General features: G+C 36.3%; 4 protein-coding genes across 6 annotated transcripts in view; 2 read left to right on the forward strand and 2 right to left on the reverse strand.

Annotated features, from left to right (window-relative positions):
• Nucleotides 1-11,970: 11,970 nt before the first annotated feature.
• LOC113233407 (protein obstructor-E-like) lies at nt 11,971-23,204 on the reverse strand. The gene is made up of 5 exons (XM_026468537.1): nt 23,056-23,204; nt 18,189-18,386; nt 12,867-13,070; nt 12,414-12,627; nt 11,971-12,095 (listed from the first exon to the last, which is right to left on the reverse strand). The coding sequence occupies exons 1-5, from the start codon at nt 23,096-23,098 to the stop codon at nt 12,038-12,040; spliced, it is 717 nt and encodes a 238-aa protein (XP_026324322.1). The 5' UTR covers nt 23,099-23,204; the 3' UTR covers nt 11,971-12,037.
• An 8,618-nt stretch (nt 23,205-31,822) lies between these two features.
• Nucleotides 31,823-48,477, forward strand: LOC113233283 (the record flags this gene model as incomplete). Its single annotated transcript, XM_026468347.1, has 16 exons — nt 31,823-32,132; nt 32,832-33,002; nt 33,085-33,344; nt 33,777-33,949; nt 35,447-35,534; nt 35,968-36,207; nt 36,743-37,001; nt 38,776-38,945; nt 42,369-42,495; nt 43,728-43,794; nt 45,507-45,636; nt 46,634-46,782; nt 46,912-46,972; nt 47,725-47,765; nt 48,024-48,110; nt 48,179-48,477. Coding segments are annotated over exons 1-16 (2,586 nt in total), but the record flags the coding sequence as incomplete, so codon positions are not given.
• On the forward strand, nt 48,462-56,803 carry LOC113233403. Of its 3 annotated transcripts, XM_026468528.1 has the most exons (13): nt 48,462-48,642; nt 48,707-49,043; nt 49,125-49,823; nt 49,927-50,948; nt 51,599-51,621; nt 51,753-53,307; nt 53,404-53,544; nt 53,623-53,736; nt 53,809-53,922; nt 54,016-54,132; nt 54,209-54,433; nt 54,596-54,707; nt 56,508-56,803. In XM_026468528.1, exons 1-13 carry the CDS (start codon nt 48,487-48,489, stop codon nt 56,654-56,656), a joined length of 4,764 nt encoding a protein of 1,587 aa, XP_026324313.1. In that variant the 5' UTR covers nt 48,462-48,486; the 3' UTR covers nt 56,657-56,803. The 3 variants fall into 3 exon arrangements, with proteins under 3 accessions (XP_026324313.1, XP_026324314.1, XP_026324315.1); XM_026468529.1 differs by lacking the exons at nt 53,623-53,736; nt 53,809-53,922; XM_026468530.1 differs by lacking the exons at nt 48,462-48,642; nt 48,707-49,043 and having other exon boundaries at nt 49,355-49,371; nt 50,644-50,948.
• Nucleotides 56,804-61,898: 5,095 nt separating this feature from the next.
• Nucleotides 61,899-72,089, reverse strand: part of LOC113232961 (voltage-dependent calcium channel type A subunit alpha-1) — a 329,573-nt gene continuing 319,382 nt past the window's right edge. Inside the window, exons 31-39 of the mRNA XM_026467881.1 lie at nt 71,875-72,002; nt 71,582-71,784; nt 71,283-71,494; nt 67,281-67,399; nt 66,786-66,940; nt 65,346-65,426; nt 64,389-64,597; nt 63,834-63,943; nt 61,899-63,632 (exon numbers count right to left, since the gene is read on the reverse strand). Coding sequence (XP_026323666.1) covers nt 63,440-63,632; nt 63,834-63,943; nt 64,389-64,597; nt 65,346-65,426; nt 66,786-66,940; nt 67,281-67,399; nt 71,283-71,494; nt 71,582-71,784; nt 71,875-72,002 — 1,410 coding nt within the window. The 3' untranslated portion in view covers nt 61,899-63,439. The remainder of the gene's footprint in view (nt 63,633-63,833; nt 63,944-64,388; nt 64,598-65,345; nt 65,427-66,785; nt 66,941-67,280; nt 67,400-71,282; nt 71,495-71,581; nt 71,785-71,874; nt 72,003-72,089) is intronic.

Here is a 72,089-nt window from a genome sequence, read left to right on the forward strand (position 1 = left end):
GTTAATTGCTGTGCATTGTTGTCAACAGTGATGTGCAGTAAAATTTATAGAATGTTTTTAAGACACAACTCGACATTTATTGTTCCAAATTCCAAATGTTTAAAAATGAAATCTAATACGATCGTAACTTATAGGATCGCTGGCCAGCACAACTTATACCTCCGGCAAACTCGCGTCAAAGTTCAATGCAAAACAAAGCATTTTCGATTTGACTATATATTTTTATGCTTATCGTTTTATTAAAACTTTTTAATCAGCTACCCCTTGCAATACCTTTTTTTTGACAGGAAAATGCGTTACGTATATCCCGTCGCGGGCGATGACATGGTGGGGTTATGTGGGACTCCCCTCCGTTGGTCCACCCGGCGATACAAGCTCGCCAAAAGGAACCTCCGAGGCCTACCCACTAAAAACCTGTGTATGCACCCTCACCCACCGGTCCCGGCTCGTGGGATCCCGTTAAGACTCGCCACTCACCCCGGTGACCCCTTGCAATACCTACTTGTTATAAATCTAAAAATTTATAGATGTGACTCACATTTGACTATATATTTTTTCGATAACGAATTGAGATTTGACCTCACTATTGTAATCTGTCGAAACGGCCATAATAGCGTGCCGGTACTGTAGAATATATCTAAAAGGAATTCCCTGTTGTTGATAATAGACAAATTCATGTCGATTGTATTGTAGTTTATTTTTAAAAACCTACAATATAATATAACAATATATCGTACTCTATCGCTGATACACTTGCCCCCTCCTATCTTCAGTACACCAGAAAGAGGGGTGGCTCCGCAGCTGAGCTGGCGGAAAGAATAAAAAATAATAAGTACCACCAGGACCTCGGCTCTGACTACCTATTTACAGCCTTCGGAGTCGAAACGCTTGGCCCATGGGGTCCCGATACCCTTCCTATTTTATCCAAAAAATTAATATACTGTCTGGAAAACCCAAGGGCCGGCAGCTACCTTGCCCAACGTATTAGCATAGCTATACAATCTTGAACACCTTGCCGCAGGGACTCAATATTATTAATATAATTTAATCCTAGTTTTAGGTATATTACCAGAGTATTTAAGGTTTTATTGTACCTTAACTGTGTCAGGGCCATGTTTGGTGTGGGTCAGCAAGAGAGTTGTGTATCTTACTTTAGGAAACTGAAGATATTAACCCTACCATTGATGTATATTTATCCTAACTTAACCAAACCTAATCGTGTCTTCGCGATAAACATCCAACATATCCCGAAAGAACAACGGTTTTGTTTTAGTTCGGTTTTCGGTGTATTGAAAATTCGAACAAACGATTTTTCGGATAAAAAAAAACTCGAGTTCGTAATAGGTTACCCTCAATGCTACTATAATATTGATGATTTCTTTACTTCAAATTGAAACTGAAAAAAACTGTAAAATTGAACTGTTGTATGATATATTTTTGACTTCCAATTGTTGTAGTTTGTTTGTGCTATTGTTTTAATTTAACTTTAATGCATTCGACATCAAAAGTGAAAATAAACATTGCGTAAAATATATATTTTTTATAATATCAGTGACGGGACGAACAAGTCGTGCACCTGATCATAACATGATCATAACGTCCATAACAGTTGCAGTGCCACTCAGAGCTTTGAATCGCAAAGATCTGAGGGGCACTGCCACTGGGTTCGTCACCCTGAGACTTACGCTGACAAGTCCCATGTTCCTTGTCAACTTAAGTCTATATGCCTGTAATTTCGCATGCCAAGTTTTGATGAAATGTATATTCTAATATACTATAAGACACTACAAATAATATACTATAATACTAACTACCTTTTTCGGCGAATAAATATTACAAAAAAGAATTCAAGTTATTGTCTAATAAATGCCATTATTTGTCGTACTCTTAGTATAATACAGCCACATGTGGTCGCGCGTTAAAATTGCTTTTATCACAAGGTAGTCATAAAAACAGTTCTTTTATGTGAAATTTTAGAACTCCATTTAAAAATATAAAAGTTATACTTAATGCCGTTTCGAATAACTAAACTTCTCTCCTAAAAAGTTGTAATTTTTGTTAATGTAGCCTAATTAGACAAGGGTGCGGTATAAGCAATACGTTATAATTGTATATTTTATTAGTACTTTTATGTAGTGTATTGTTGAAAATATTCTTTGGTTAAACCCTTTTACATATGCCAATTTTTCAACCTACGGTTGCATGGAAGAAAGTGCTACATAGCAATAAAGCCGCATGTTGCACATTGACTTACTATTTCTATACTTACTTATGTTGCTGATATATGATGTCACTTTAATCTTATGTGCAATAAAGAGTATTTCATTCACCCTATCATTTATTTCATTCATTCAATACGATACGTCTCACATGAGTTTGTTGTAAGTCAAAACACCATTTTTTATTTTTAACCATTGACTTACAATTATATGGTCGTCGGGTTCGCGCTAAAAAGTGTCCGAACTTATAGGGCGTTAAAATCGTATACAGAGCGTCATTCACCCTTTAGTCTTCGTTTATTCGACTGACAGCGAAGCAAGCAAAATTAGACAGTACTGCGACGACATTACAATTTAAATTCAACGTTTTAGCTTTTTCATATTCCTTTACATGTCATTACTTAAATAGGTTGACTTGGGACATTTTTTCGTGGTTTTTGTATTAGACCCGTCGTCCATTTATTTGTAAGTCAATGTTTTTAACTTAAATATATCCTAGGTTCCATATTTAAAATGAAAGAAATCATTTAGTGTTGTGTTTACTTTCAAACATGGAACCTATCATCATCATCATCATGTCAGCCGGAAGACGTCCACGATTTCTAGACCAGCCGATCGTACGCAACGTGCATCCATCGGTTACCCGCCGCCCTTACCAGGTCATCCTCCTTCCGGTTCGCGGTCTCCATTCAAGAACCTTTCTGCCCCAATGGCCGTCAGTTCTACGAGCAATGTGCCTTTTTTTTTTCTTTTTTTTTATATACAGGAAAGTGCGTTACGCATACCCCGCCGCGGGCTATGACATGGCGGGGTTATGTGGGACTCTCCTTCGTTGGTCCATCCGGCGAACGAGCTATGTGCCCTGCCCACTGCCACTTCAACTTGCTAATCCTTCGAGCCATGTCGGTGGCTTTCGTTCTTCTACGGATCTGCTCATTTCTGATTCGATCACGTAGAGAAATGCCGAGCATTGCTCGCTCCATAGATCGTTGAGTGAGTTTGAGCTTTTTATGAGGCCCATAGTAAGTGAGTGAGTGAGTGAGTAAGTGAGTGACCTATGATATACATAAAAAAGGATATAGTCTTTATGCCTTTTTTTAAATATTTAAATTAAAAAGCAAAAATGGTGTTTTGACATACAACAATTTACGTGAGAGGCATTAGTTTTCGCACATCCACACAAAAGACGTCAATAGCGTAAAATAATGGCACTAAAGTATCTAAATAACATGCACAATATTGTTTGGTCTATCGAAAACATCTGATCATTTAATAATTTAATTAGTTCATCGGGACACACACAGTTTTTTAAGTAGGAGAGCTCCTTGTGAAAGAGTTCGTCCAGGTAAGTACTGTCACCTTACGTGTTTCTGCCGCCAAGGAGTAATGTGAGCATTACTGTGTTCCGGTTTTGAATGGTAAGGGTACTGGTGAAATTACAGACACATGGGACTTGTCAACTTGTGTCTTAAGATTATGGGCAGTGCTCCTAAGATTTAAAGCTCTGAGTGGCACAATAACTGGCATGTCGTGTAGCTTACCATAGCCTTATGGTTACGACACGACTTATTGGTCCCGTCACTTGTTATTATAAAAAAATCATTCCTCGAATTTTCGCATGTTTTTGTATACATTCCGTGAATTCACAAATGGTTTTGTTTTAAGGATTCACCTGCGGAAGGTATCTGCCGATATACTCTATCGGACCGTACTTTTATTGAGAAGGGATGGACGTTGCTGCCTTTTGAGAAAGTTGTACGAAAAGTAAGTATTACAAAATTTAAACAATAATAATTTATGCATCTTTGCATAAATGCAAATAAGTGCCAGCCTTAGAGGTGGAATATTTTCTTCAGATTTAAATGGGACCACTAACGAGGTACTCTCCCACAAAAAAAAATATCAAAATCGGTTAACATACGTACAAAAACATCTCTTTTATTTTTGAACTCGGTTAAAAAAGTAAGTCGACTTAGTTTAGTGATTATTTTGATATTATATTTATTTGACAGTATTAAGAGAGTTGTGTTTGAATACCTAATAAATTGAGGGGTAACTAAACATAAAATATCTACCTCTAGAATATGAAACGTGTTTCAACTTAAATATTGTAAGTATATAAATGAATGTGTTATAAATGCCAGTCGTCTATGCACGATTCGTTGCGAATTCGTAACTCCTTGATCAATATTAATATCGACATACAGTAAGACATCCTTTCACTTTGATGATCTGCGTGATGAAACGGGCTTTGAACTTTTAGATAGTACAGTCGACAATGCTGCGCTTTACATTTATAAAATTAATTTAATTCTGTCACTTAGAATGTGAATATCTCAAAATGTAACAGTCTCTGTGAATACGTGACTATATGGTATGATACACGGAATTTTATTTTTATATTTTATTTATTAGATGTACAAAACAGTTTACATTAACTTCTTATCATATTAGTAGCAGTGGAGCTCCTTGTGGAAGAGTTCGTCCAGGGAAGTACTGCCACCTTACCTATTCCTGCCGTCAAGCAATAATGTCAGCATTATTGTTTTGAAAGGTAAGGGTGCTGGTGAAAACAGGCACATGGGACTTGTCAATTTGTCTTCTTACGGGCGCAGTGGCAGTGCCCCTCAGATCTTTGCGATTTAAAGCTCTGAGTGGCGCTGCAACTGTTACAGATAGGCGTGTAGCTTACCATCAAGCGCACGACTTGTTCGTCCCGTCACTTAATATTATAAAATAAAAAAAGTGTGTGCGAATATGTGACTGTAGTGTGTGGTGTATATAATCTACCTTAAGTTAAATCCACCACCATGTAACACGATTTTAGTTACTAGGTTATCAATATCATTTTGTAATTGGTACTAGCATAAAAACATGAAAAAATTTTATTTCCATGATAAACTTCGTTTTTGTAGTCAGGGCAATGAAAAGTTGAAATTTGCGTACCAATAAGGAAACATACTTATTTTTTAGTTTTTCTTTATTTAAAGATATATATTTCAACTAAAATTCTACAAATTAATGAAAAAAAAACTAGGAATGTGAAGATTTGCGAGATTATGGTAATACCACTGTGACAGCCACAAAAACAAAGTTTCAGGGGTACAACTACTATTTTCTACATACTTACTGTTCATTTAAACAGAAACCAATACTGCCAAAAGAAACAGAACCTTTTTGAAAATTTGTTACTTAATGTAATTATTCATTTCCGTACATAACATACAGAAGGCTCAAAAATAAAACTACGCACATTATATCCAATCACCAAGCAAAAAATTAAACATAAACTTAGTACAAAACTGTCGACAAAAATGTAGCGGCAGACATTTAGAAAAATATTTTTTTTGTGATTATTTACACAGAATTTCATATGTGGAAACGTTTAATAGGCATGTTACTGTTAACATTATGATGGCACTTCACATGGCTATTTGTATTTGCGTATTTGATATATTTGGCAAACAACATCTAGTATATAACCAGAAATAGAGACAAAATGTCATTTAATTTGTTTGAAAACTAATCTGCCAAATCATTACGGTGACACCTGCGTTCCGATTGGCTAGACCGAATTCGAAACAATTGACGGGTGTCGTCAATTGTTTCACTTCAAATCGACTAGTTTAATATAATTTTTCAATTATGCCCATTATAGCAAAGCTCAAGCTTTGCTATAATGGGCATAATTGAAAAATTACATATTTAATATTTAATTACCGATGAAAGTGATAAAGTTTGTTTTTTATTTACATGTTTTGCTGTTTTTCCTACACCACCGAATGGAATAGCCCCCCATAGTTAGAGATATTATTATTTTTGGAATATACGAAGACGTACACACAGGTGAGTTGTTGGCTGTACTATTTCAGCTTTCTAATTTGGGATTTCAGCGCAAACAAGAGTTCACATTTAAAAATGATATAAGGCCCATTTGCCTGGTGAGTTGTCAGGGATGGATGGCCCTTATTTCGTCTCTATTTCTGGTTATATACTCGATGGTCAACTATCACCATGTCTAAATAGCATGTGTGACAAGGTATTTGCCTTGTCTGCCTTTTCGACAAATACATTAAACACCAAACTCGCGTTGTCAAGCGCTGGGAGAAGTCATATATTTTTCCAAGTGCATCAAACACCCACTAGAATACAAGTAGCTATGTGAACTGCCGCCATTAAATAAATTAATGTTATGTAGTTTTGTGTGCTGTCTGTACATTTTGGCGAAATTTATCGATATCCAATAATTTTATATACGTTATCAATCATCGAATATGCCTAGGTCATCTACATAGTATATCAATGCCATAATAATCTGTTCGCATCTATTTTTGGACTATATTTTACTAACAGTTTGTTGACAACGTAAACAATGTTAGTGGCACCCATGTTGTACCAATACAGTTATACAGTATAATATTTATATATAATATTGAGTTCATTGGTTTTCGCTATTGTGGACATAGAAAATATAAGTAATATTTCTTATATTTTTTAGAATCTAAATCACAGTCTTGGGTCCTTTACAGGTCCTATTCAGCTGTAACCAAGGGATAGGCACTGTAAAAACCCGAAACGTTGGTTTATGTCAGAGTTTCTTAAACTTCTTCTAGTCATGGACCCCTCTCAAAATGTCAAAGAGCCCGCGGATCCTTTCCGAAAAGATAAAATAATGAAAAAAGTAGGTTTAGCTTTTACTAGCTTATATTGTTTGTAATTAAATTTTACTTAATTACATGTGGATAGTTAGTGTGACGGTTGCTATTCCATTATGTTAGGTAGGTTCTCGCGGCGTTCATTACACGGACCCCGTAGGAGTCCATGGACCACAGGTTAAGAAACTCTGGTTTATATGAAAAAACAAATATTAACGATTTAGATTCAAAAAAATAATTATACATATTCCTATAAGTAATTATGTAACTTTGATGCGCGAGCAGCTATAAAGTTCATCTAACTTTGTGTGTTTTGATATCTACTGATTGTGTTTACCTAGAGGAAAGTATGAACACATCTGTAGAAAAACCACAGACTCATTGTTGATTATTGAAACGATGCAGATTTTACGCACTAAATAATTCAAAAGGTTTTTTTTGTACATCGCGCAAGAACTAACGGCGAGAACTGATTTACGTCTTTCATTTTGATTTCCTCATATAATTTAATTAAAAACGTGACGTCCTCCAGTTCACCCACCTCTTGAGGTCAAAATTAGCTGTTTAGTTGCCGTACCTGTTTCGAGGTCGATGAACCGCGTGTCAAAAAATTTGTAATCAACTTAGAATGTTTCGAATATACGACAATTAATGCAATGCAGGAATTAAGCTACCTTCACCACCTTCACATAATCAATTAATTATTTTTTATTATTTTATATTGGATGACGTAGCGTAGGCAGACCATCCACATAGTAGACTAACGACCTGATGAAAGTTGCCGGAGTACGCTGCATGCGAACTGAGCAAGATTGGCCATTGTGGCCATTATAGGGATGTTTCTATGTTCACCAGTGAATTCTAAATTCTAAAGTCTGCTGAAATGATGATGATGACTTTTATATTTAAATAAAGATGTAGGTATTAATTTATTAGACGATTTATAGAAAATTTTAGAGGAAAACTATTTATTGGTTCTTTGCGCAGAATACTCTTAGGTTGTTAAGCGACATGCCTGTTCATAAGTTTCTTTTTTATAAAAAATAAGCGCGCATTTGACCTCCATCTGACCTGATGGAAAGTGATGATGAGGTCGACGCTGTATCAATTACAGTGCCGTTCTGAACTTTAAATCGCAAAGATCTTAGTTACTCTGAGTATCACTCTGAGACATAATTTGACAAGTCCCATTTGCCTTCAAAACTAGAACGCAGTAATGCTCACATTACTGCTTGGCGGCAGAAATAAATACTTCCTTGCTCTACTGCTACTCGTTAACTTTATTTCAAAAAATTAAAGTACAATATTTATTTCAAATAGTTTGTCAAGTTTTTGTAACTATCACTGAGGGTGACTGACACCTATAATACCGATTGTTCTAGTATAGGAAGTCAGTGACCACTTAGTTTCGAATTATTGTCATTCTTATCTTATTGCACCTTGTTTAGTTTTTAGAACAACAGTATGAGACTCTCTAAATCCGCGATTTCTGGAACTCTTGATCGAGGCTAGCACCAACATACACATTGACTCTAAAAAAAAAGCAGACTAGAGAGTTAAGATCTTAGATTTCACGGCAGTTACCCCCTTGCGATGTTGAATATGTTTAATTAAAAATACAAAATGTCAATAAACTGCATCTTTCCATCATGCGAATTCTTTATATCTAACTGCCTCTAACTGAGTCTATGGTCGAACGGTTACCGTGCTGGACTGCCATGCAGAGGTCTCGGGTTCGGTTCTCGAGTCGGGAGAAATATTTGTATGGCCTATATCTTTTTCTCTCGTGGGTTTGGGTGTAATTTGTGGTTGTCTATGTGTGTCTACGACACCTGCGATAAAGGGTTTCCCTATTGGTGGGCTTTGAGTGTGTGCGTGTGTGCGAGTGTGCGTTTAAATACTTTAGAAAAATTAATATATACTAGGATTTATCTGGTACCATTGGTAACTGCTAGTTGTGCAATGCACAACGGGAGGGGAGCGAATCGACAGCTCCGGTACCTATTTGGACATTAGGGAGAGTGATGTACGTGCACCCGGGGGCGCTCACACAAGTCTTTTGAAAACCTCATCTGGTTCTATGTCCTGGTGTCCGGTATAACCAAAAGGGGTTTAATTAAATTGCTTAGATCCTACTCTACCATATTGATTCAATCCTGGTTGGGGATTCCACATCTTCTTCGTGGCATACAGGTTTGATATCAATGTCTTCCTTCGCTGTTAAAGCCGTACATAAACTGTTTTCGATACGAAAAAGTTCCGTGGCACAAGGCACCCGGAGAGATCTAGGAGCTTTTAATTAAGTTGTTGTTCATCAATAATAGTAATGATGCGACAAACAATCACACCAATTACTGATCTCAAACTAGGGAATTCCCTGTAGCACACCAATAAATTCGGAAAATTTAGTTTTTATTGGGAATAGAACACGTTGCCCCGTCATCTAGCGCCCACAATCCTAACCACTGGACTACCGAGGTCGTCAAGAAAACTATATGTCACTTGGGTGCTAGTAATAGACGTAGCTACTAAATTAAATTAAGTAATAAAAGTAAACATATATAGTCTAGCAAAAGGTCAAATGAATACCTTTATAATTGCAAAGGTCACCGGCATATATTTCCATATATCCTATTCGTACCGGTGGGAGTCAATAGGTACGTCTTGCAAAGAGAATGTATTTTTGAAAGTGTGTTGTCTTTGACATAGTTGCATTTTAATAGGTGCAAAATAATAATACTATTAACCATTGTCTTGTATATAAATAATAATACAGTGTTATCGTAGATAAAGAAGTAGATTTTGATCAGAACTAACTTTTTAAATTAGTGTCACTGTTACTTCTTACACAGATTCAAATTCAGTTACTTTTGTTCATACGATTGCAATTTAACTTTCGTGAATAGACGTCCCCTTAAACATAAAAGTTTCTTGAACTATTAGCACCATTTTAAAATATAAGAGTAGTTGTTTTAACAAAGTGTGTCTATATCCGGAAAGCGGTTTTTTCGTAGATCCATTTGTTAAATATGTGACTTTCTTTGGTTTCAACAACGGCACCTATAGGCGAGAAAGCGGTCCAAAACAGTTTTTATTTGTAATATAACTAGTTGGTAATAGAAAGGATATGCTAACCATGTCGATTATTATAACAAATAACTTTAGCAAAAATTCATTTGAACATATTGCTTTGCTCCTGCATACTGCGCGCGACTAATCAAATTTGGAGACGCAATACATTTTCAAGTATTTGTAAGTTTTTAAAGTACGTGTTATAAGTAAGTGTATTGTCTTAATTTAGTAGGATCATACATGGACGAGGTGCACAACCGCTATACTCGCCGCAGTAACTGTCATCAAGTCTATTTGAATAGCAATAAATCTATATGCAGTGCCGGCTTTGTCTTTGGTGCAGTGCATCCGGGCGCAGAATCTAAGGCTGAGATTTATAAAATGAACTAAGATTTCGACTAAGCCAAGACGACGAGCTCAGCATGATTTTCGTATTTACAATACGAACTTTGCCTGAATTCAACCATGAAATATTTTACAATACTACGCGACTGGACGGGCAAGTGGTAGGCGACAAGCCAGTCCATAACAGTTGCAGTGCCACTCAGAGCTTTAAATCACAAAGACCTTAGGGGCCCAGTTACTGCGCCCGTCACCCTGAGACATAAGTTGACTAGCCCCATGTGCCTGTAATTTCACCATTAAACTTTAACAATTTACTTCGTAATTTCTTGCTCGAAACTTAGGCAAAATTCATTTAATAAAAACAAAACGCTAGCTTAGCTCGCCGTCTTCGCTTAGTCGAACTCTGAATTGGTTTTATAAATCTCAGCCTTAGAGGGCTCGAGCTCCTCTCGCTACGCCTCCAAAGAGCCTGCGCCGTTTGCGGCGAGCAAGCAAAGTAAACGGGCAATGGCTTCCCAAGATCATTTATAAATAATTGCACCGATCACTGGGGAAAATATAACTGTAAGTATTCTATTCTGATCGCGTGTCTACTAGAGGGCGCCAGGATATTGATTGCACCCGGGCGCTACATGGACTAGCGCCGGCGCTGTATATCCCCCTTGTAAAACTGATTTCTGTATAGGAAATGAACTATTTTTCCGGATTTAAATCGCGTATATTTGTTTTTTCAAACAAACCGACGTTTCGGGCCCTTTACAGTCTGCAGTCTCCGAGCATGTCATGGATAAACCTACACATTCAATGAAGTTTGATAAACCCCAGGTTCTTGCAAAAGAAGTCCGTTATCTACCCAAGATGCTGCGAGAGGCCAATGAAATTAAAAAACATCCTAATTTCAACAGGGAAGATGGTTTCTCTGTACCACCAGTTTGGGATCCAGTATTTCCTCTAATGAAAAATCCCAAACAGACATAAGACTGCAGTACTAATTAATATGTTTTAGTTTATTCTAATTTCTATTAATAATTAATAATAAATTAAACTTAATAAAAATTCATTCAATAAAATAATTTGTAAAACTTAATGTAGCGTAAATTGGAATGTTTTCTTTGTAAAATTAAAAATAAGGTATTTAATTAATAACTATTGTAACTATAGTGAAAAAATAGGGTGGTTTGCATTAATATTAGACATAACTGGTTGAAGACTGTACCACCTCAGTCAACCGTGACCATGGGACCTGTAAAGGGCCCGAAACGTCGGATGTTTGAAAAAACAAATATACGCGATTTAAATCTGGAAAAATAGTTTCATTTCCTATGTTTAACAATCGCGAAAACCTAAGAACTCGATCTGATTTCTGTAGTATTTTAAATAGTGTTTAATAAAACGGTGTTTAATTAAAGATGTCCTACGTAATTAAAAATAATATTACTTTGCATAAACCTTCACAAAAACAATATTTTAATATATTTCTTTCTAGAAGAGCAGTTTCGCTATTGCTTTCAATTCCCACTTTTGCCGACTGTCATAGTTATTAAATACAAATTTGTAGAAAGGGTCAAAGCGCCATTTCGAAAATAAATCAGGGTCAAAAAAGTTTATTTTTTTTGAAATGGCTAAGTGCCCTTTCTGCTAAACACCGACGAATGAAAAATGAGAAATAAAATACGGGTGTGTAATATTTAACTTATTATTTATTCACTAATCAAGTCTTAGGCGTAACTATATAGTATCACTAGCTTAAGCCCTCGCCTTAGGCGCCGGCGCAGCGTCCTCCGCGTCCTTGTACCAGTCCTCGCTGAAAATATTAAGAAATAAAATTAAATTCTAGACATCCATCCACCTTTTCAATCAATGTTTGTCTTGCGCTGAAGAAATTTTACAGTAACAAAAGGTTTTTTTTTTAATTTAAAAACAAGAACTACACCAATTTATTAGGCAGAAAAGTTATAACTAGCTTAGCAGTAGCGGTTGTAATTTTAATGCGCTATGAACTTTCCGCCGACTAAATTTATTTAAGTATGAAAATTGAGTGTCCATTCTTTAAATGTAATTTTTACACTATAATTTGTATATTTAAATATTTACAATGAATGTGAGGGAATCTTTGACTAACCATCCGCGCACGTTCTCAGGTGCGTCACATTTCTGTGTCTCCTCGTTGTAGACTTCACCAACTTGACAGCCTAGATCTCTGGGTTCGACGCCGTTTAGGCACACGTAGAAGCGTTGGCAGTCAGTGGGATGAGGGAACTTTGGATGGGCGATAGGTTGACCTTGGGGATCCACTGGTGCTATCTTAGGGCATTCGAAACCATCCTTGAGTTTCTCTGTAAAAGAGGACAATTTTAGGATATGCGCGTGTGTTCTATATTTTTTAACAATTGTTTTTTACTTTCTTTTTATGTGTAAAGTCTAATACAACCGTACACAGCTATGATCTAGTCAATAGTTTGAACAATGTTATCATTAATTCCCTAATTATTCAGACACATGTACTAGGAGGCCATACGACTGCGAAAGTTCTTCATAGATTCGTGATTTAAAAATACCAATTGCGTTCACTTACTCTCCTGAACATCGCAGCCTTGTCTACCAGCAGCATCAGGCCACACGCAAGTGCCGGAGTACTCGTCGAAGTGCAGACCAGCCGTACACTTTACCTCGGTGACGTCGCCCTCGATACAATTGTAGAATACGTTGCAAACTGCCGGGTCAGGATGGGCAAAGAAGCCGTTGCGGCGCGGGCAGTGGTTGTTTGGCTTGGGGGGCTCTGCAAGAGAGAATATAGTTCAAGAATCGTGGTACATATTCGCTACGACATTGTAAATCTTGCTTAAATTAAAGAATTAAAAATAAAATAAAAACTAGGATGAAATATATACGTAGTATATAATCTTTAACTCCAAGGGCGCCTTCAAATTAGACGTTCATATTTATTTATTTTATTTTATTTTTATCCAAACACTTAGAAAATATTTCATCACATGTTTTCTTCACACCCGAAAACCTACATCGGTTTCTGTGGGTGCAGGATAATCCTCTTATAAACCTATAAATACACAAGACAGAAAAGTAACTTATATCACTTATAGAAGTACTGCAGTGGCGCGACTAGGCGCTACAACTGTGCTTCTAAATACTGTGTGAAAATTAGAAATGGCGCGGCTGCTGTTAATTAAAAGTCAACAAAAATGAAGACTTATAAAAAGCAAAGCAGCTGTTTATTGAGTTTTGAGACTTTTTAAGAAATTAAAGGTTTCAATGTGGGTAAACCAACTTCGGGTAAACGTCCTTCACGACCTTGTTAATTATTAAACCTTTTTTCCTCATTTTTAGAAACTAACTTGAAAATTCAATAAACCGATTGTGAAACGATATCAAGGTAACGATATAAAGATTTTGAAATTATTTATAAAAGGCAACGAATTTAATACATTATTATGACTTTCTACCAAGCGGACCTTGAGGGTTACCCACCCGCAAGAATGCAAGTATCTGAAGTTGTTCGTGAATATGGGAGGTCGTGCATTCTAGGAAGTGTCAATTTAATTGTACTTAAACAGGAAATCGATTGGCGCCGGTCAACGAGAATGACTATTTTCAGCCTTTCTTCTGGCTGTCTCGCCTTGGATGGACAAGTCTCTTATTCACGGACTTTTATGTCTTTTCAATGTAAATGTACACGGTTTAAAAGTTTGAAACAGGAATATACAAGTCACGAGCAAAATATGGAACATTCCAGCATATATAAATTCCAATACGTGTTACCGCTGTTCTTTTGAATTGCTTGGTTGACAGAAATATACTAGTAGCATAAATAAAATCTTTAGAAATTTTTTTCTATTTATATTTTTTAGTTTAAAATACTCCTACAAAACTGTCTCAATTGTACAAAAGGTTACAATCTGCAATTTAAAAATCCTTCTGTATTAGGCTTTTGCATTAACATTTAAATGCAAAAGCCCACAAAGTGTAAAAACCAAACGCGTTTAAATAGTGCGTTCTACCAGTTATGTCTTACGCAGTTCAAACGTAGACATTTACTACAGGCCTCATCTACAAATTTAAATTCGTTCAGCGTGGGATGGAGCGAGCTATGCTTGGAATTTCTCTGATGAACCGAATGTCTAATGAAGTCCTACGTCAGAGAACTAAAGTGACCGACATAGCTCGCAAAATCAGTAATCTTAAATGGCAGTGGGCCGGACATGTCTGCAGGAGTAAACTGACGAAGAAGACTTGTTTAGGCTGGCGACCACGTCAAGGAAAACGAAGTGAAGGACGCCCTGTGGCAAGATGGACGGGTGACCTGAATAAGGTGGCCGAAAAAGATGGGAAAAAAAAAAGTAAAAGACGGCCGGTAACAGCTGGACGTGGGCGACACAAGTTAGCGTGCTCAAGGAGAGCTTACGTCCAGTAGTGGATGCATGTAGTGATAAACAATACAACGGAAACGTAGTGAAGGACGCCCTGCGGCAAGATGGATGGGTAACCTGAATAAGATGGCCAAAAACGATGAAAAAAAAAGAATAAGATGGCGGGCAGCAGCTGTGTGCAGGCGACATAAGTTAGCGTGCTTAAGGGGAGCTTACGTCCAGTAGTGGATGCATGTAATCATTAACATTACAACGAAAACGTCGTAAAGGACGCCCTGCGGCAAGATGGACGGGTGACCGGAATAAGATGGCCAAAAAAGATGAAAAAAAAAAAGAATAAGATGGCGGGCAGCAGCTGGATGCAGGCGACACAAGTTAGCGTGCTCAAGGGGAGCTTACGTCCAGTAGTGGATGCATGTAATGATTAACATTACAATATAAAACCTTTAACCTCATTGTACTATAAAGATTTGCAATATTAATTATCTATGTACTCACATGTTAATGATGTGACAAGACTTTAAATGACACAATAGTATCTTAATTGACACTTACCAGGCACACAAGCATGACGAAGTACCAGGCGACCTAGAAAGGCAGTGACTATGCTGACCTACGTAGTCAAAGGTAGGCAGGATACCTTCACTTCAGGAACTGAACCAATGACCTCCAGAAACTCATAACTCTATGCTCTAGTTGTCAACGTAGCGTAAATTTAAACGTGTCAATTAAATTACTTGAATTTGCAAATATTGTTTTTGACCTTCTTTTTAATTGTTTTGTAACGAGAAGTAATCGTGATAATATATATGTTTTTATTATTTTACACTAATTATTATTATTGGGAGAAAGATACACGAAAACTGTCGCCAATTTTCAAACACCTCGATGTTAATGCCAGGCCTTAGTTGAGGCTATCAGTGCAAAAGTGGTGTAACTCACATAAAATTTTTTTCTATAATATTACTTTAAATGATTATGTTTGGATGCTATTTTCACGTAAAAAAATGGTAATTATATACTGGTTATTTATGATTACTTTAAACGGGGCTATTTTTGAAATACTAACAACCTTGCAGGAACATATTACTAACATCATAAACAATAACTTTCGTTTCACGACTTTTTACGAAACATAATACATATATTTACCAAAAATAAACTTTCAAGTTTTTGTTGTACTTTCTGATGCTTTTTAGATCTGTATCTGGTAGTAAGTTCAAACGTGCAACGGACTTTCGACGAACCCCACCCGCGCTCTTGCATTTTGCACAGGGTTATCATCATTTAGCGTGATCTATTTAAATATTTTAATTTTCGTATGAAAGTAAAATGTGATGAATTATGAAAAGTCGTGGAACAAGTTGTTATTCATGATGTTCATAATATAGTTCTGCGAGGTTATTAGTTTTTTACAAATAACCCTGTATAAAACGAATTTGGCAAATTTCAAATCATTATGTTCTATATGCATTTCATCGGGTTACACCACTTTTGCGCGTATAGCCTCAATTAATACCTTATCACTTGATACGTAAGATTGAAAGCGAAAGTAGATCGAATCACTGCCGCGTACATAGCGTGATTTCAGTTATCTGCGACTGGATTATTTTATCGTTCATGGTTTGCGTTGCGCACGCAAAGCTTATATAATAAACAAATGAGGACTACCGACACCTTGTTAAGGCATTGTAGTTACTGTTTGTAATGGACTCTGAATTTACAAAAAATAGAGGTTCATAACGTTGTAGTTATTTTCCGAAGATCTGACATTCGTCACTAACTATCATCATTGTCATCAACATTATTAACCTATTTATGTCTCACACACGGGTCTCCTCTCAGGCAAGGGTTTAGGCCATAGTGCGCCACGCTGCCGCTGGCGTTGGGCCAGGAACAGGTTAAGGACTTCACACGTTTTGCAAGGGTTATGAACTATCTTCAATGAGCAGGTTTCATCACGATGTTTTCCTTTCAAACTGAATTTCGCACAATATCTCAGAAGTAGCTTGCTCAGATTCGAATCCACGGCCTCTGCTTGGAAGGCGGTAGGCCTAACCATTAAGCTACCGCGGCCACTGATAATACGTTGAGATATTTATTTTTGTTGAATGTCATGTATTTACTACCATGATAATTTTTTTTTTTTGTAAAAAAACTTCACAAGTTTGTTATTAATTTTTAATAGAAAGATAGAACAAATACAAAGAAAAATTCCTTCGACTTCTAGCGACTATTGCCTCAACGTGGCTACCGCTCTACCGATTGAAAACAAAACCGTTTAAAACCGACAAAAAAATTCGAACAAGCAAGTAGCTCAGATGGCAGGACGGTTGCTACGGAATTCAGTCAGATCGACAGAATTGTGCTTTGTGTAGGTTCGATATTTGTGTCTATAATAATACTAATTTAATACTAATTTAAGACAAATGTCGCAATATCTTCCTGTATAAAATCCATAAGAAATGCATTTTCGTCTTTTAAACGCCCCGTAAACCATCAAATAATTAATAAAATTTTACGTGTTTGCCAAACTTTTTGATGTGTGTGATGCGTTTGTCAAATAAATGGAAATCTAGATTAACGTCGTGTTTGACTAACATGTTTGAAGGTATGCAAAAAATGTTGTCAAACAAAACTTCAGTTGTTGCCTATCCGTTCACTTTGCAAGATTCAATAGAGTCATCTGGTTCTGTACGCAATATCACTTAACAAATTATAGTGGGTTTTTCTGAGTGTTCGATCTTTGTATTAATAATTATAACAAACTAGTGGAGTAATTTCACAAAAAATAATTGAATGTCAATTCAATAAAAATTTAAAAAACTGCTAATAGCGACATCTCTCGCTAGGACTGGTAGTTGTAGAGGCACTAACTTGGGTGATAAATCTTTCATAGATTCCTCATAGATGGCGCTACAACTAAAAAGTCGTTGAAAAAACCAAATACAAAGACACGACGCAAGCACATAGAAAAATTCGTGAGGCCCGCTGGTTCGTTCCGTGGCTTAGTTGGTATAGCGTCTGGCACGGTAAGCTTGAAGACGTCGGTTCGAATCCGGCCGGATCGAAGGAGTGTGCGATCTTTGTATTAATAATTATAGTGGGTATATTTTTCTCTTAATTCCAAGCATTCTCTAGACCAATGTTATAATATGTTAAAATATTTCTTTTTTCATAACACATAGGTAAGAGATAAGACTTAATAATACGTGCTAAAGTTAATGCTAGAAATGCTTTATGTATGTATATTCTTGCTCATTGCAGAAATGACGAAAGATAATATGGCTCATTGTATGAAGTAGGTATAGTTCGGCACACACGACTGTATAAGGTTCACCTAATGTGAACTACGGGCAAGTTTGTTAAACTTGTTCGATGGTTTATTTGATCGTTTACGACATTGTTTGAAGAAAATGTGAAGTTTGAAGGATAAATTTGACACGTTATTTGATCGTTTACGTGGCGCTTTAAAGAGAATTTTGATAGATTGATTTGATTGAATAACTTACGAAGCTCAGTCCTGTCGCCGCAGTCGACGTTGAAAGGTTGGTCGCATTTGTTGATCTTCCTGATGGTAGGGTCGAACACTAAACCGTCCGGACACAGCTTCACAGTCGCAACGCCGTCCACACATTGGTAAAATTTGTCGCACTGTTTGTCGTCTTCATATTGGCCGTCTTTGGCCGGACATTTGAAATTTTGCGCACCTGAAGGAATGAAAAATGTGTTATTAGATACACATCGAGATAGTCTATTTAATTTGTGGAATGATCACTGTGGCATTGTTATTCCATCTGAGATAGGTTTTTCATAAGAACTAACCCAAGTCACACGTAGGAGGAAAGTTACAATTTCATGAAAGATACAATAATATGATATTGGGAATCCATTAACTTTTCCGATCTGGAATAGATTTTAAGTGAGACATTCTAGACAGTATTGGTATAATTTTCGCAACACTGCTGCGAAACTTGTTCAGAAACAAAAATAATCAACCGGTTAGATTCGGTGAAAGCCGGCTTAGTATACAAAGTTTGGCATTCTGGTACTGTCGGCATAGTTAATGAGGTCGGGTTGTATAAGAACATATTCTTATATAACTATCGGCACAATATTGTATTGGCATACTCAGTATATTCTTGCGTATCTTTGGCAATAGTTAATCGAGCACCGCCTCCTTAAACTCGTCAAAAGACCCGTGGCATTTAAAACTTTTGAACTTTTTAATAATCTAATTTGCAATTTAAATTCAAAGTGTCAAGGTTGAATTGTAATGTTAGATTAGTAGTCTACATATTTAACTACCTCCGTGGCCGAACTGTTACCAAGCCGGACTGACACGCAGAGGTTCCGAACTCGATTCCCGGGCCGGGAGAAATACTGTATGGCCTACATTTATTTCTCTCGTGAGTTTGAGTGTAATTTGTGGTTGTCTATGTGTGTGTCTATGGCACCCGCGACACAGGGTTTCCCTAGTGCGGGGCTATGTTGAGTGTGTGCGTTATTATTATATTATTATATGAAAGTACAAGAGGAAGATTGTCTCGACACAATTGATGAGTTATATCTATCGGAAAGAGCGCTTTTTGGCCAATACGTGACGTCAGCATAAAACAGTATTTTGTACACCAATTCATTAAAGTTTATTTAACTAAAATTGACACAAAAAAATTTAGTTCATATAACCCCTACGTAACTTGCATCTTTGTTGCGTTAACAACAGACCCAGTGTCTCATTATTCAATCACTCGATAAGTTCCACGTGGGATCTTGGTAACGCACGGAGGCGGCGCCCGCGCATATCGCAATCTTTCTTACGCAACTCAGCGAGAAGTGAAAGTAAGGTGCGACTTACGACATTTGATGCATCGCTCTACGATGCACTAGGGTCGAGGACTGCACCATGATCGTAAGATCAATAGAATAAAACAACTTACTGTACGTGGCTGTACAGACAGTAGCACAGATCATTCCGTATCTTTATTTTATAAACTTTTGGATAGCTTCTCCACAATATAATATATTATTTCTATGAATGGAACTCTACAACATTTATTAACCAAAGGAAATAAAAGTTATATGATAAGTACTACAAATTGGCTTCTAGATACCTTACTTATTATTACAAGACCCCTCCGTCCATTTGAATCCCCTGCTACAATCACCTGGGAGATATGGATTTTTTGTCCACATGGATCCCTTATTAATAATGACGTAAACAGAATCCACTAGGGGATTTAGTCGGATTAAAGTGTAAAGGGTAATATAATACTATATATTTAATTTACTTTATCTGGATCCCTTCGGAGTCGAGCTCCTACTAAATAATCATACTGGTAGGAGCATCAAAAACAATATACCTATTGTTACAATACATTGAACAGTGTAAAACCCGTACGAGTCGATTAAGAAACAGACGCTAGTCAAACAAAAACTAAACTATTTACTAAACGAAAAACAACTAGACTGCATTACGAAAATGGGAACAACCTCACCTCCAGCAACCAATTAGGAAGATGCCATCTGTCGTGGCCCTCGTGGCATACTACGTAAGATACCAGACCATCACAAGCCTAAAATAGTATGTCCACTTGTCATGCAACATTTTCTGCGCATTCCTGTTCAAAATCTCAGTGTTTTCAACTGAGGGGGGAAAAAAATCAACTGTAGGGTTTTATTTACTCATTATAGTTGAGCCCAATAAAAATTATGTTTTTTATAAATTTTTTTTAATAAGAATATTAAAAAAACGAAAATGAATATGTGTATGCTGGAATATTTATCACACTTTTATTAACATTTTTAGTAAAAAACATGTTTGGACACGAATGAGCAAAACTTGTTTTAGACACGATTGTGTTTTAAAAGATTACCATTACGTACCACCACAATGTAAAAATAACCCACCAACCTGTCGTTTGCAAATATTTAAAAATATATGCATGGGTTTACTATATAACCTTTTTTTAGACACGTTTTCCTTAAGCGGTACAGTGACAGACATTATGACTTTAATCATTTAAAAGGATTGTTCTCTTAAGAAGAAGAAATATTTTTAGTTAATCTAGCTATCTTTACGACTTTTACAGGGCACCCGGTGCTTTAACGAGTGTAGTAAGTAATATATGATAATCGGCGTATAAAAGTACTACTCCACTGTATCAAGGTACATACGTTCCGCCGTTGAACACAGATTTAGTCTAATGATTGATTTACACGAATTAAGTAAAGGTACATATCATGGTATATTTGACGACATCTCTGAACATGTCAAACACTTAATTACTTTACGGGTGAAAACAGGTCGTAAGAGAAATATTCCAACAATTAGGTACGTGTACGAGTACTATATTAGGCATTTCATTACTTAACCTAAATAAGTTTATAAAAAGTTAATTGATCGGTTTCATAATGTTACGATTTTTGTGAAATTGTAGTCTTAATTTACTCATAACTTTGGTAAAAAAAATGTTGTCAACTCAATACAAGAAAATTGCAAAAGGTTAGTTTCTATTTTTTGCGTAAATATAATGACGGCGGTGTCAGAACAGAATACAACAGCACATAATTTGCAATTTTTTATTTAACTTTTATTACGCACTTGATAAAAACCGCCGAGTGAATGTCAATGTCGCTTTGGAAAGAGTAGAGTTGTAGCACAGTCTAACCAATAGTCTTTAGGGTAGAAAAATGAGGTTTGAAAAACAACAAATGTTTCTTGCCACTTTTTGTTTCTTTCTCAAATCAAAAGTCAAATCTTCTAAAGTCTCCTCGAATTCTCAAATCAAAAGTCAAATCTTCTAAAGTCTCCTCGAATTCTTTACCACGACACCTTTGTTGCGATTTGTTGTGTTAAGGACTATTTTTATATGAGAAACATAACATTAAAAAATGGGGTATAATTTTATATTGCAATAAATAATTAACATAGAGTATGTTCATACTAATATTATATGTAAGTAGAAAACACAAAAAAATTGGACATTAAGTTGCAAAAACTTATTTGGACACGAATATAAATGAAAACTCATAATACTATGGCATATTAGTAGATATAACTTTATTTTCCTAGATATTACAAAACCTATAGCCAACATTCTATAGTTGTAAGAAAATCCTCTCATCCTCTGTCTAAAACTAACTGATAAATGAATTCCAAGAACAAATTCGTAGACTCTCTACATTAAAATATGTATGTAAACAAGTCCTAAATAATAACAGTTTATGTACGTGGCAACATTGCCTAATAATTTAGTTTGCAAAAGTTCAATGACCCTTATAAATGGGTAACTATAACTCGGAGACTGTAATAGGGCAGTATGATTCTTGCATACGTATGCACCGCTACTCAAAATGCATGTCATGAAAGCACCGGCTAAAACAACATGCTAATCGAAAGACGAGTATTGAATTTTTAATTGACTGACATTAAATTTACGGTTAATGTGTGTTGCCCTTTATTTTCGTATGTCGTACGTTCGTACGATTTCGGAATATAAATAACTGATTTTGAACCTTTATGTAAATACCTAAAGGCTTGGAATGCTAGTCTAACGCAAGATAGTTGAATACTTGTAATAAAGTATATAATCAAATGTCTATGATTGAGAATGTATCTCGGGATTTGTAATGTACTACCCGGATAAAATGATTAATTCTTAGATACGTAATACGTTTATATACATACCATAGAACTTGGAATACTATGTAAGTATGAATAAAATCGAAATTCTTTCTAATGAATACTATAAGACTCATAGTCATTATGCATTCTATTCTTGAAATGATTAGAGGACTTAATTCGAAAAACCGGTATTACGTAAACAATTAGCAAATTTTGACGCAATCTTATTATGAGAATTGTTACAAATAATCGATAAAAGACTTTTACGAAAATATTAAGAGAATAACAGTATTATTTAAAATGATACAAAGGGATATGGACTTTTTCTTTTGTTTGTTTCTGTTAGTGCTTATAGATTTTTATTACTTCAGAATTACGATTTATTCTATAATATTGAGTTTCAACAAAAATTGCGATATTAAGTAGCCAATAAAACAATCTGTTTGTAGAGCACTTGTTATTATTATTTATCCGAAAGAGATGTCGAACTTTGTATTCGTTGAAGTCTTTTGTTCAGAAATCAGAGGATTGAAAGAAAGATTTCATAGTATTCTATTCTCAATTACATTTTTTGACGTAACTCCATGTCAATGCGTAACTCACAATAAATGATTGATGACAGACACTAATAATAAGTTTATTATATATTTAAGTGTTAATTGAGCATGTAACATTTAGTTATTACTTGCATGGTATATTAGATATATCTGTAGATATTAGTTGGTATCTAAAATGAATTGAATTATACTTACTTGCAAAAGCTGCGACCGCAGCCAGAACGATGAACACTTTCATGGTGATCTTTCAATTGCGAAATTTCAAAAAAATTAAAAAGTTAAATGACTAGATTGTGGTCCGACCCCTTTGGCGACCCTGGTGCGACTGCCGACTGAAGCCGTCGCGCGCGCCTTTTCTTCGCCTGACCTGCGTACCGTCGAGCCGTTACGATGACTTAGACGTGGAATAAACAAATATTTTAATTAATAAAAAAATAAGTGAATATTTGCGCATCAGGTAGTACTTAGTGGTTGCATAGCTCTCTAATCAGTTGATCGTTAGTTAAACGAATGAAATTCTTAATGAAGTATTCAGGTCACAGTATTTTTCCTCAAATAGTATAAATATAGTTATAATTGTAGGCTCAGTTTAAGAAGAATTACTGTAGTGACATTATTTTATAACCTACTCGCCGAAAGCAAATAGTTTTTGATTTATTTTCTAGTTTTTACTTTGTTTTATTTTTGAATTTGCATTCTTTTTGACGGTATGTTTTTGATATTTAGTTATTCAATTGTCATACAAATCGCCAATATACGTTCCTAAGATCTCGAAGGATTTTTAATACTTTCGCTCTTTCTCTCGCCCTCTCTCTCTCTAAAACCACCAGGCAAGCGTTTCGCCAACACCTGCTACGTAATTAATCTTTAAAACATGACTCTACATTAATTCTAGTAGCACAAATGAAACAGTCAACCTACAGCTACTATAAGTAGCGCTATATATAGCGCAAAGGACAGCAGGGTAGTTATCCGTTCGTTGAGAGAAGCCGTGATGGAGCGGACGAACTTGACCTTAAGTCTTGTCTCTCAGTGGGGAGATGACAATCTGGTCGAGTTCAACGCCACCAAAACGCAGGCCTGTCTGTTTACTGCTAAAAGGAGTAAATTTGATCTGACTCCCACTTTTCGGGGTATTACATAACATTGAGCGTAACCCTTAACTTTGGCGCTTATATTGAATGTAAGGCACAAATTGCAGCCAAAAAACTGGGTATCCTTAACAAGGTTAAGCGATATTTCACGCCTGAACAGCTCTTAACTTTATACAAAGCACAAGTCCGATCTTGCATGGGGTACTGCAGTCACCTGTGGGATGGCTCAGCGAAGTATCAACTTGAGGCTCTTGGTTCGATTGAGCGCAAAGCCAGAAGACTTATTGGCGACGTTAAGATCGAATCTAAAGTTCACAGTTTAGCCCACCGGCGGAAAGTTGCCCGTCTGTCGGTTTTTTACAGAATATATTTCGGTGAGTGTGCCCATGAGGTCCATCAGCTCATCCCGTCCATCTTTTACCATCGGACATCCAGACGTGCGGCGGGCTATCATCCTTACTTGGTCGATATCCCTTCAGGCATACTAAGCACTTTTCGTCATCTTTTATTAGGCGCACAGCCCAGGAATGGAATTCCCTGCCTGCGTCTGTATTTCCGAACTCATACAACCCGGGTATTTTTAAGGTGCGACTGAATAGGCTTCCTTCTGGGCAAGCTCGTTCCATCGTAGATCATCTCTATCTCTATCTCTGCTCTAGAGCTAGGTAGTGGTCAAGAGCAAGTCCATCTAACGTAAAAAATATATATACTTCGATGTATCTGTCCCTCTGTTGAGCACGAATCTTCTTTGAACAGGGTATTTTAGGTCATGGTCTATTACTTGTTGATAATAAATTAAAATAAATAAAAATTAAACAGAAAGTAAATTTTACTGAAGCGATTAAATAAAGAAAGCGAAACGAAAAAGGTTTCTCAGTGCGATAGTAATTTTTTCTCTCGCAAGCGTGAAGTTGGATTTCTTTTTCGGGTTTTAATTATATTGTATTTACAACAGTTATTTTTTTCCTCGAAAGTTGAAACATTATGTGTTGACACTTATACGTATTTACCAAGTGTTTATTTTTATAGTAACTTTGGTAGCTATTCTTTTATTTTATGGTACCTAGTGACAGAACGAACAAATCATGCGCCTGGTTGTACGCGGCACGCCTATCCATAGCAGTTGCAATGCCACTCAGACTTTAAATTGCAAAGATCTGAAGGGTACTGCTATTGCGCCCGTCACTCTGTGCATTTTATTATTTTAACAGCATTAGAGCTCTTTTATGAAAGAGTTCGTCCAGGGAAGTACTGCCAGCTTACCGTACCTTACATCGCACCTTACCTTACTTATAATGTTAGCATTATTGCGTTCGGGTTTAGAAAGATAAGGGTGATGGTAAAATTACAGGCACATGGGACGTGTCAACTTACGTCTCAGAGTGACGGGCTCAGTGGCAGTGCCCCTCAGACCTTTGCGATTTAAAACTCTGAGTGGCACTGCGACAGTAATGAACAGGCGTGTAGCTCACCATCAGGCATCCGACTTGTTCGTCCCGTCACTTGATATTATAAAAAAAAATAAGTTGACAAGTTCCATGTCCCTGTAATTTCACCAGCATCCTTATTTTATTATTTATCCTTATTTTTTAATTTACGTACTCTCTTTTCACTGGTGGTAGTACTACAATATCAGACTTAAATGCATATCGTCTGGTGGAAGATTCTAAGCGACACTTAAGTACAAAATGAATTTGTACATACACGGAATCAGTAACCAATAATTATGTTAAGTTTTAATAATAAAATATTCAATTGAACTCTTTACTCATTTTAGAATTAGCTCATATCTTTCCATCTATAAGCATATATGAATTCTTACTCAGAAAAAAGATATTTTAGTTTTTTTTCCGTAAACTTGCCTTTTTATAATATTTACTTCTAAAGTGGTGTTTTTTTCTGAATTTGCATATTTTCCTTCCATTGTCGATATTTTCTGTACATATCCAATTAAAATCTTTGATGACAAAACGCAAAAAGAAATTCTATATAAATAGGAATTTTTGTTTAATCCCCGGAGAGTTATAATTTTGAGGCCTTTGTATATGTGTGTCGTTTATCTGTGGCATTGAAGCTCCCAAGCGGACTGATCTCAAGCCGGTTTTTTACATTACTATATATTTTTATGAAAATATTAAGGTAAAACAAAGGGTGAAAAATGAATTTTCGTTAAATTTTTTACTATAACATCCATCCCTCACCTTGTTCATCCAGGAAAGTGCTGCCACCTTCCCTATTTCTGCCACCAATAATGTGAGCATTACTGCGTTTCGATTTTGAAAGGTAGGGTGCAGGTGAAATTACAGGCACATGGGTCTTGTCAATTTATATATCAAGGAGACGGTACAGTGGCAGTGCCCCTCAAATCTTTGTGATTTAAAGCTCTGAGTGGCACTGCAACTGTTACGGACTAGCGTGTTACTTGCACCAGACGCACGATGCTCTTCCTGTCACTGGGTATCATAAAAAAGGGTGCGAAGGTAATTTTTTTTTTCTTGAATGCTTTCCACCTTGAACAAACTATTGTAACATAGGTAAGGAATTACGTAATATAAAGTTATTGCACGCTAAAAACTGTAATCGACAATGGTAATTGTAAAATTGACCTTTGTAACAACCGGAAGTAGTCAAAGAAAGAACGTTTATCTAACTAACTTGTAGTTTCTTACGTGACTTAAATTTGAGTAATAGAAGTATTCTAGTGCTATTTAGTTTAAAAAGACCTTGTAGCTGTAACTGTAAAATGTATTAAGGTATGGTGTATTACATCTAAAGGCATCTCAGTTCACATACTAACCATTATGTTATGTTACTCATCATAAGCATAAGTTCTGCAATCTCAAAATTCAAAATTTAATACGAAATCTTGCACTCTCTCACATAGCATTCCCACAAAACTTTTAGTAGCAGTATCCTTGTGAATGGGTTCATCCAGGTAAATACTGCCACTTGACCTATTTCTGCCGCCAAATAGTAATGCGAGCATTACTGCGTTCTAGTTTTGAAAGGTAAGGGTGCTGGTGAAAATACAGGCATATTACACTTTTCAATGTAGACACTTTTCAACTTATGTTACAAAGTGGCAGTGTCCCTCATATCTTTGTGATTTAAAGCTCTAAGTCGCATTTCACAAACCTAATCCTCCTCTTTTTATTTATTCAAGAAGCTGTTAGATTTCTAAAAAATACTCTTAATTTGTTTGAACGCAACAAGAGTCCACTCAGAACCGATTAAAAAAAATCAATAAAAAAGGTCCATATTACCAATCTGTGATATTACGAACCCATTCCAATTTACAACAAAATGCTTAATAATATAAAAAATGTAAGAAACTATTGTCAAAAAAGGGTATTAATTAGTCTCAAAATTCGTGCAAGATAATCTCTTGCGAAATGTTCTCGAAGTGCAAACCTATATTTATGTTGAGTATCTAATTCAAACATACAAATCTATAACAGAAATTAATATTTCAAGTTATTATAATATAAACTTGGTACAATCGCTATACCCTGACAGGTTCTACTACTATTATTTACTTGTAACAACTGTATTTATACCATGATTGCAATAACGATATCTATTCACTTGTAGGGATTTAACTTTAAAAATATTCTTAAACCATGCTTGTATCAAGTACTTAAAGCACTCAAAAGTTAACGTAATAATAATAGATGGATTTCATAAGCTTTGCTTCATTCATTTGGATGTGCTCCAAATGAAACTGTTACTTACACGTAGGGTAATATAATACAAGATCCGAAATATGTCACAGACAATGGTTAGCTCAAACAATGTAACTTTCACCTCTTGTCTACTCTAGGGGTCATTAGAGTTAGATGCAAAATGAGAATGTAGGTACTGCAGGACATTCTAGAAAAGCATATTATACCTATTGAGGATTAACAGGTAACATTTACAAAACTTGTGCATAAAAGGAATCATCAAAAATTGTTGTAAAGTATGAAGTGTGAAGTGCACATGTAGGTACTATACAGGGTGGAAAATAATCAATCCGACATGAAGGGAAACTAAAATAATTCTTGCGATAACTAATTTTACTTAAAGGAAATAATTTTCTTTTATTTTTCTTAAAATGAATAACTGCATTAAAAGAGTTTTCGAAAAGTTTGCTTGTGTTGGGAATCGACCCAACTAAAAATGTAAATAATTCAGTACCGAGTACTAAAAAACCGACCTCAAAAGTCATTCATCCCCTAGTTTGCCACTCTTAGAGGTGGAATATTTTCTTCAAATTTAAATGGTACCACTTTTGAGGTGTCCTCTTTCCAACAAAAAAAGAATCTTCAAAATCGGTTCACGAATACCGGAAATATCGCGTAACATACATAAAAAACAAACAGTCGAATTGAAAACCTCCTCGTTGTTTGAAGTCGTTTAAAAATAAACATTTTCAGAAAATCTGTGAATGCAATTTATTCATATTAAGAAAAAAAATGTTTCCTTATTTTATGCATTTAAAGTTGAGACAGAGACAAAGAGAGAGTTAGGAGAGTTAGCGTGCTCAAGGGGAGGCTTACATCCAGCAGTCGACACGTATAAGCTGATGATGACGAGCATTTAAGGTAATTTAACTTCATTTCCCATTGATTTCTTCCACCCTGTACACAGTCCCGTTCTAACAGGCTACTGATCCATTTGATCCATCTACCAATGTTTATTTAACACTTGAAGTTCCACATCGGGCCAATACCACCTATTGGTTCAATCTAAAAATATTTCATTTAATACCTGTTACTTTTCAAACTTTAAAGAGCGCCATCCATCGAGTGCGGCGAGAACAATTCAACAAATTATTAGTTCATTAAATAAATAAATTTAAATATTTTAAAACTATTAGCACATTAAGACTAAGGCATACGACTATGAGGTATACGACTTCACGTATTAACTGTGAACGTGCAGTAAATCTGTTAATAATAATAATAACGAACACACTGAACATAGCCCCGCACTAGGGAAACCCTGTGTCGCGGGTGCTTAAAGTTTAAGTTGTTGGAATAGCAAAACTTAGTTTGTTTGCTAGTTGTCCATTGACCTACTTCCCGACCAGTTCTTCTTCGCTGCAGCCGTGAACTTTCTAGTCTCGTCAGTTGCTTGGAAATGTCTCTTTGACAACTTCCGCCAGTCGATCCAAGGTACATTTGCTTTCCGCGTTTCAGGTGTTAAGAAAGCCTTCGCAGTTGCATTCTGCAAACCGAAACAACGAGGTAAGGACTATCGATCGGATCAAAATGCTCGAGCCAACGGTCCACTTGAGGCGAAAACCCCGATATATCAATAACACCGAGGCGACAACTGACGGCGTATATCGGTGTGAATCAAATGAAATCAAATCAAAATAATCTTTATTTATAGGTAAGCATTATTACACTTGAAATCGTCACATTGATTGCTTAAACTCTACCGCTCATTCGTAAGGCAGATTCCCCTGAGAACAATGAGCAAGAAAGGCTTGTTTATTGTAAATAACATTTGTACACATTCAACATTTACAATATATATATATATATATATATATATATATATTCAAACATCAGAGATAATAACCTTTAGTATCCAGTTTTTGTTTCATTATAGTTTTAAACCTCGTGAATGGCAAATTTTGTATATCAATCGGATTCTTGTTAAAGAAGCGTATACATTGCCCTTAAATGAATTTGTGACTTTGTGAAGACGACTATCAAGAACAGCTAGTTTATTTTTATTCCTCGTGTTAATGTCATGTCTGTCAATATTTTTCGTAAAGAAATTACTATCCCTCTTAACATAAATTACATTTTCGTTAGTGTTAATGTCAATTTCCTTAAACTTATCTTACAAAGATACGATGATGGAAGTTAAGTAGGGCCGTCGAATAATTTTGGCAAAGCTGACAGCTATTTTGAGCAGATTGTTGATATGCAGGCATTTTCAACACGTACATTTTTACAAAATAATTCCAAAAGTCTATCTTTCCGGCCCCTCAATATGTCAAATAGTTTTAAGGATATAGAAGTGACATTTTTGTGATCACCAAAATTGAACATCGTCACCATAAGAATCAGTATAGAGTACTAAAAAAACCGACCTCAAAAGTACGTGGAATTACGTCTATTTGCTAAGTTTTATTGAAATATCCTTAAATTCGCCACTATACAGGACTTGACACTGGAGATAATAAAAATCGGTTCTTACTACTCATTGACTGTAAGTCAATGTTACTACTAAAAGAATATCGAGAGAAGAAAACGCCTTGAATTGGAGAAATAGCAAAATCAACCATTAAAATAATCGCTGCTTAAGAAAATTTAGGCGCTATTTATAAAAATGAATCTTCACGCGTGAACAGCCACCCTTAGAGGTGGATGATTTCCTTCAAAATGAAATGGGACCACTATGAAAGTACCCCCTTTCCAACAAAAAAAGAATCATGAAAATCGGTACACAAATACCGAAGTTATCGCGTAACATACATACAAAAAAAAAAACAATAAAACTTACAGTCGAATTGAGAACCTCCTCCTTTTTGAAGTCGGTTAAAAATTAGGACATTGGAGAAAAAACACAAATTAAATCAGAAAAAGCAAACAAAAATACAATACACATATTATAATATTATGTTGCCATCTAACATTTATTTTCTGAAGTTATCTACTAATTGGGTAGGGGCGTAAAATGCTTATCACACTACCCGACTTAAAGGGACCCACGCGAATCTTTGACCTAGGGCCACGCGAACTTTGACCTAGGGCCCTTGAAATCGGGTAGTGTAATATAAGCAGTGAGTATTAAAAATGGGCAAGCGTACGGGTTTTAACCCGGCGGCGCAGCTAGCGCGTCTTAGTAGCAGTCTAGTTGAGGGCCTGAGGCGAGGAGACACACGGGGTACGTGAGTTGCCCTTTAAGTCGGTAGCTATTTCCGGACATTGTCGCAGGACACTGTTACTTGGCATCTCCGCCACTAATCCGGTTTAGCGGTGGCAACCATGTGGCAACTGTTAGTCGTGCGGAGCACGATGGAAAGTGAACGTGCCTACAGCTCCGGTACCTATCTGGAAAATAGGGAGGGTGCAGTACGTTCACCCAGGGCGGCTTACTTAAGGCACTAGCCTTACGGAGAACCGGATGAAGTCCGTGCAAACTTGCTAATCCGGTGTTAGAACCTGACTTAGATGGTCACTGTGCCGGTTCGTTCGCACAGGTCATAGTGACCTTCCGGCAAAAAGCAAGAGATTGATCAGGAGGGGCACTATAAACAAAACTTATGTGACCTTTAGATCGCGTTAATATTATTGCTTGACCTTATTTCACATTCTGGTACACCTATTACATAGATATCGTTTCTGAGACGTAGTTTGTTTTTCTTTTTTGGTGTGGCAAATATTAGATACTTCGTTCATAAGATTCAGATTTAGATTCATTTATTTCTCAAATGTAATACTACATTACATTTTAAATCCCGTTTTTCTAATTTTAAATCTTGTGACTAACTAAACAAGTTTATTTTATAATTCACGCTAAATAAAACTTCAAAAGGTATTTCTAAACGCAGAACATAGTATGAGCCTTCGAAATTATATTCATCCAATTTTTCGGGAATTTTTCCGGAAAAATTTCCACTAGGTATATGAAATTTTTCGGCAAATTACCCAACAGTCATATAATAAATATTAACATAATATTGACATCTCTTTTGTGGTTTCAATTTATAATACACTCTGTGGTTTCATTGAACGTCAACGTCAATTACGGTTATTCTAGGTCGGTTCGGTTGTGTCACGATCACGAAAACAAAACAAATAACATACCAGGAAACATGTGAACATCATGGGTGTCATTGACCGATTTCGCTAGAAGTAGTTTTTAAAGACGTGTTAATAGTTTAAAAATCCACAGTCCTCATCACCGTGAAACATGATTATCGCACTGCAGACGTTGGTATTTTTTCGGGAGTCGCTGCTGTCTGTCGTAGACCGGCTACTGGGTCCATATTTTAACCGGTTCACTTTGACTTTTGCCCGACACATTTCCGAGGATGAAGAGGAGGAGGAGGAGGAGGTGTATGCGGAATTTGACGATGAAAAGGGAGTGATTTTTTATCCGCCTGTGTATGCACAGCGGTATGCGGCAGTCACTGATTGTCTTATGGACGAACGCTGGTGCGGCAAGTTGGAGAAGGTATGACAATTTCTCTGCTAAAGAACTTTAAAAACCGTTAATTGCTTTTTAAGAGCTGTGTTTAAGACAGTATACAGGTGGTACATGCTAACCATTTTGCAATATCTCAACTGCACAACTTATATTATGAAGAATAAAGTCTCAAAGAATCTCTTTATTCTTGTCCTTCTTGAAAAAATGCCTTCAGTGCTGGAATTTTCTTTAGACATTTAAGAAATTAGTTGCAAGTATAAAATATTTCATGAGTTGTAAATCCATATGTGATTGTCCTTACCATTTTTTTAATACATACCCTTATAATTACTAAAAGTGTGTATTCCTAATAGGTTCTTTCATTTTAAAGGATTCAAAAAGAGATGCAACAATTTTGTTAGTTTTAAGCCATGAGTGCAGAAAGAGTTTTTGATTCCTGATGAGATCCTGGTCTCTATCTGATACAATCTCACCTTCCCACCAATATGCTAGAGGCTAATATTGATTCACTCTGCGAACATTGTTACTGCAAAAGAAAAACTGAAAGTTCTTAAAAATTTACATAAAATTAAAATTTAAAAGCTCATACGTCAACCATTAACTATAAGAAGGCTGTTGCTTCTGTAGGCTCGAGATCATAACAGTTCACATAGCTGGCTCGTGACATGCTAATGTAATTTAGTGAAAAGTATATACTACAGTATAAGAATTTATTAATATAATCAGGTGATAGACCTCGGCTACCATGACATGAGTTTCATAAAGTACTTGAAGGATGTGCCAGGTGTGCACACTATCCTTGGAGTGGATATTGAGACCATCCCCCTGCGGTGCTCATCCGATTTGCTTGGATGTGAGGAATATGCTCCAATTAGAGAAAATCCTTTGCAGGTGACAGTAAGTCGCTTTTTCTAAACTTGATCTTGTAAGGCACAAATTAACACATAGTTTCTTACTATAAAATGAAATATACTTCTAGTTATTTGAAGGTAACGCGGCAGATCCGGACTACAGACTCATTGGTTGTGATGCAGTAATTGCCATTGAGATGATCGAACACATGCTGCCTCACGATCTTGACAGGCTAGTGCATAATGTTTTTGGCTTTGTCAAGCCCTGGGTAGCTGTCATCACTACACCCAACGGTGACTTCAATGTTCTGTTTAAGAAATTGGAAAAGAATGGACTGAGACGCCTGGACCACTTTTTTGAGTGGAGCCGAGAACAATTTCACGATTGGTTAGTTCAAAAGATTTTTGTGAAAATATTATTATATTATACTATTATGAATAATGAATGAAATGTAATTTACAGTCTAATTAATAAAAAAATTGATTTAAAAGTCATTACCGTGTCAAAAATACACTAGTGTAATAAAAAAAGGGTAAAACTATATAGTTTTACCCTTATTTTACCCTTTTAATATGTATATACATATTCACAACTTGTGCATTTCCTATCTGTAAAAATTATTGTTACCTTTTATTTGAACATAAAATTTTCCCTGCTCTATAACCCTCGAATTCGAAATTCTGTAAGACATTTTGCCTGATGTCAAACCATACTCATAAACTTGTGTTTCTAATTGTTTAAGTGTTAACTCGTCATCATCATACAATACTAGGCTGCCTTTCACCCCTGATATTTGAAATATGTCTATACCACTTCCAGGTGCAGCAACATAGTGGTCCGCTACCCTCAGTTCACAGTGTCATGCAAAGGAGTAGGCCCGGGCCCTGTAGGTACACATCATATTGGCTGCTGTAGTCAACTTGCTCTCTTTGTCAACAAGGATTACCACAAACAGCCAGACCTAAATCTTAACAGCTTAGCTTTAGTTACAGGTATATATTATGTTTATTGTACTCATTGACCTACCAATAAATGGACATCGGGTCTAATACAAAAATCACAAAAAAAATGTCCGAGGTTAACCTATACAAACGTAGTGCCATGTAATGAAATATAAAAAACTAAAACATTTAATTTAAATTGTAATGTCATAGCGATACTGCCTAAATTTGATTACAACAATTTAAGGGGCCAAAAACACCATAGTCAGCTTCCATTGGAAACTTAACAAAATGCACCATATTTAGCTTCGATTGAAAATTACTTGAATACAAGAGTAATGGAATAGCCTTTCTCGTAAATATTAATTAATTTTTTTATATATATTATTATGTCGAATTTTGTACAAATTCACTTAAAGGTATAATAAAGAGTTGGGCAGATACATACATACAAATATTACTCTACAAATGTGAAAATAAGCGTGTACTATAAGAAATGTAGAACCGATATTCTAACTAAACGTAAACTCAAATATCCGTAATTCCGATTTATAACAAAACCGTTACGCTTTCGAGTGATTTTGATGTTTTTTACATAGACAAAATTAACTTTAGTTTTGTAATCTTCGTAAAAACACAATGAAAATTCGGGCTAATGTTATTTCGGGCAAATGTATTTTCTGACTTCTGATAGGTAATCTCATACCGGAATACGAGTACAACAATATTTTGTTAGTTATTGCTAGCGCTTAAAAAAAAAATCATTTCAAAAATAGGATTAAAATCAAAGCAACTCTACAGTTTCGTTGTTCTAAATATTTCAATCGCTTGTGGTTCGAACAATTGAAAATGACCACTAAGTTTATATAAGCTCCTTGAAACTGACGTTATGGGTCTCTTTCCACCTTGCTCATGCAATGAGTAGAAAAAGGACAGTTAGCTATTTCATTATTTCGTGTGCTTTTGTAAATTATATTTATGATTCAGTTATATATAAATTAAATACTATAAAACTGTACAAAATAACACTTTGAAAAGACAACTATGATAACACAACATATTTGTTTAGTGAAAATATGATACAAAATCCTGTTCTCACACTTTACTGCAGTAATTTCTACAAGTTATTATTATTGGTACTGCATGGTTGACAACCGCGCTGTCACTCGAACAAACGAAGACTATTGCGCGATTGACGCCCTGTATGCCCGAACACTTTTTAGCCTTTTTTATACAGGTGCGAACACTTTTTAGCGCGAACCCGACGTCTATTCATTGGTAAGTCAATGATTGTACTAGTTTTTTTGGAATGTAACAACTTTACAATGTTTTCTCTTTTTTAAGGTTTGTTTTTTGCATCTTCTAATTTCCTGTCTCTTCTGCTGCTTAATTTCATAACGAAACAATCAATATCACAATACAGCTGTCCTTGTTGAAATATTTACTACTTTAATAATGTCAGAAAAAAATGTATTGTCCTAATTAAATTGACTTTTCAGAGTAAAACCAACTAGTAATGCCAATAGTAATAAGTTATTGTATTTACAGATATTCCTACTCGTGATAATATTGCAGATATGTATGCAGGATGGGATACACCTATACCTAAGACTGTTGATATGATCCCACACGACAAGTAAGTATTATTTATTGTTACATATGTTATTATTAATGATGTAAATTTTTTGTTGAATAAATTACTCCTCTTGTTTGTTACAATTTATTAATACAAAGATCGATCGCCATTATGTGGCTCTACAAGACAATTTTAGAAAGAACAAGATATTTGGTAGTTTGGGGAGTTAAATGTTGTGTTGGGTGACCCGTTGGCGAAGAGGGCTAAAACTCTATACTCATATGTGAGGGCTTGTCTCTCACTACGAGGCGACACGATATAGTAGAATAATCCACAGGGATTGACATCACAAGGTCGATATTGACACCCAAGTGTTACAGGCCTTATTAATAATAAAATTTAAAAAAAATCTTATTATTAATAATTGTCACATCTTTGGTTGCGAAAATCTTTTTAATTTCGATCTTATCCTTTATCCAGCCTTTCCTTCCAGAATGGAATCCCTGTCCGATTTCCTATCCTCAGACAAGAAGTCCTGTGTGACTATTGTCATTGCCTCTGCAATTACGATGGATCGTTTAGTGTACTGTGACAAGATGTCGCAGTGTAATCTTGATTCAGAGGTTGGGAAGAACTTTTTAATGTTCAATGACGAAGATATGTGTTGTAGCATGCTCGCACCAAGGAGGAAGTTGGAGTTCAAAGTATATGAAATAGAGGATGTAAATAGCAGGTCATATTGATTTGTGCTCTTTTGAATTGACTGTACTGTTTTATTAAGGGCCTTTTGAAACTTATTGATTGTCTAAATGATTTTCTAGGTATAGATATTCTGCATTACTCAGCGCATGTAGTAATAGTACTACGGAATGACGTGCGAATTTGCCCACTTGCGAAATGTAGCAAAACTGTAAATTAATTTATACTCAAGTCACCAAACATGTGCCTTGGTGACGTCATAAAGGCTTATAATTAGGCTCAATTTACAACGACTTTTTGCAACTATAAAAATGGTGAACTTTATTTCAATTTCATTTTTCTCATGGAAGAATGGCTTAGTGGGATTACGTCAAATATGTTTATTGCTCCATTAGACACAGAAAAAAATATCCCACGTCTTCTCCAATTGAAGATTCCTTAAAATAAGCAAATTGACATAAAGTCATTTCATCGCTTACATTCCGTTCCGCAGTAATGTAAACTGAGCCTTACTAAAATCCTCCGATGATTTATATGTTGCTAACTACTTCTCTACCATTATTTTCCAGACTAAACTGCACAACCTTTTCAGTCACAAAGTTTTCGAAGCAAACACAGAATATGATGGCGAAACACAAAATTGATTCTCTAGTACATACTAGGGAAGTGGTGAGCGAGATTCAACACCTCACCAAGATGTTGAACTTCCACGACATGTCGACGTCTGACGATAGCACGAGTATTTGGTGCAACATCAATTGGGGAGAAAATGCTCCATATTGGAATCAGTATTATAAAATTATCAGGAATTATAACTATCCATTTGAGGTGATTTTTTTTTACTTTTTAGCCGTCCGTGTCTTAGAGATACACTGTGTCCCTAACGATTTTGGTAAAAAAAGTTATAATTTTTTTATATAGAAAAAAAGGTGGATGATAATTCAGCTGCACGTTAGAGAGAGTAGTTCAGGACGTTACAGTACCAAAGTCGGTAGAGACACAGTATCTCTAGGACCCATGACGGGTTAAACTAAACTTAGATCAATATATTTTCAGCAAGCTTTTGTGCCTGCTACCAAACTAAGGTCCCAAGATCTGTGTTGCATCTAGCAATAGCATTCCGTTAGAAATGATACTACTTTTTCCGGTTTTAAAATTGCATTTATTTATTTAAAAAAAAATTATTTAAAAAAAAAGTTTCTTTTCAGTATTTGCAATCGCGCAAAACCTAAAAAATTTATTAAGTAATATTGAAAATGAAACTATTTTTTCGGATGTAAATGGCGTATATTTGTTATTTCAAACAATCCACCGTTTCGGGCCCATACAGGTCTCATGGTCATGGCTGAAAGTCAGCAAAAAAATTGACTCAGAAAAAAATTTTATTTCCGAAGTGTAACAATTGCGAAAACCTAAGAACTCGATAAATAGATAAAAAAATATTTTGAGATAAGTATTTATTAATATTTTGAGAATGCCACGCCGTTAAAATAAAGCTCTTCTCCGCTCCGCTTTAGTACAAAGTCGTTTAATGACAACGTATGAAATCGGTAATCCTCGGACTAGTGTTTACTACCTAATTTCCGTGGCAAATGTTATTATCATATGTCCGAAAAAGGTGATCCAAATGTATAGATACATGTATAATTAATTAGACATAGCTAAATGGATCGACATAGAGAAAGACCGAAATAATATCGAGTACCAACGTCGATTCAAATATCGATTGTGACTGGATGAGTTTAGTGGCCGTAAAGCTTTTTGTGAAAGAGTTTGTCCAGGGGAGTACTCCTATACTACTATCTTAGTATATCTGCCGCCAATAAAGTAATATGAGCGTTACCACGTCCAGGTTTGTAAGGGTAAGGGTGCTGGTGAAATTAAGGGCGCGTTCAAATTAGCCGCTGTTAGCCGCGCGGCGGCGGCACGACTGTCGCGCTGCAACACACTACAGTCGCGCTGTTGCAGTGCGTCTAGAATTGTATGAAAAGTGACAATCGCGCTGCCGTCGTGCGGCAGCCGCGCGGCTGCAGCGCGGCTAACAACGGCTAATTTGAACGCATTCTAAAGGCTAATTAGAACGCGCTCTAAAGGTTGAACGCGCTCTAAAGACTCATGGGCCTTGTCAATTTATGTCTCAGAATGAAGGGCGCAGTGGCAGTGGCCCTCGATATTTATGATTTAAAGCTCTGAGTGGCACTGTGACTGTTATGAACCGGTATACGCTTACCGTCAGGCGCACGACTTGTTTATCCCGTCATTTGATATTAAAAAAAACAAATACCGCATGTTCAAACATTCACGTCTGTGCCAATATTCTGTGTTGTTAAGTATTGTATTCCAAAACGTTGCACATATAGAAGGCATGCTGACGCTTGAACCCGTGACATGCGAGATCTTTATTCGAGAGCGTAATTGGCACTGTCAAATGAAGTCAATTGTCAGTCAACCGTGACCATGGGACATGTAAACAGCCCGAAACGTCTATTTGTTTGAAAAAACAAATATACACGATTTAAATCCGGAAAAATAGTTTCATTTCCTATGTGTAACAATCGCGAAAACCTAAGAACTCGAAAAGTCTTAATTAAATGATTTGTAGGCAAAATCGGAAGAGTGTCGGATCCTGGACCTGATATCTGAGGAGATTAACCGGTTGATTGACATGGAATACAGAGATAATGCAGCGAAATACGCAGACAAGTTTGAAATTCCCATAGAAATCCTTATGAATGCCGTAAAACATATCACAGATGATACTATGAGAGTCAAGTAAGTTTCTTTGTTTACGAGGCATGAAAAGATAAGGTAAATTACATAGGTAAAATGCAAATGCCAAGAAGGGCAGTACTACTAGTGTACAAAGCAGGTTTTATGAAGTTTATGTTTACAATTCTAAAGCCATATAGCAATCCTGACCAAGCCCGTAACTTGAATTGCCTTTATTAATTTCGTACTATGACTTCACAAAAACAAAGCAGGTTTCTTGTAAGAGTAGTTTATGTTGACAGTTCTAAAGTCATTCGTTTTTTCTCATAGTAAAATAGTAACATGACGTGCCATTTGCCTAGCAACTGAAAGTGTCAGCTGTCAAAATAGGTAAGCAATTAAAAAAGTCACTTAATGAGATTGACCTACCAACAAAATGGACGTCGGATGCGCGCTAAAAAGTGTCTGCACCTGTAGGACGTTAAAATCGCATACAGGGCGTCAATCGCGCAACAGTCTTTGTTTGTTCGACTGACAGCGCGGTTGTCAATCATGCAGTACCAATAATAATAACTTGTAAAAATTACTGCAGTAAAGTGTATTTTGTATCATATTTTCACTAAACAAATATATTGTGTTATCATAGTTCTCATTGAAAAGTGTTATTGTGTACACTTTTATAGCATTTACTTTATATATAAATGAATCGTAAATATAAATTACAAAAGCACACAAAATAATCAAATAGCTAACTGCCCTTTTACACATTGCATGCGCAAAAGAAGGAAAGAGACCCATTACGTCAGTTTCAAGAAGCTTATATAAACTTCTTGGTCATTTTCAATTGTTCGAACCACAAGCGATTGAAATATTTAGAACAAAGAAACTATAGAGTCGCTTTGATTTCAGTCTTTATTTTCTTATCGTATCTGCCCAACTATTTATTATTATTTTTAAGTGAATTTGTAGAAAATCCGACATAATAATATATATAAAAAATAATTAATATTTACTTATTTTAAATTAATTTTTAGTCGAAGCTAAATATGGTTGGTGCATTTTGTTAAGTTTCTAGTAGAAGCTGAATATGGTGTTTTTGGGCTAAATTAGGCAGTACTGCAATGACGTTACAATTTAAATTAAATGTTTTAGTTTTTTATATTTCGTTACATGTCACTACGTTTGCATAGGTTAACTTCAGACATTTTTTTCGTGGGTTTTTGTATTAGACCCGATGTCCATTTGTTGGTAGGTCAATGCTTAATGATTACTTTTTTGGAAAATGGCGGGTTTTTGTTACAGTTTTTACAAGATTTCATTTTTAGTTAAAGTTTTATTACAACTATTTTATATTATAACTATATTTATTACAATTACAAAGATCGAACACTCGGAAAAAATTCCTTCGATCCGGCCGGATTCGAACCGACGTCTTCTAGCTTACCGTGCCAGACGCTATACCAACTAAGCCACGGAACGAACCAGCGGACCTCACGAATTTTTTATATAATGCTTCTTGCAGATCTTTGCATATCGTCTGTGAGAAATCTATGTTTTTTGTTTCCCAAAAATTTTACTTTCATATAGGGTTGTAAACGAAACCCGTCCTTCATTGATTTGAGTAAACTTCCCCTTACTAATTAATTGTTTTATTTTACCCTACTTTATGATACCAAGAGACAGAACAAGAAAGTCGTGCGCCTGCAGAGCTAGCACGACATGACGCGCGAAAGTGACTTAAAGCGCGAGATACTGTCGTAGTCGCATAGGGTATCGAAGAATTTTTTTCTGAATTCGATCTTTGTATTAATAATTATAAAAAACTAGTGGAATAATTTACCAAAAAATAATTGAATATCAATTCAATAAAAATTTAAAATACAGTGAATAGCGACATCTCTCGCCAGGGCTGGTAACTGTAAAGATATCTAACTGGGTGATAAAACTTTCATAGATTTCTCATAGATTGAAAAAACCAAATACAAAGAGACGACGCAAGCACATACAAAAATTCGTGAGGTCCGCTGGTTCGTTCCGTGGCTTAGTTGGTATAGCGTCTCGCACGGTATGCTAGAAGACGTCGGTTCGAATCCGGCCGGATCGAAGGTATTTTTTTGAGTGTTCGATCTTTGTATTAATAATTGTAATTTTATTTGAAGACAAATTATAAAGAGTGATTGAAAAGCTTCCGACATTAAAAAATAAAGCGTGTTGTATAATCAATAATTATATTATTTTAGAAAACAATATTTTCCTTTTTGAACACAATCGGGATTATACTTCTTGAACGCTACCAAAGAGAGTAGATGTCTTTTTTCATTTGATTAATTATATAGCTCCATCTCGCTCTTTGGTTTTACTCATTAGTAGGCCAGAGACAATAATTAATGTTTAAAAAAGTATGTCTCATGTGGCCATGCAATTCCCGTTCAACTTTGTGTGTACTTGGTTTTGTTAGCATTAGGTAGAAGGAAATTTTAAATCTTCTGTCAGGCACCGTTTTATTCAGTAATTTTGTAAGCAAAGCATTTTAATAACCAAAATTCCAAACATATTTACTACCTTCATGGAATTATTACTTTTTTTTATTATTAGTACTTACTCACTATTATAAATTAAACGAAAAATTTTTATGTTTACTTACTTCGTCTATTCACAAGTTGCACTGTAAAAAACTTGAAGAAACGGATATTCCAAACATTTAACGGATCTTTTTATAAAATGATAATATATTGTCATGTCATTTCTGAAGGTTATTAATTGTGACGATATTTTTTTTCTTTGCTATAATTTGTTGATTGAAGAAAAAGGTTTACGATTACCGCTTCTTTGTTTATGATTTGTGTAGTATAGATCATGATACGAATTTAAACATTCGTGGAACCTGTCTGGCTCCTTTAAAGCCCTCTGGGTGTTGATTATCGTAATCAAACCGTTACGATATCGTAGTGATCTAGTCGTTCAACTGCTTTTTTGTATTCACGTGTCACAGTGAACGTCAACGAGTCCAATTTTAAAGTCGTTTGATCCAAATGTCGTTATAGCGTGTTCTGGTATATGAATCAAACTTAAATCAACTCTAAACGACATGTCATACGTACTCTGCTAAAATTTTGATAGTTCTTTCAATAGACTTTCGACGACTAAATGTCAAATTTCACAATCCAAGATGTCGTTCATTAGTTGTTACGTTTCGATTCTACTCATATCAACGTTGACTAAGTGTCAAATTTCACAATCCAAGATGTCGTTCATTAGTTGTTACGTTTCGATTCTACTCATATCAACGTTCGTTCAAGTGGTACATGAATACCCATTTTGGATAGGACTTCGATCGAACGACTACGTAACGTCAACGATATTTTGATAGCTTGAACTTACGTGAATCACACTACTGGTCTATCCATACATTCCGTTACAAAGTTAGACAAAAATTTGCTAAGTATGTTATAATGCAACTGTATTGTTATCTGGATTGTTCTACAGAGATTTGTTAGAATGGAATGGCTACGAAATCCAGGGCAATATGGTGTTATACTCACGGCTGGTGGTGGACCACACTTCGGTGACAACCGGGGAAGAGGAATGGCCGGAGTTCGACACCGAGTCTGATGTAAACAAACATTTCTACATATAAGTCAGCATTTAGTACCACATTGACATATTTTGTTGTGTAGTATAGTCTGGTTAAAGGTAAAACAACATAAGTGTCATTTTCTGCAGTCTCTAAATTACACAGCTTTGGTTAGAAAATAACGATCTTTGTGCAGGTATAACTCAATAGCAAAAAAGCTGTAAACTCAATAAAAGTTATACCTACAGTAAAATGGTAATTTTCTTACGACAGATTCATATGTATAAAGACTTTTTGTGGAAAATGTCACTTATCGTTTTTTAATTTTCGACAACTTCGTAACCTTTATTGATGCGAACTTTTGAGTAGGCACAAAAAACAATAGATATAATTATATGACAATTTATAATTATACCTTTATTTTGTAATTAAAAAAGGGTCTATAAATTATATCTTAAACTTGAATTGTCCGATATTGCGCTTGATAAGTAAAAAAGGGATTTCGTTCAAAAACGACGTTACATGGTTTTCAAATTTAACCGACGTCATGTGGTTTTGCCTTTACGCAATATATCACTTGACATCTCTTGAATTCGTCAGTAAGTTTTTGTCAATATTTTTCAGTTCATGCTGTGTATACTGCCCATGTTCTTTTTCCTAGCCTTATTTATTGTATATAGTTTGTTTTTTATTCATAGTAAGTTACCACATTATTTCCTTTAGTTCTAAACGTGTTAGTTACACTTAGATATTTGTTAAAGATATTCAAATGTTGTCAAACAAAGCGTGGCATTTATGTGTTCAGTTTGTCTGATTTTTTTGTGGTTTCAAGTTCCTTAGGAACTTTGTAAGAAGAAAGCTGGGTCAAAACCAATAAAATTTTATATTTAAACAGTTACATTAATTTTAAAATCGGGACTTAACCGCGTATATTCATATTTCATTTACCACGACGTTTCGGGACGTTTTGCAACGTCCATGGTCTCGAAGGGAAGTTCCTTTTTTATCGTATTTAATGCAACTCGTAATATTTATACGCGATTAGGTCCCGATTATTTAGCCAAGATCTCACTGGAAAAGTATACTTAATAAGATAATTAACTTTGCATTTTAAGGACAACTAAAACTTTAAAGGTGTTAAATAAAAAATAAAACGTTAAATGGTATTCAACAATGTTATTTTTTGAAAAATTTAAATAAACCTTTCAGTTATGTTTTATAATGAATATTTTCTTTCAAAAAGCAGTCCCAACTGTAATTCCTCTTTGCAGTACGAAACGACTGACGGCCGTTCCACTACGTTTTCCGACGGCAGTACTGTAACGCCTGATTTTCACGGTTTGCATCTTGTTATTATTCGACGTAGTTTATTTCTTAATATTGATTCAGGCGCCCTTAGATTGTCAATTTTCTCTTTTGAAAAGCTTACTAGTAGGTTGACACTTACTCGTCTACCAGTTTTTCTTTTACGGATAGCGTTGTAATTGAATTCAAATATATTATTGAAAATTTAAAGTTTAAAGGTTGATTCGTGTTACACCGTGCTGGAGCCGGGCCGTGATACGGTCAAATATCTACATATGCTTTTGTATGAACTTCATGTTAGACCGGGCTAAGTCCGTGTCACGGTCGTGGGCACGGTGTCGAGTATTTTTTCCCGCTTCCAACCCAGCCCGATTGTCAACGGTAGTCAACGTTGGACTACAGTGTAGTGGATAGCGCAAGCGCAAAATGCTCTCATTATCTATTAAATCTTTGTACATACATTTTCTTTTTCTAGTTTCAATTTGTGTTTCCAATTCGTGATCAAGAGCTATTGCAATAGCTGCCAATTTAAGTTGTGAGGACTGCATTAATAACACAACCTTATCACTCAAGAGAAAAATGAAAAATAACGAAAGAAACCCGTCCGCCTCACGGTGGAAACGACACGGTACGGTGACGCTCGGCACGGTGTAACGTGAATCAATCTTAAGTCCTGGCGCACACCGCGCTGCTCATGGAAGAGTGGCATAAGTAGAATAATTCTACTTGAATTACAACGAAGTAGTTATTACACGTCCTCTCTAATTTGTGTAACCTCGATCGACAATATTTATTAACTATCTTAATAAACCTTTATTCGATATGTACAAAATATTTTCTTTATATATATACTTATATAAAAATGAAATTATTTTTTTGGGTCTTAATCGCGTTTTTTCAAACAAACCTAAATCCGATATATAGACAATATTAGTTTCTTTTTTTAGGAAATGAAACAATTTTTTCAGATCTCAGTCGCGTAATGTAAACTTTTATAGGGCTCGGGACGTTGCGTTTGTTAAAACCTATAACTAGTATCTAATTTAATTCATATTTTAAGTATGTTATGGAATAAAACCGAAACACTATTAAATGTACTTACCCATTTTTGGCCGTCCTTTAAAGTAATAAAACAAATGTGCCTTTCTTTCACGTGGGGTGCGACTTTTGTTTAGGCTTGGTTTTTTCGACTTCTGATACGTTGTAAAAATTGTCAAATTGTACTAATTTCTACAATAGGATACTATCTTCGCGTGTCTTTAATTTAAATGTGACACTCTGCGGCCTTCCATAAAGGAAAACTGGACGCTGATAAACAATAACGTGTTAACACACAGATATTCGAAAATTGAGGTTTTAATGCCAAAGTGAGCTTGTCGTCTCGTCTTCATTTTACAAACAAAGTAAAAGCTCCAAATATTTAAAAAAAAAAAAATAAAAACAGTTGACATAAATCGATTAACCAAACCACGAAAAAATCTTCACACCATTTTTTTTCAAAACTATGACAATGGTGGTTTACACGTTATTGCTTACTATCGTCCAAATATTCCCTTTATTTAAAGAGTATTCAGTATAATAGCTATCACAGGGCCCTCGATTCTGCTCCGCATGCATATCGACCACTTGAAAAGCCACGCATGCTTATAATGTATGATGTGTTCAATGAGGTTTGTCAGTGCAAACCGTAGATACTCATGTGGAGTCAAATCCACACGGAAAATGGCACTATCAGATGTTCCCAGGCCGCGGTCTCAGGCGGGCTTTGGACAAGAAAGTGCGCGGGCTTCGCGCATTGTTAAGCGCGGACGAAGATATTTCCACAGAGCTGGATCGCGTCGTTTGCCGTCTCATGAAATTAGCTTTATTTACCTGGTGAGTACTTTCCCGAAGATTGTTGAACGTATACACTCAGTGCCGCCTTTAATTCCATTTTGATCGCGTGCCAGCTAGAGCGCGCCAGGGTAGATGGCACCCGGGCCCTACGTAGGCTAGCGCCGGCGCTGCGTTCACTGCCGTCATTGGCAAAGGCGTCCCAATAAATCATCAAAAGAGGATGCCGTCATTCGAAAATAATTGAAGAACTTTGACTCGTCACTTCTCAGTTGACCCATTAAAAATCTTTCCTGTAAAATAGGATGTACCCAATGTTTTCTTTTTACTCTATTAATACCACCACAATATCACAATTTCGTCGCCTATCGTGCGCAGTGGTCTGAATTCGATTGAGGTGAGGACTTTAGTCTCCGATTTTCTTGCGAGATGGCGTTTAATGTGAACACCTAGTCCGAGTGCCGGTTTCCAGGCAAATTCGCCGATCCGGCGTAGTGGGAACTAGGCCTTAGGTATCATAATAGAGTAAATTAATTATTGCTTGATATTACACAACTAAATCGGGACAACCCTACTAAATCTAAGTAATGGCACCAGGCGCTCACTACGAGGAAAAAAGAACCTAAGCACGCGTTCAGAGAGGTGACCATAAAGTTGTTCGCCGTGAGCAGTCGTGCGGAACCGAATGCTGGGGTTGTACAAGAATTGTAATGTAAATAAAAGACTTCTTGCATCACTGTCTGCGATACACTCAACGGTAGGCACTTATCGCGTAACCTCGAGCGAATGACGGAACCCTGGTACTGGGTAAAATACATATGAACGCTATATTATGCTTTGCCAGCATTGAATGCGTTAATACGAGTATACCGTAACCACAACTGACAATTCAATTTGTGACTATGGTAAATAGAATTAGCCTTAATTATTTAGAAAAAGCCACTAGACAATATTGTTAATTGTTGCCTAACTTATCTTATAATAACTCTTTATATTATTGTCGTAATATTTCTAACATATTAATTTGTGTTCACTGCAGTAAAGGTAAACAGACCCCGCCGCCGACAAAGTGGATGCAGTGCAAGCTACTTGATCTGCTCACACTCACAGAGAAGGCCATTGCTAGGAGAAAGAGGCACTGTCTGGAGAAATTTGCATTTAAAGCTATTGGATTTGGTGATAGTACATGTATTGCTATTTCACTACCTGTATTTAGATACCTATTTATTAGATGAGCGGCCGTAACAAGTTAGTTTCTTCGCGACTGTCCTCTTTATTGAGAATGGCTTTGAATTTCTATTGGCAATTTTTTGACAGGTCAAGAAGGAAATGAGAGTTCATTGGCTATAGACAAGATGAAAGAAGATAATGCAAATGTGTAAGTCTTAATTATCTAGATTCTTTATAATTGTTTTTAGCCCAAATAATGTTTTTTGGCTATAGAGAACAACCCAGCTATACTCAGATACCAGTGTACTATTCGGCTTTTTTCTTATCATCAACAGTTTAATTTTAAATAGTTCTTTATGAAGCATTTTAGGAACCATATCTTCCATAGACTTAAGTAAGCGACAAAACAAATTTTACAGGAGAGGGTTTTTTAAAAATATTTCTACACATAAATGTGATACTAAATTGAATTTCAATCTAGTATTAGGTATTTTCAACCCCTGGTGCCAAGAAAAAAATGATGACATTAAGCCTGTTGTGGCGATTACGGACACGGTCGGATAGAGATCTAAAGATTTTTGAGGTTTTCGGATGTTTCAGGTACTACTTACGATTAAATGCATATTTTTAATCGCTTTAAATGCAAATTTCTACATTAAAATATATTAAAAAAAAGTTGGGCTAACGATAAACTTAGCTTTGGCTATAATTTCTATTTGATGTAATTTCGGCGGGAAATTTTAATACCGACGGACAAGGATGTCCGTTATAGTTTAAAACATCATTTGCAATAAAAAAAAACGCTGTTTAGGTAAAAATCTCGCTTCCGCAATCGCTTACGAAAAATCGACGGTCTTGGGTCGATACACATACATATTATGGCAAGCGACAAATTTCTATGTTCTATGTAAAGCAAGGAAATAGTTTCTGAGATAGTATAATTTCTTAACATCATTTCAGAAAGAAGATCGTCGCTAAATATATTCACATTCTTGAATCTGGTAAGTTTCTTTTTTTTGGATATTTGAGTCTCTTTTTTAACTCATGCGTGTGACTTATATTTGGTATAAATGTGCGTTTAGGTCCGAACCACATGACCTTTTATGTAGTGTTTAGGCCATAGTCCGCTATGTTAGCCTAATGCGGGTTGGGGTAATAGCTTAATAATATATTATGTAGTTAAACCTATTTAGGTATTATTTATTGTGTTTTTCCTTCGTGTCACTGCTGTGAATTAATCATCTCTATTTTTGTTGTAGACAATATTGATGACTACAACACTTTTAAATACAGATACGATGATGACGTTTTGACTAGAGACATTGCTAGTAACGCAACGATAAAAGGTGCAGTTTTTAGTAATTCGACCAAAAAAATCGCAGTCATTCGTAAACTAATTCCAGTTTTATTTTAGACTTTGAATTTAGCGATATGAACTTTTCGCAAACTCTCGATCACAATTTCGAATCCACGGAAAGGATGTCGGAAGACGATTCTAGCAAAAATCGGGCATGGATAGAGAAAGATAATTTGGAAGTAGTGCCATATCATGAGCATAACTTACGTACTTTTATATCGCCGTTGGATTACACATATAATAGTGAGATTAGGCAATTCAAGAAGATTAACAAAATACCTAATACTAGTTTGAGAATACAAGAAGATAAAAAGCCTTATAGACGATCTCACAGCGCCGAGACCAAGCATGAGAACAAAAGCAAAATGAAACGTAGCAAAAATAATCTTAAAAATATATCTTATAGTTTTGTTAGAAACTACAAAAAGAGAATTGCTACTTCCTATTTCGGAAACTACGGACTTAAAACGAAAAAGAAAATAAGGGAACATACGAATTTGCAATCCACTTCTTCGAAACCGGTAAGGATAATAAACATTATACGACATTTCTCTCGAGTAAATTTAATGAACAAATACCTTCCAGATTCCAGGAAGTTTCGTTGCATTGTGTCATCCAGATCTTAAAATTCAAGCAAATTCAAATTTTCACCAACCTACAAAGGTGAAAAGGAGAAAAGAGCGTATTGATGCTGTGAATAATTTGAGTAGCGACATTGCCGCAACCGAGGAAAGTGTATTAATAGACATAGTAATGGATGACATGGAGGAAACTATAGCATTACGTCGATCCATTGGTACAGACGCCGACTCTATAAGTCAATTGAATAAAAAAATTGACAACGAAGTGAAAGATGTCGCACTGGATAGTGAGTTACAAGTTAAAACGGAAAATGTACATTCACAAACTATATTTCTTTATGGTATATCGTTGTTTTTATTAAAAACAATCGTTAAAAACTCAAGTAGCCAAATATATTTTTTACATGACCATTTCTTTTCAGATATCAATGAGCCAAGTACATCAAAAGGAATCCGTCATGTTAGTATGGATGTTCAGTGTTGTACAGATGCGACAACTCTTTATCCAAGTCTTTCTCCAGTTTCATCTTTAACAAGACCAACTCAAATGTTTGGAACATGTATCAAAATCGACGACTCTTTAACGAATATAAACATGAAAAAGGTAAATCACACAGACAATTCTGCTGCTACAAGCAACATAGTACAGAACTTTGGACCAACATCTTTGAGAATTCGTACAGCAAATCGTAACTTAAAAGGTATCAAGATTGAAGATTCGTTTACGGACATGACAGTGATGAGTTCCGATTTTGGTACTTGCACTAATGATGATAATTATGAAAAACTGTCGTCATATCCGACATTTAGATCTCCAACTAGGCATTCAGTTGGGATTAAAATTAGGGATTCTGTGTCCGATTTAAGAAAGATTTGTAATTCTGGTACGTCTACGGATGAACTTAAAGACATTAGTCAACCAATGAGTATATGTACAGAGTCTCCATCAAAATGCACAAAAGGAATTACAGTTACGGATTCTTATACGGACATATATACGGGACAACATTTTGACTTCGGAACGGTAACAAACAATGCTATTGAACAATATAAAACTGCAAATACGGAATATAAGTCTCCTGAATATAATGAAGCGCAAATGGAATCCACATTTGAGCATGGTATGTCATAATATGCATTGGTGCATTTTTGATAATGTCTTTGTCACTTTACACTATGTACTCGTATAGTAAAATATGGCTTAAAATACCCTTTATGTTGTAGATGTCGCCAGTACAACTGATTCTTTGATCCAAACAAATACAAATGGCGTACTGGACTCTGGCGACAATACTGATAATAACGACGACATCATTACTGAAAATGTTGTATCAAAAAAGAATGTTACAAATATTGAAAATGGATGTTCGCAGACGAATTTCAAAATAAAAATTGATTCGTCCTCTACTTCTGAAAATCCAACATATTATAATGAAATGCCTAATGTTAAATTCACTAAAGGCATTAAATCCACTGATTATTTGATTGGCGCAGATTATATTTTCCCCACCATGACCGATCATAAAATTGATATGCGATGTAGATCTCCTTCTCCAGTTAATATATCTTTTGGATTTAAAGTTAAGGGCGACGATGGCAACATTACAAAATGCGTCGAATGGTCTTCTACTCGAATTGAGCTATCGGACTTTCATACGCCTTTTCTAAAACACCCACCTTCAATGACAGAAAGTAAATTAACACATTCCGGGTCTGAATTCTACGAGAACTATTGTTGCAGTTACCCACAACGTAATTTGTATTTCACTGATTCTTCAATAAATACCAGTGCCTCACAATCTAAAGGAATATTAAGCAGTGAAGTTATGGTGGACCAAAAATTATCGCCATCTAAATTGTTAAAGAGTAAGTTAAGTTGTGGAGGTGTACAGATTCATAGCTATAAAGAAAAGCAAGTTTCAGAAGATATAGTTTTTCAAGGAGAATGGCAGCAACCTAATCCAAAGTCACGACAAAAACAAAATAAGACTCCGATGAATCCAAGTCCAACGAGAAATTTCACTGAAATAAGTAACAAAAGCAAGAGAATAGCTCCTACCGATAAACCATGCTTGAAAAAAAACGCACAAAAGCTCGAAGTTAAAACCGAGATAAAGAAGCCCGCTCAAGTACGAAATAGGGCATTGAAGAGTAAACAAGAGACTGGAAGCAAAACTGAACAATTGAAGAGAAACGAACTTCCTAAAAACCAAGTTCGAACAATAAGAAATAAAAACGTTTTGAAAGTAAGTAGGTATATTTATTATTGAATTGATATTTAATTATTTTGTGAAATTACTCCACTAGTTTGTTATAATTATTAATACAAACATCGAACACTCAGAAAAAATTCCTTCGATCCGGCCGGATTCAAACCGACGACGTCTTCTAGCATACCGTGTCAGACGCTATACTAACTAAGCCACGGAATGAACCAGCGGACCTCACGAATTTTTCTATGTGCTTGTTGTCGTGTCTTTGTATTTGGTTTTTCAACGACTTTTTAGTCGTAGCGCCATCTATGAGAAATCTATGAAAGTTTTGTCACCCTGTTCGATACCTTTGCAGCTACCAGCCCTGGCGAGATATGTCGCTATTTACTGTATTTTTGAATTTTAAACAAGCACAGAAAAATTCGTGAAGTCCGCTGGTTCGTTCCGTGGCTTAGTTGGTATAGCGTCTGGCACGATATGCTAGAATACGTCGGTACGAAACCGGCCGGATCGAAGGAATTTTTGTGTTCGATATTTGTATTAATAACTATAACAAAGTAAGTAGGTATATTTATATAGGTATATTTATATTTTTTATTTAGATGTCTTTACATAACAAGTTATTGCCGCAGTTGTTTAATTTGTGTACTAATGTGCATTTTTGTATTTTCTGTTTGTTGCAGGTATCGTCTAAAATTGCAGTAAAGTAAGTACGAACCTGATTTATGAACTTGACTAGTTTGACTTGACAAAAATTCCGTTTACTGTCCGTGAATATTATTCATTTACATGTTTCAATTATACCTGTTTTGAATTTCAACATATTGTCATTTTCAGTTCAATTACATCTAAAAGTACGAGAAATGCATACAGCTCGAAACGACTTTCCAAGCAACCGCCTAAAAATCACATTGCCTTTGGAAGAGGATCAACGATAAATAAGGACCCTAAAAAACATCTTGCACCCATGCATACAAAGAAATACTGTACTATGGAGAAGAGTAATTTAAACCAAAGTTTTGGTGCAATTGAAACTGTTATCAGAGGCAATGAGGGAAACTCTAGAAAAGCCACATCTCTAATAAGAAGGTCAAAAACAGAAATCGGAATGGAATTAATAAGAATGAGTCATGAAATCCGTGAAAATTTAACTTACGTAGTGTTTCGAAATGAGTTAGAAAATAACCACAAGAATACCAGTAACAATGACCCTATAGACAATGCAAATAAAAGTGAAGGTACAAGTAGGAAGAGAATCATAAATAGACGGTCCTCTAGTCCACTATCACAGAACAGTTCAACATGTTCTACACCGGATAGTATTGCTACGGTAACAGAAGCACGTACTAAACTATCTGCCAGGAAACATTGTGGACATTCTCCTTCTTCAAACAAAAGTAGTGTAAGTAATAGTGACACTGACCCCATCTCACCCGTGCGGAACAGAAAATACAAGCGATATAAAAGTGGAAAATATTCTGAAGATAAAAGCAATAAGGAGAACGTTGCTGAATCATCTTTGAAATGTAAAATTAGTGACAATGTACAAAATGTGAAAAATTCATTTATGGGAAGAAGTAAAAATATATACTTAGCACAGGTTGCTAATGAAAGTGCACTTACATTGAACAGTAAGCACCAAATACCTAATAAATCATTCATTCCAACAGTCGCCGGCAGCGACGAAAGAAAAAAGTACGAAAATTCATCAATCATGATGAAAAAGTCTGTCGTTAGAGACTCTTTTATGAAAGGAGCAAATGAAAATCAAGGCGATCCGTCAAATGTTGTTTTCGTAGTAGGTCCTTTGGAAAAACTGGAGTCAAATGCCTCGCAACATACAGCAACAGATAACGATAGTGCTATTGTTAACGTAGTAGACAATACATTACTAGCCGAATGGTTGGCTAAAGGAAGTAGTAGTGAACTTGACATAGATAGCACTGAGAGCACCATATTAGCGACAATGAAACAGATTGTAGAAGATCGATTAGATTTCATTACAGCCCCGCTAGATATAAATGAATTAACAAACATGGATGCACAAATACACGAAGATGGTATCGAACAAGAACTAGATGAGACTTCTTCCCTAAAAAGTTTTCAAACAGTGATTACAAAAGACGATAAAATTGATTATATAGAAACACAAAATATCACAGATATTGCTTTTAACAGCACTTTTGAATCCGCACAAGATATTCCTTCACCGATGAGCATTGATTACCAAACAGATTACGATTTAGTTTCATTTAAATCTTCTACTTCTGCTTCTAAATTATCTGAGTATTTTCTAACAGATGATAGTAAGAAATCCGAGAACATGCCACCTGACATTCTTACCATCAGCTCAGTTCGAGACATATTTGAGAGAAAAGAATATATCTCACCAGTGAGTTTCTTACTAATATATTTCTCGTCTGTAGATAATACAAATACAACACAAAGGCATTTCTGTCGTGAATTAATTGAAATTTTCTGCCTTCAGAAACCAGCTGGAATGCTTGCTGTCCAAGCGTTTAGTGGTTTCTCAATAGATGCAGAACCCGTCTCTGGCGACCAGCCTGACTACGTGAACTTTGTAGACTCCGATGTCGGTAGCTTTGCTGTGGACGTTGCCAGACAAGCTGTAAGTGACGTATGATCTGTTAATAAAATATCCTTATGGAGCTGATAATTGAATCCTGATGGGGTTCTCGGCATTCAGGCCTCCGGATGTTTTGCCAAGTTTGCTGATTCTGTCATCTCAATCTGTCAGAAACCTGACCCGGTTAATATCGTTGATTCTGAGACGGGCAGTGGTACATCGGTTACCAGAACCGTAAGTATCTTGAAAGGTATCTAATTTTGTTAAGTATGACGTAACGATTTTGACAAATTCTTCTCACCATAGAGGATTATCAAGTCATGCGAAACGTACAGTGCCAGCATCAGTCAGCGTCCTGATCCGATAAACACAGTTGATTCGGAAACCGGTAGCATCTTGAAATCTCTTACTAGACGAGCTGTAAGTACTAATGAAAGGAGGTCGTTTTGCAAAGGTCCCATTTATTTCATTATGTTACTGCCATTAATTTTGAAATTTCTATTCCTTTTTCAGACGTCCGAAGAATTATTCATATCGGGCAGGTCATCTGAAAGCTATGAGTCCTGTATAATAGACGAAGACGCGGTGGTTCCAAACTGGCTGTTCAACATTATTAACCAACAATTTTCTGTAAGCACTATCGCTACGGAAGTATTGTTTATTTATCAAGACATTCTTCAGGAAGTTGCATTTGTGATATTATTAGATGGACATCGAGGAAGATCAGCCGATAAATGGTCCATTGCCTGCGCCTGCGCATACTGAACCTATGTACGATTTGAACGGCAACGTACCCGAGCCAGGTATGGGCGTAGGTGCAGGAGCAGGCGCGGGAGACGGGCGCGGCATGCACAGCGACAATTCGCAGGACAGCTCCGGTCGGGGCACTTCGCTGAGCTCCAGCGACACGTCATCAGGTCAGCAGAGCGAGGTCAGTATTGGGAATTATCGCATTACCCTACATGTCAATGGGCCCGATCTTATAATTTAAAAAAAATTAAATTAAATTTTTTAATTAAATTTTTTAAACACCAATTGAAACCTACTTAAGTTCGATGAAATTAGATTGTGAATAAGTAACTTTCTGTAACAGGCAATCCTCATCGATCCATCCGCTTTCACGGCGCAATTTGAACACGACTCGATTGGCAGTTCGGCTGGAGTGAACACTCTTATGCTTCCTCTTGATGGTTCTAGGCCTGAAAGTAATGTGTTTTAATTTTTTAAATCCCAAATTGCTTGTACTATCAATTCAAACCTGTACAGGGTTTGAATTGATAGTACAAGCAATTAGGGATTGTTAGGCATGAATTGGGACTTAGGTTTGAATTTGGGGTTCTTAGGCATGAATCCCACTATCGTAAACTGTAAAACATAGTTTGTAAAGTAGATTCGTGTCACCGGGGGAATAAATAGCCGTTATAATTACATGAACCAATCATTGCAACTTTGAAAACAACCTTTATCGTCATCGTCTGTCCTCAACCGTCATACATCCCATTTCTGGGCACAGGTCGTCTCTAAGTAGAGTGTTTTGGTCATGCCTAACTAAGGTTTCCTAAGGGTTTGAATCTTCTTTGACGGGCAAAACTTCGCATTTTTCGCATAGGATTACTTGTCAGATACTACTATCGATTTACATACGAGTGGCAGTCATTTTGATAAAAAAAAGACGAAAAGCGCAATTTAAAGTTAAGTCGGTAGAGTGAAATCATACTATTGCTTCATGCTTGATTATAGCGCGGGTAGGTACTTACGAGTATGATGGGGTGCGGTGCAAGTGAAACTTCAACTTTTATTACCGTCGTATTTGCAGTTTTAGGTCTACCAGATTCTAGTAACGAATGGAAAATCAACTTTAATAACATTTGGCATAATTGTAACAAATATTTTATTATATTTCTGCACATGAGAGATATGGAATTCTTCTTATAGGTAATTTACGTTTTAGTTGCATTTATTTTATGAGGTGATGTAAAATATTAAAGCGTGAAACACACAGAGAGCGGGGGCGGGTCGGGCGCGTGTCGTGTCGGGAACGCGGCGGGTCTAATTCCAAGTATTTATGCGCCCGTCTCGCGCCCGCACTCGGTGTGTTGTCGTCCAAAAAAACACAGGTTTCACGCTTAATTCTTTGCACGAATTAAAAAAATGCATCCTAATTTTTTATTCATAACATACATTACTTATAATAAGTAAAAATTCATAAAGCAGTGTCGCGTAAACCTTATACATTTTTCTGTACACCGCTGATTTAGAGCATATATATCGCTGCTTATCATATTGTGATTAATAAACACCCGCTCCCGCTGGCCGAACCATCTGGTCGCTTTCAGCACTTGCATATCCATTCTTGCGGAAGTATGATAAAGCTATTATTTCTGTTATAAACATTACTGACCTCTTTGTCATAAGTTCAAAGCTAACGCATTAGCATTTTGGTAACTTTCGAAATATTAGCACTGACCTAATACATTTATTTGTGAAAACATAGAAGACAATACATAAGCAAGTACGGTGTCACTATACAATTCAGTCACGAGACGTTGTCTGCTCGCGTCGGAGGTTTAGTCAGGACTGCCGTCATCGTCCTTTGTCAAAAGAAAGGTAGGTCGGTCGTCGTCTTTTGTCCAAAAGAAAGTCAGTCTAATATCGAATTGTCAGTGTAGTCACCAATGGACGCTGGACGCAACAGTACCAGCCCAAAGAATATGCTTTTATAATATATTAATGTGTACGCGTAGTTAAAGTTTTTTCTCTGAAAAATGTCAATGGCGTAGCTCTTGATTATCAATAACATTGAATCTAAACAAGATATAAAAAAGCTGCTTGCAGGTTATTGTAGAATATGTTCCAGATATGTTAATAACTAAATTTCGCTAAAAATGTTGATAACGTTATTTATGATAAGGAGACCAGATTATTATAAATTATACGGTGTGTTTTTTTTAATCATAAACCAGTTAGATCACAGGTTTATATCGCATTATTTTTTATTCTGGCAGACCTGCCCCGAAATACCGGTGCTGATAATGAAATGTTGAGTACTAGTCGTCATACAAGGATAATCATCAATCCTGTACTGGCGGTGAGCGACGGAGAAGCTGACGTCTCCTCATTGGACACCGATGCCCCCGACTCCTCGGATAACTGACTCCACTGACACAATTGAAACCATTTTTTGGTTTAAAATCGTACTCATTCGGTCTTGTGACGTCTACCGGATTTGAAGTGAAAAGTTCTGGCTTTGCAAAGTTGGTGTAAATGTGTTCGTTCTGAATAAATTATTATGTTTTCTTAACATTTAACCTTCAGTAATTTTATTTTATTTATTGATTTTTGTTTGTTGAAACAGATAACTAATGGAAGTATTAAATGTCTTATGGAAATTGAAATAGATGGCTTTCCTGAATAGTGAGGTGATTAAAAAAAGCTGAAGCTGTATCGAAAGCTGAGGAATCGTCGCCTTGCTTTCTCAAACTCGCATTTTAAAGCACAAAGTTACTAGAATGCAAAAAATGGATTGTATATATACAAATTTTGCAGGCTAATTTCACATCACATTTTCTTCATATTTACACACTGGCTTTTTTTCTTAAAGTAATGCGTCCAAATTAACACCTGTGATAAGAAATTTAAAATAAATAGACAGTTTTTCCATCTCCTGAATGATCATTATAAGATACTATGAGAAAGTAAGGCTTCGAAATGCTACACCGGTTCGTTTATTCCACTAAGTTCAATCAGCTGAACTAGTCTGACACAAATATTCGAATTAGTTTAACTAGATACAATTTTTGAAAAGTTGCAAGTTATTGGATGAAATTCATCTTCTTAGTTTAACTTTCCAATTATTTAAATAATAGTTCAACGAATAACTGATAAGTTAAGTTGACATGTTGTTGTTGATATTAAACAATGAATAAATATGTAATTAAATAGAATATAATGATATAGAACAGATAGCAAAGTTTAAGCGATTACATAAATCCAGATTTTTTTGCATGTTTAAAACACCTCCAGTATTGGCATTGCCCAATGTTGTCACTTTTAACCAATAGAAAACTACTACTACTACTACTACTACTACTACTAATTACTTATTACTTAGTGACGGAACGAATAAGACGTGCACTTAGTGGCAAGACTCGCGTTAATAACAGTTGCATTGCCGCTTAAAGCTTTAAATCGAAGGTTTGTGGGGTATTACCACTGAGCCCGTCATCCAGAGACAAGTTGAAGAGTCTCATGTGCCTGTAATTTCAACAGCACTTTGACCCAAAACCAAAACACAGTAATGCTCAAATTACTGCTTGGCGAATTACCGAAATAGCCGTGTAGTAAGCTCTTTCACAAGGAGCTCTATTGATGCGGTATGTGAATACAGTTGTATAAAAAAATCCCTGTTTTGACATAGACCACTATTCTTGGATCAAAATAAAGTTCTAATTCACGCTACACTGTCAGAACACGATTTTAATAATTATGGGAAGTTCGTAATGTGGTCTACCCAGGTGGACATATCGCACTGTTAATACAGTAGTGTCTCAACTCAAAAATTGGACTTTCTCAGAATCGATGAAAAACGAATTACTTCCCGAAAAAAAAACATAAAAATTTATGTATGTTATAGTTTATTATAGACACTTAAACAATTTTTCAAATATATTTAAAAATGATATGGAAAAAATAATTTAATATTTTTTAATAAGGATTATTTTGGCCAGAACTAGCTCACATAAAGTGTGTCTCATTTTGAATTAAGTAGATATTTTTTGATTATTTCTTACAATATTCTAACGACGGTTTTTTTGACGTGAAGACAATCAAATATGACGTTCAGTAGTGACATAATATTAAATTTTACATATTTTGAGTTACGACACTTTTGTAATAGCAGTGCGATATGTGAACTACGGGAAGACAATTGCTCGTGATCTACCGAGGTGAACCAGACAGGTCAACGGGCAAGAAGCGAAAATCGGCAAATTGAAATTATTATGGGTAATTCGAAATTGGCAAATTGAAATTAATACACTGTATCGAGGAAATTTCTTTTTTGCATTTATTCATATTGTACAATCTTATAATATGATTCATTCTGCAAAATTTTACAGGCGAGCAAGAATTCATATATAAAACAGTAGCTCTTTCGTATTGTACATAACCATTTTACCAGTATAGTGAAAACATGCGTATAGTTTTTAGTTTTAGGATAATAAATTACTTAAATACTAATTTTAAGTTTGGTTCTTTATTAATACAATATCAATAGGATTGCACTATCCTGTAAAGTTATTGGAACATACCAAAAACATACTATGGTGCTCTCGCGACGCCGATGAACTTTCTATGCTAAATATACAGTAATAATTTAACGTTAAATATAAAATGTGATTGTCATGAAGCGATTAAGCAGATACAAGGCAGGCATGGTCGTAGTAGACTTGCCTGGTTAGCTCGCTTCCTTTAGCTGTTATCAAGTGGTGTTATTTTAACACGTCAATAACTCCTCTGCTGTCATTAATGTCTTCGGTGACTGGAGTTGTTGGTCTACTCTAAATGTAGGAACTAACGCAGGCCAGTTATTACTATTTATTTATTATTTAATCAACAATTTCATTACAATGCTGCTGTTTGCGATAATAATTATCGACTATCCATCATTCGATCTCTCATAATCGTCTTTTGTTTTAATGTTCCAAACTAACAACCAAATCGTTTACGTGGTGACGTTGCGTAATTACAGTGTATGTATTCGAATGATAAAAAATGTATAAGAATAATCGAAATGCCGCTTATCTGCAGTAGTTAAGGTAACTATTACATCGTACATTCTCAATATTATTTTAAGGCAGTGAAACACCCAACTTAAATTCAAGGACAGTTGGGGACGAGATTACCTAGCTAACATTAAGATTAACTAGTAACATACCACTAGACATTTTCACATGCGACCTCTACACAACGATCGCGTTATATTTTACAATATTTACACTTTTCTTAAACACGTATGTTAGTGAGACTTCGTAAACGAGGGAATCACATACACCAAAGCGGGACTCACTTTGTATCGCTAACCACTCAGCCATCGAAAGTCCATCGGCTTATTGTATCATCCTAACACCCCAATTACAAATGACAGAACGAAATTATCCATACATCTATACAATAACAATATAAATATTCTTCATGAGTCAGTTTCGATAAACAATAAATCTACACAGAAGTTAATCTAATACTTGGAGATGAAGGACAACAAGATATATTTGTGGGAACGCTTTAAAACAACGGTTTAATTCTAGCTAGCATAGTAATCATAATATTAATAATATCATTAGCCGAAATGATCGGCTCCCTTACACCAGTAACGTGAAACAAACATTACAGGAGACGAATTTAATGCTCAACGAAATAAAATATGCAATCATATTGACAACATCGCAGAAATACTCTTCTAGACAGCAATTTTCATATTTTCAGTGCCTCCTATAAAATTTGAAAAATTGGTAAATTTCCTAATAATCATTTACTAAGTGTCTGCAACGCGATAAAAACTTTAAATATACAAGTATTTGAATAGTCCATATTTCGCAATGAAACTATAGAAACTGTCGTCTAGTATTTCAACACTCGTAATCTAGCATCAACACAGATACTTTGTACTAAATACTATCTATAACAGAGGTAAAATATAAAAAAGAAACGCACTTAAGCTAGACAATCGCTCCTGCCTTGCGCAGCGAACAACAACAATCCAAATTTAATATGAGAGGAGTAATACCCGATTCGACTACAGGGAACGGCAGTCACTGGTTGATTATTTAGAATAGAATTCGTAGCTTCTCTAGATCTCCTATTTGGAGTTACAGTTACAAAAAGTTTCGTCGCTTATAATGAATACTAATGCTTGTAATTCAATAACGTCGTTAAATTTTTTTACATATGGCAGCTAAAACGCTTCTCGTGACTTGGGCACAACGATTTGCTAAGCAAAATTTGTAGCAATTATGTCGAATTAATTTTCGGTAGAATGAATGTACATAATGGCAATAGTATATAAAGTATCCTATGTACCCAACCAGCGACTCAAACAGAACAGAAGAAATTCCCTGTGCAATCACACAGTTCTAATAATATTCTCATTTTTCACATCTTATCACAGAAAATTATGTATTTACAAATTTTGTCGTACTAAAGTGTCGTACGTAACCTACAGCATGCCGCACAACAATGTTTTGATGGTTGAAAAGTATAGCATTCTGATTACGACTATTATACTGTACGCTGTTTTTCGAAGTACCAATGAATATTACTTATTATTCATTGCAATAGAACTATTGCACTATTTAAAATGTACCTATGGTCAAGCAGGGTAACCGTAAACAGAAGTATTACCTCTGAGACGCACTTTATAAATCTGGATTTTCAAGGCGCGTTTCAAATTTATGCTTTGGTATTACGCTTGTATTTCGTCGGTTAAAAGGTAAACTCAATAACTCCCGTTTTGATCAATTTTTTTTTTTCATTTTTTGAATAATTGGGATGAAGATCTACGATAACAAAAATTTAGTGACTGCGAAACTTGTTTTATTTTAAAAATGCATTTTGAAAAAAGTCTGCAGGTACATACAATAACATTAATCCCTTTGCAGGTAAAACGCAAAATTTTAATATTTCTATTCAAGTTTGAATACATGAATACATAACAGTAAATTGCAAGATAGTCATTAGTCGATTTGGCTTGTAAGTGAGTTTTAGCTTTAAACTGACGATTTGACAAAAAAATACAATTGCGTCAATCAAAAAAATAATTTCGAGATTAACTTTCTCTTTATCGCCTCTGACACCAGAGGTTAAAGTAAATGATGGGGAGGATGTTCCATTACTTGTTAGCAAAACGGTCATTAGTATATTATATCTTGTATGACGCGTAATTGGCGTGACGTCACGAACAAGTATGGCCGTTTCTTGCAAACTTCTGATTTCTGTATGCCTGCAGCTATGTATATTTTCTCAACGAAATATATGTTTAATTTTAATGCTAATGAAAAATACTTGATATTCGCTACTTGCCAATACCCTGATTGACCCTTTAGAACCTATTCTAGTATTCATATAATCACGAATATTGTATCAAATGTAGAATACTGTATGCTATTCGTTTATTCGCTGTGTTCAGGTTCTCCTTGAACGCAAGATAATCTCACTATGGTTTATGTGAAATTAATAACAAGAAATCCTTAGTACAATAATCGATCAGAATCACTTACTAACAGTGACTACGAATGAAAATGAACGTACCGAATGAAGGACGACAGACGAATTTACATTTGTAAATGTATGATTAAATTACATTCACAACAAAATTGGTTCACCAGTATCAATTATCTATGGGCTGAACACATTTGAACTGATTTTGAATTAGTTCATTTGATATATTATTAAAACGAAGTCATCCAATTTTGCTCTTGAATGTATAGTTAAAACATTTTGTGCCTGGTAGTTTTACTATCAAAGACATTATTAAAAATTCTCTGCATTTAAACCACCCATTATTTTAGAGTAATAAAATGACCACAGACGCATTTTCTTCTAAAACTGGAAGTAAATTTGTACGTGTAGTAAATAATGCTTGTTACTGCGATGATTAATTAATGATGATCTTGGTATCACTTGTACATTTTTTTCTTAAATATCTAGTAATGCATGAAATATGTATGTATATGAGAAGTATTAGCAGTAAAGCAATGGGTGGTTGCGTAAAGAGATTATCGTGAATTTCAATTTTATTATGAGTAAGAAAAAAAGACCATGAAACACTACCAACTTCATTTTGTACAGTGGGCTCGGACTCGTTGCAATTTTTATCACAAAATCCCGTACAGTCTACTTACGATGTCACCCGGAACACGCAGTTCCGGATATAGTTAATGCAGCACGGACTTGCAACAAACCCGTGACCCTCTGCAAAGGTCTTATTAGTAAACCAGGCGACAACATTTTTTTTAAACAATATCAGTACACGATTTAACAATTTAGGTAATAATTTAATGCAGAAATATATTTTCAAAGTTTACATACGATTCATATTTATTAGTTTTAATTGTATTAAATTTAAATAACGTAGGTATAAAGCACTTGGGGGAAGGACAGCAAATTCAATAAAAAAATGTTTAATTATTTATAATATTAACTAAGTAAAAATTATTTGCTATGTAAATATTTTATACAATACTAGTATTAATTTGTCTGACGATGAATTGCTAGTGTTTCTCCCAACGACGTCTAACTTGAACGTGAAACGGCGGCGAGCGCGGCCCGGCCGCCGGCGCCGGCGCCGCCGCGGCTGCGGTTCACGGGGAGGGTCACACAACACGTACATACTACAGTCACAAGACGCATTGCGGCTCCGAGCCGGCCAACTACACTACGCCGGCCCGGACGCTCGGGGCCGCGGCCCGCGCCGTTTCAGGAGGCGATATAAATAACGTACTTTATGTAGTGCAAATTTAATATAGAAAGTTTACTTTTACAATACAGACTAATAATTTCATTTATGTAAAAATCCTAGCGCAAACGAGTTGTCTGGCACTGTTTCATACTTCGATTACCTTAACCGTTATATAAATCAAAGAGTAAAATTTTAGCGAATTAAAAATTAAATTTTCCAAAACTTTGTAAATACTAGAATTTGGACATAGCTCGCGGAGGCTACCGGCGAGGGCGGCGGCGGCCGGGGCGCGCCGCCTCCGGGAGGGACGTCCAAAATCCTGAGCAACGAGAGTCGTCTATGTACACACGTTCGCCGATATAAAACGAGACCGTTCGGGCGCAGGCGCGAGTCGCGACGCGCTCAGAAGGTGTGCGCGTGGGCGGCGCGGCCGGGGCCGGCGGGCGCGCGCACGTCCCGCTGGGAGCGCGCGCGGCGGCGCCGCTAGCACCAGTCGTCCTCGTCCGAGTCCGAGTGGCGCGCGCGCGGCTTGTAGCCGTTGGCCAGCCGCGGCGCGGGCAGCGGCGACGGCAGCGCGCGCGCCCCGCCGCCGCGGCCCAGCGCCAGCGCCGCCTCGTAGCTCAGCGGCGCCTCGTACCGCCCGCCGCCTCGCTCCGACTCGTAGCCTCTGCCGCGTCTGCACCGCGAATCGTAAACACACGCGATTAGTTCGGCCGCCCCGGAGCTAACTTTAAACAATTTTCCTTTTAATGTAAAAGAAAGCTAATAGTATTAGTTAGGGTGCCAATCAACGAATATATTGATGTCATTAAAATTACGACTCATATACTTGTGTATATTTATCTATAACATTTTTGAAATCCGGAATATTTATTACCTTTCTCTAGATCTATAGTCTCGGTGTATCAGTCTTTCAACTTCTCGGCCGTACTCGTACTCGTCGTGAAGAGGTTCTACGGGCTCTCGCACCGTATGCCTTAACGACAACTGTAAAACGTAACGAAGGCTCCCATTAGATTTTCGATTAATATTATTTTTGTTGAGCTAGAAGCTACTGTCAAATAAGTAACGCTCGACCAAAATGCGTCTTCGGTCTGGTTTCGGACGAATGTCGGACGGAGAACGAGAGGAGACCATCTGAAGCAGCATTAAATCGCAATGAGTGAAGGAAGGGAAGGGAAGGGATGCCTTTGCCCTGCAATGGGATAGTAACGGCTAAAAAAGACATGAAATTATTTCTTAATACACATTATTTGAAGTACAACATTAGGGCTAGCACGACAGTGCGCGAGATGTGTGAGAGCGACATAAAGCGCGAGATCTCTATGCGAGAATAGCAGTATCCCGCGCTTTACGTCGCCATCGCGCAAGTCGCGCCCTGTCGTGCTAGCCCTACAGATGGCGAAATTTCACGAACAGTGTTAAGACTCACATGCGAGGGACTGTGGCTGATCCTGGTGAAGGGTGGCTGCTGTTTAACTTGTAACGTGGACGGCTTGGTGGGCGTGGGCGGCAGCTGGCGGCCGCGGCCGCGCCGCGCGCCTTCCCGCTCCCACGATCGTTCGCGCCACTCCCGCCACTCGCGCTCCCGATCCCACTCGCGCGATCGCTCTCGTTCACCACCACCTATCGGGGCCCAAACTGCTCTTTGAATAATTTGGACGCTCTACTCTCCCACCAGATGCGACTACACTGCACAACGAGTAGGGTTCGGAAATAAAGTGGATTCAAAAGCAAGAAAATTAACGGGGATAATCGTAATCAAACCATATTTGTACGGGTTAATGAACAGATGTGCAAACAATTTTCTTATACCTATGTCCGTCATACTTTATTTTCACGCTTCTCTTTCATTCGTCTACATGCGTGCAAAGCCGGAACATCATATATAATTGATATCTAATGCTTTAGACATCGCATCGACGAGAGCAAAGGGTCTAAGTCAATTTTGCGTAAAGGCTAAATTGTCTTTATTTTTCATTCAGACCCTTTGCTTTACAAAATATAGGTATTATGTGTGCTACATAATCAATACGCCAATTTGCGTCATTCGTGTTGTATCCTAAAAGTTGTAATGAAGTTATACAATTTATAAGGTCACATCTTTTGACTTAGTTGTTTAGTGTTATTTACATAGGGCTCGTCATATATAAGTAAGTTTGGTTATTAGTTTGTTGTGTGTAGAGTTTGCTTTGGAGAAACAGTCACTACAACCTTTTCGTGATAAAATCGTAATGCTGATTCAACATTGACGCTGAAACGCGAGAAAATTGCTGCGACGACGACGTATCGATGTTTACATGTCGTGTGTCGCAGTTGGTACTCTTATACCTAACGGATCTCTGAGTGTGAGTCCCGTATGTGTGGCGACTAGGCGAGCGAGTCTCACCGTAGGTGTGGTGTGGCGGGCTGGGCGACCGCGAGGGCTGGCTCAGGCTGGTCGTAGGGTGCGGCGCCCTCCACTCCTTCCCTGCTGTCAGGAATACCTTCATGTACCTTCCACCACTTTACCCCTAACCCCGCTTCTATACCGTTATTTCCTTGCTCACAAAGGTGACTCTAAAAGTTTTGGGTTTCTGTCAGGTGGTTTCTTATATGTATAGGTTGGTTGGACACGGATTTGGAGGGGGTAAATTAGTAGTTTAGTTTTGTGTCCAATGACTACATTTTGCAAGATATCTAGTGAATTCCGATACAATAATGACTATGGCTAATCCATTATATGGCCAATAAACAAGATTTTTCTGTTAACTACAGCCATCTACTGGCAAAGTAAAATACAAAGTTGTTAAGCTTTTGCATGCTGCATGATTTAGAGTGAGATCGTTCGAAGTGCATGCGCTCTAGGCACCTTTAGTTTCTGGAGGAGCCTATGAAAAAAAGCGAACTGTTTGTGTGCAAACAAGAAGAGAAACGACGACGTTACATCTGAGCGCCGAGTCGAGCATGCAGCAGGCAAATTAATTCGTTTTATTTCTTGCTGATCCCTGCGATGTTCAGAATATATTTACACAAAGGCCAATAAGAATCATGTCGGTCACATTTCTGGTTCGTGGCTGTTTGAATGCCGATTGTCGATGTACTTACATCTAAAATGTTAAACAATTTGGCCTGATGGTGTTAAACAATTTTAACAATTCGTGAGCGTATGGATGAGCACTTTTTATTTAAATTATAACTAATTTCAGCTACTTACTGATGTTGAGATTACAAATCTAGCTTTGTGAAAGTGATAAGTATAGCTAGGATTTACAATCTATATTTTCTAAATTCATGGACCTAATAATTTGTAGCGCAGCTGCGTTCGCTCACTCAATGTCTTACAACTACAACTACAAAACATGAATATCTACAACTACGTTTAAGCTAGACGTCCCATCTTCTCACAAAACTTTCAGAGTACCTTCATGAGAAGAAAAATGTTTGCAAAACTGTTTGGAATCGATTGTTTGAAGCTAAATAAAACGGAGTAGGTATATTACGTAAATGTTCCATATGAATAAATATACTACAGGAAGAAAATAATATATAATAATAATAATAATCAATTAATAATAACTTTAAAGGCGTTTAGCTCTTGAAAGCTAAGAAAATTAAATGTGATAGTAATATTTCAAAGTTTTGTAACTCAAAAATAAATTATGTTGATTTGCAGTAGCGTTACAGAGGCATATGGTGCAAACCCGCCGATATTATTAAAAATCGTTGACACAAATAGAAGAATATCGGTAGATTTTCATGTTACAAAGTGTTTGAACTCGATTATATTCTCGGAATGACTGAGTTAACTTAGCAATACTACAATGTTTGAGTGAAAAAAGAGCCCTACCATGCGGGTGGTAGTGGTGCGGCGCACGATGCGTTCGCCCGTGTCTCTGATGTTCGTGTTTCACAATCTCGACGACGTTGCTGACGGTGTCGGAGAAGCCGATGTCGTGGTGGTAACCTCCGTAGTGCCCTCTCCTTCTTGGGCTCGGCGTCCGTCTATAAATCACGCGACTAAAGTCACAAACTTTGCACAAAATCTGCAACTTCAAAATCATGCCACGAACCATGCAACGATTCACGAAAGGGCCACAACAACTGTGTTAGATAGATGTAAGGCTGTTGTTAGGTTTAGTAACCATTTCATAAAAAAAAAAATCGATTAGTAAGGCTTTCGCGTGCATGGTAAACATACCAGTTGTCACTATGATAACTTTGAGATCAATCTCTTCTTCGATGGCACTACAAAAACAAAATAAAAAGGAAATAACAGAAACTAAATATAACGAAAAATAAATTAATCTAATGTATAAATCTAATTATTTCGCGAAATTGGTACCTTAAACTAGAAGATCTCCCATGGTGACCATTTTGATAGGCATGTGGGGCTTGCAATCGGCCTTCGTCTATCGATTCCATTGAGGCATGATGTGATCCAACATCTTGTAGCTCCAACACCTAAAATACATTTCCGATAAATATTTAATACACTTCCGAAATAAGAAGAATAATAAAATCTAGTTAGTTCCGATTAAACTTACTGTCCCATATTTACAAAATTGATATAGACTATATAGAAATAGTGCATGCACAATTAGTGCCATATCTAATATGCAACACATGCAACATACCGTGCTCGTGCATTATCGTTATCGATGCATTATATACTTACCTATTAAAGTGTCAAAGCTAGCTACTCATTAAAACAAATAATATCTTGCGGTTTATTACATGCATTCAGTATATATAGGAATTTGTATTATAATTGTTTCTAGTGTCATGTTGGATATTATGACTGTTATGTGGTATGTTTTATGTATTGATTGTGACGGTGCTATGTCTAAAGTCAAAGGTCTAACCATGGAATACCCATCCCTAATGCTAAATATATAAAATCCATCCACTATTTAAAGAAATTACATAAATTCTCTTGGACAAACAAATTCTACAATTTAATAAGAAACAATCCTAAGTTAATGAAAATGTTTACCTAAATTTCAACAACCATCTGTAAACTTCAAAACGTACCATTATTATTTCAGGTACACCACAATCTTTGTCTTGTTAGTTATATAAATACTTCAATGGGTCTAAGCCCCTAAATTTTGATTACCAATAATAATGCCTACACCTAATTTATAAGAGCTATATTCTAAACATCAAAAGACAAACATAACATCGGCCTATCGTTTATATTAAACACTGAATCACCGATCTCTAAGTTTTCAACATAAAATTACAACATCAAACTATCTATTATACGAAATGCATCGATGTATGGATTGGGTACTGTCGGTTACAGGTAAGGTACAGACAATACAGGGTCATCTCAAGACTTAACAAATAGCGCTGGTTAACCTTTAATTGGTAGCTTAATTTTGTTATCTACGAAATTTGCACTGTGGGGACATCGATGGCACTTGACAATAGCTATCATGAGCGGCTGGTCGGGCTTAACAACAATAATGATCGGGTTAACCTGTTCACCGTTTTGTAAGTGTAATCACCTTTTTGTTGTTCCTGTAACAAAAGAAGGTATATATTATTTTTTGTTTGTAATTTTTGAGTTTATTGAACATCACAAAGAGCACTATGATATTGAGTTATTTTTGTGAAATTACTTCACTAGTTTGTTGTAATTACAAAGATCGAACATTTAGAAAACATTCCTTCGATTCGGCTGGATTTGAACCAACGTCTTCCAGCAAACCGTGCCAGATACTATGCCATCTAAGCCAAGGAGCGGACCTAACGATTTTTTTCTATAATGCTTTTTGCAGATCTTTACAGATCATCTGTGAGAAATCTATATTTTTTGTTTTCCAAAAATTTTACTTTCATATAGGGTTGTAAACGAAACCCGCCCTTCATTGATTTGAGTAAACTTCCCCTTACTAATTAATTGTTTTATTTTACCCTACTTTATGATACCAAGAGACAGAACAAGAAAGTCGTGCGCCTGCACGACGGAGCTAGCACGACATGACGCGCGAAAGTGACTTAAAGCGCGAGATACTGTCGTAGTCGCATAGGGTATCTCGCGTTGTATGTCGCTCTCGCGCAATTCGCTCCTGTCATGCTAGCCCTACTGGTGGTAAGCGACACCAAAGCAGTTGCAGTGCTGGTTAGAGCTTGGAGAAAATGCTCTCTCTGATTCTATTCGACCTATTATCACTCTGATATTTAAGTAGAGATATAAAAAGAGAGTAAGTAGCTACTTACTTGAGTGATTTTCTGGTACTTCGTCGGGCCAGATTGGCTAGCGTGTGAGGATCTTCTGGGTGAGTATGGCCATCGGCGGGGGCCGCGGCCGGCTCGTGGCTCAGCGAGCCGGCGCGCGAGCCCGTATTCATGCCCGCAGCCACGTCCAGCAGGCAGTGAAAGAAGGACGCCTTCTGCACCATGCATCCACCCACATGACGCAACCCAAACGCACACTTGCGCATGCTCATGTCACACAACGTCCAGGCACTGGACGCAATCACTAACGGCTAAAGCCTACATGAGTTTGCGCAAACATCCCATACATCATGTCATCACGTCCATGCTGGAGTTCTTTCATGTTCAGTGTGTTTTAGTACAGTATAAGAATTCCAATCAATGGACAAATTTGTATGCAGAGTAATGTATGTTTTTTGACGTGTGAGTGAAAATGATTGCGGCTACGAAAATCTGAGAAAACAACTATCACACGTTAGTTGTAAAATGTTTAAGATTGTTCAGTTCGTCGAATACATGTTGGTAGAACGGTATTGTTTATGTATGAGGGCTGTAAATTACAAAGCATCGTCTTATATTTTATAAAATAAGTGCTATATAAAAACCATGTGCAATTTCAGTGAAGCCAGAGGCAGATTGTAAGATAGCGTATTGTTGGTAAATCACTCTTAATAATTGTATTCACATTTGTGAAAGGTTGTTCTCCAGCATGCGCAGACTTGATTGAATGATTTTTTTTTATTTTACATCCTGATGCTCTAAATACGAAATTACAATATAAGGCAAACATGAGCGTAGCGAGAAAGCATAGTAGGTATTGAGATTGTTTTATGAATTATCTTATCAGGCTTCTAAATGGTATATAAATTGAGCCAAAATGTAATTGTTATAACAAAAAAAAATTACAGTCAGGAAAGCTACCAAAGAATAAAATTTAAGATTCATGTTTGATAGAAACACCATGCATAATTTCTTGATTGGAACAATTGTAGGTACAACACAAAGGAAAACGAATGCACAGTTGTTACTTATGTTCTAAAAGTACTAGGAGCGAGCGAAATGGGAAATAGGGACGACACAAATGGGGAGACAAACAATCTACAACAAGGTCACTAGGCTACGAGACAGTTCCACACAACTCTTGTACACAAACATACTTGGCTACAAAGAATATTTTGCAACTATAGGACAGGTCACTAGTTGTGGTTTACGAAGCCCTGACGATCACTTGACAGGCAAACATGTGCCAGACGCACACATTTGCCCGATCTAATACTTCAAGTGCGTCATTCAATCTAAATCTATTCTTTTTTTTTAAATAAATGACTGAGCTACTATTGTTTTATGTGATCAATTTAAGGACATTTCTTTAAATTGACCATCGTGTCCTTCTTTTAATCATCGAAAAAGTCATCTTTCATTCTTGCGTTATATTATAAGAATAAATTGATTACTCAAAAATGATGCGATAAGAAATTCACGATAAAACAAAAAGTATCTAGAACAGTGCAAGAAAAAAGTAGTCAAAGTTTCGTTCCGTAAAATATTTAATACTACCGGCTGATTGGCCGTAGGGCTATTCTCGCTGAATGCCTGAAAAGTAAACCACCAATGTAGTCGACTCTTTAGAGTCGATTTCAACTAAGGTGACTCTGTATTGTTGTATATTCCCATCCCTCAAAAACTTAATGAGGTAGCCAATCAGTGATTTTATTTTATTACCATTTGGTAACGACACAATGTCGATAGAATCCAAAGATTTTTGTTTCGTCGAAAGTTCACAACAATACATCCACAGGTAGACAACACAACCAATTCTAGTCTAGCTAGTAGTTAATGTTTCAAATTGTAGATAATCTAATGTGGGGAATTATAGGGGCCATCAACAAACACTACTTGTAAACGTGTATTTACCTAACCACTTAATGTTTACATTTGGCTCAAAGTTACAGGTACTGTACATTTACAAAGATACATTAAGGAAATTAGCCACACGATTCACTCTGGCTTCATATAGATCTACGCAACCTACGATATTTATAATTTTGAATTTGAATTGTAAGTTACCTTGAACACAAAGAAGAAAAATCACTTCATGTGCGAATAGCACCAATTAACGTACCTGAACGCCCTGTGGTTCAGTCTGGCCAAACCTAGTCGATCTCCAACTCTCCAAGATGAGGAGGCCCGCGTAGATCTTTCCCACTGTCAATTTCCCTGCATTGAGTACGTCGGTACGAGGTACTAGCAAGTCTAACATCTTCTTTGCTTGTAATGGCCATATGTGAGTTATCGTTTCTCTTAATTCCTCATCTGCTTGGTCCATTTCCTCGGCTGGAATACAAATTTCGTAATATAAATACATATGACACTCATTGCTGTAATGGGAAATTGACAGTCCATACCTAAATTCATGATTACCTGATCTCATCTTGATGTTGAGGTTTTCCCGAATTAAGGCAAACAACGTTGTGGTAAAATTTACTTTACCCTCTTCATCTAACGGCATATTCATTCTAATGAGCTTCTTATATGCTAATCTGTTTGGACACTTGTTGCCAAACCCCAAAGGTGGATCCATGTTCTTTAACATGTCATACATTTCTGTATAATGGATTTTCCCCCTGAAATTATTTCAAACAAATAATAAGGTTCGAACACAACAACGTTTTTAATATATTTTAAATACGTAATGTACAAGAAAAAGAACTCACGTGGCGTTTGGGTCATATTCAGCCCATATCCTAACAAATTCATCAAGATGATGAGCGCCGAGGATGGATGAGTCCCTCGTCAAGTAATCGAAATTATCCATTATGACGGCAACGAATAAATTCAACATCTGGAAACAATAATTAAATTACCTGACTAAAATGCGTGAAATAGTAGGTACTGGTACAGTAGCTTGGTGGACATATAATAATGGTTA

Source organism: Hyposmocoma kahamanoa, unplaced genomic scaffold, assembly GCF_003589595.1.
Source record: "Hyposmocoma kahamanoa isolate Upper Pololo Valley unplaced genomic scaffold, ASM358959v1 78, whole genome shotgun sequence".
NCBI classification, from domain to species: Eukaryota; Metazoa; Arthropoda; class Insecta; order Lepidoptera; family Cosmopterigidae; genus Hyposmocoma; species Hyposmocoma kahamanoa.

What these genes read in the sequence shown, in the direction of transcription:
- LOC113233403 (XM_026468528.1), top strand. Translation starts at nt 48,487, where the DNA reads ATGAAACGTAGCAAAAATAATCTTAAAAATATATCTTATAGTTTTGTT. An exon ending in GTACATCGGTTACCAGAACC is followed by an intron (nt 53,737 to 53,808) that starts GTAAGTATCTTG and finishes TTCTCACCATAG; the next exon opens with AGGATTATCAAGTCATGCGA. An exon ending in CATCAGGTCAGCAGAGCGAG is followed by an intron (nt 54,434 to 54,595) that starts GTCAGTATTGGG and finishes TTTCTGTAACAG; the next exon opens with GCAATCCTCATCGATCCATC.
- LOC113233407 (XM_026468537.1), bottom strand. Translation starts at nt 23,098, where the DNA reads ATGAAAGTGTTCATCGTTCTGGCTGCGGTCGCAGCTTTTGCAA. An exon ending in TGCGGTCGCAGCTTTTGCAA is followed by an intron (nt 18,387 to 23,055) that starts GTAAGTATAATT and finishes TCATTCCTTCAG; the next exon opens with GTGCGCAAAATTTCAAATGT. An exon ending in CGGCGACAGGACTGAGCTTC is followed by an intron (nt 13,071 to 18,188) that starts GTAAGTTATTCA and finishes TCTCTCTTGCAG; the next exon opens with AGCCCCCCAAGCCAAACAAC.